Raw genomic sequence first — 72,089 nt, 5'->3', positions numbered from 1 at the left:
GCTGAGATTTTCCAGCATTTTTCTGTTTCTGTTTCAGATTCCGGCATCCGCAGTTTATTCAAAAAAATAACAGTTTGCAGCCAAGCAAAATTCACCTTCTGGTGTTTATTTGACACACTTGAGTAACCAAATGTCTCTTGATTTTGTGTTTTGGAGGAGGCGGCTTTGGGGAATCCTTCTCATCCCGGTGGACTTGGGCTCCACACGTTCTCTGCCTGGGGAGTTCGATTGTCCTTGGAGAGAAAGCTGTTGTCTTCACGTGTTTGTTCATCGACTGAAGTAAGGCCAGTCAACAAGGGACAAGATACCCCTAAGCTGAGCTTGTCCGATAAGTCAGAGGCATTCTTCCATTGCGTTGTTCGGGGACTCGCTGTCAGAATCAAGAGCCAATCGTTGAGTCGCGTCCAAGGGGAAATAATGGGTCTTGGATTCCTGGTCAAACTCCAGATTCTACGGGCGCTTCAAGATTCACAGACGATTTACTACCCTGTGCTGGCTGCAGTTGGAGTTCCCGGTAAGTCACGGGTTGTTGCTAACGTTATACATTTGTACGTTTTTCGGGCAACTCAGGCCTTTTTATGAGCTGGGAAAAGGACTTGAACCCTAAAGAACTGTGAAAGTGGCCACACTTGGCTGCAGGACTTGACCAAAAATTTCCCAGGGAGCTCAGCTAGCCTGTGTGTGTGTGTGTGTGTGTGTGTGTGTGTGTGTGTGTGTGTGTGTGTGTGAAGGGGCCCAGTCCAAAAATTGCAAGCAGCCAGAAACCAGACGGACTGCTGATTAGGTTATCAGCAGAACAAAAAGGAACTCACGACATCACCAGACTAGGCCGGCAGCAAGACAATACACCTGGTCTGGACTCAATACAGGTGATAATGGCCTTGTCCCAGAGCGAAGAGAAGCCCATTTCCATAATGGGAAAACAATTAAACGATCTCCGATGGAACAATAAAGGACAGCAAGAGACCTATCACCTGGGATGGGATCATCTGGTCTCTATGGACTGTAAGATCGCAGCTGCAGATAACACGAGCAAGCCTTTGTCTGTGGAACTGCCGGTTGGAAGGGGGCGGAGTTGGCAGGAAAAAAATTCAAGTTTACAATATAAAAGGATGGTCAGGCCGGCCATCTCTCTCTCTTTTCTCTTCGGACCAGCATGACAGCACTCTCCACTCTCTTCTCCTGTTTCCTGCCTCTCGTTCGTCTCCAGCACGCAGCCCGAAGCCCACTGAGCAATTTAAACTAGGATTGTGAGTATCCCCTGGTAATTCGCGAAGTTCCCGAGATCATCATAGTGGATGAGGCTTTGGGGAAAGCGGGGGGGGGGGTGCTTTTGCATGCACCTTTCATAGTTTAAGACATGGTAAACTTGTGTAAAGTAAGCATTCCGGTGTGTCCGTTTTAGTATTCCTTCCATAGCTTATAGAGCATAAGGCAGTGTGTGTTGTTTTCTTGGTGTTTGGTGATATTGACCTTGATGTTTAATAAATATATATATATATATATCTTTGACTTCCGTTGGAGTCTGTTTTGATCTTTTCAATTTCTCACCAGTGATCTCTGACTAAGTCACAATATGAAATATTCCTCACCATAATTCCGGAGTCTAGAACTGAGGGTATCCTGGGCGCTTCGAAACCGCCCACTCAGGAAAGGCTGCCAGGTAGTGGATAGGCAGCAGTTTCCTTTTCTCTCTCTTGGGAGCGCTACTCTAGTGAAGTAGACGCAAGGTGGCCATTGTTCCATCGGCAAGAGAGAGAATCACTCGGGCATTGGTGGGGTTTGGGTGACGGAGAACCAAACCTAAAATAAGCCCAGTGGAGTTAAAAAGGGGGATCCCGCTACACATTTTGATGTGAAATTGCATTTATTGGTTTCAACTCAATCATTCATTCTAGTTCCCTTCAATTTCGATCAATCTTGCGATCTATATTAACTCCTTCAAACTACAGCACTAATCAATTTGCAAAAACTTAGCCCCAGTGTCAGATAAGGAAATGTTTTGTCCCCGGCTTAATACTCGATTTTGTATAGTTAATTGGAGGGGTGGCACGGTGGCGCAGTGGTTAGCACTGCTGCCTCACAGCGCCTGGGACCTGGGTTCGATTCCTGGCCTCGGGTCACTGTCTGTGTGGAGTCTGCACATTCTCCCTCTGTCTGCATGAGTTTCCTCCGGGTGCTCCGGTTTCCTCCCACATTCCAAAGATGTACGGGTTAGGTGGATTGGCCATGCTAAATTGCCCCTTAGTGTCAGGGGGACTAGGTAGGGTAAACACATGGGGTTATGGGGATAGGGTCCGGGTGGGATTGTGATCGGTGCAGACTCGATGGGCCAAATGGCCTCCTTCTGCACTGTAGGGTTTCTATAAAATTATCCACGTGTACACAGCAACCAGAGCAAGCTTACGAGAAAGGTGATGCATTGTACTGGGAAATGAGCCCGGTCAGGTCGTCAAAGTTTCGGTAGGGGAACATGTGGCGAATAGTGACCACAACTCTGTTAACTTTAGGATAGTAATGGACAAGGATGAGTGCTGTCCTACGGGCAGGGTGCTAAATTGGGGGAAGGCTAACTATAGCCGGATTAGGCAGGAATTGGTGGATGTTGATTGGGAGAGGATGTTCGAGGGTAAGTCCGCATCTGGCATGTGGGAGTCTTTTAAGGAACTATTGATAAGGCTACAGGATAGGCATGTGCCTGTAAAAAGGAAAGGTAGGAAAGGTAGGATTCGAGAGCCGTGGATAACCAGGGAAATTGAGGATCTGATTAAAATGAAAAGGGAGGCGTACGTTAAGTCCAGGCAACAGAAAACAGATGGAGCTCTGGAGGAATACAGAGAGAGTAGGAAAGAACTCAAACGGGGAGTTAGAAGGGCAAAAAGAGGTCACGAGATGTTCTTGGCAGGCAGGATTAAGGAGAATCCTAAGGCATTCTATTCATACGTTAGGAACAAAAGAGTTGTCAGGGAGAAAATCGGACCTCTCAGGGACAAAGGAGGGGAATTATGCTTAGAACCCAAGGGAATAGGGGAGATCCTAAATGAATACTTTGCATCGGTATTCACGAAGGAGAGGGGCGTGTTAACCGGGAGTGTCTCGGAGGGAGGTGTTGACCCGTTAGAGAAAATCTCCATTACAAGAGAGGAAGTGTTAGGTTTTTTAGGGAACATTAAAACTGACAAAGCCCCAGGGCCTGATGGCATCTATCCTCGACTGCTCAGGGAGACAAGAGATGAAAATGCTGGGCCTCTGACGGAAATCTTTGTCGCTTCTTTGGACACAGGTGAGGTCCCTGAGGATTGGAGGATAGCGAATGTGGTCCCGTTGTTTAAGAAGGGTAGCAGGGATAACCCAGGAAATTATAGGCCGGTGAGCTTGACGTCCGTGGTAGGGAAGTTGTTGGAGAGGATTCTTAGAGACAGGATGTATGTGCATTTAGAACGGAACAATCTCATTAGTGACAGACAGCATGGTTTTGTAAGAGGGAGGTCGTGCCTTACAAATTTGGTGGAGTTTTTTGAGGAAGTGACAAAAACGGTTGATGAAGGAAGGGCCGTGGATGTCATCTATATGGATTTCAGTCAGGCATTTGACAAAGTCACACATGGCAGGTTGGTTAAGAAGGTTAAGGCTCATGGGATACAAGGAGAAGTGGCTAGATGGGTGGAGAACTGGCTTGGCCATAGGAGACAGAGGGTAGTGGTCGAAGGGTCGTTTTCCAGCTGGAGGTCTGTGACCAGTGGTGTTCCGCAGGGCTCTGTACTGGGACCTCTGCTATTTGTGATATATATAAATGATTTGGAAGAAGGTGTAACTGGTGTAATCAGCAAGTTTGCGGATGACACGAAGATGGCTGGACTTGCGGATAGCGAAGAGCATTGTCGGGCAATACAGCAGGATATAAATAGGCTGGAAAATTGGGCGGAGAGGTGGCAGATGGAGTTTAATCCGGATAAATGCGAAGTGATGCATTTTGGAAGAAATAATGTAGGGAGGAGTTATACAATAAATGGCAGAGTCATCAGGAGTATAGAAACACAGAGGGACCTAGGTGTGCAAGTCCACAAATCCTTGAAGTTGGCAACACAGGTGGAGAAGGTGGTGAAGAAGGCATATGGTATGCTTGCCTTTATAGGACGGGGTATAGAGTATAAAAGCTGGAGTCTGATGATGCAGCTGTACAGAACGCTGGTTAGGCCACATTTGGAGTACTGCGTCCAGTTCTGGTCGCCGCACAACCAGAAGGACGTGGAGGCGTTAGAGAGAGTGCAGAGAAGGTTTACCAGGATGTTGCCTGGTATGGAGGGTCTTAGCTATGAGGAGAGATTGGGTAAACTGGGGTTGTTCTCCCTGGAAAGACGAAGAATGAGGGGAGATCTAATCGAGGTGTACAAGATTATGAAGGGGATAGATAGGGTGAACGGTGGGAAGCTTTTTCCCAGATCAGAAGTGACGTTCACGAGGGGTCACGGGCTCAAGGTGAGAGGGGCGAAGTATAACTCAGATATCAGAGGGATGTTTTATACACAGAGGGTGGTGGGGGCCTGGAATGCGCTGCCAAGTAGGGTGGTGGAGGCAGGCACGCTGACATCGTTCAAGACTTACCTGGATAGTCACATGAGCAGCCTGGGAATGGAGGGATACAAACGATTGGTCTAGTTGGACCAAGGAGCGGCACAGGCTTGGAGGGCCGAAGGGCCTGTTTCCTGTGCTGTACTGTTCTTTGTTCTTTGTTTGTACTGTATATTATATTTCTGCCCCCATTTTGGGCAGCACGGTGGCACAGTGGTTAACACTGCTGTCCCACAATGCCAGGGGTCCCGGGTTCGATTCCTGGCTTGGGTGACTGTCTGTGTGGGATTTGTACGTTTTCCTTATGTCTGCGTGGGTTTCCTCCGGGTGCTCTGGTTTCCTCCCACAGTGCGAAAGGTGCGCTGGTTAGGGTGCATTGGCCGTGCTAAATTCCCCCTCAGAGTTACCCGAACAGGCGCCGGAGTGTGGCGACTCGGGGATTTTCACAGTAACTTCATTGCAGTGTGAATGTAAGCTGACTTGTGACACTAATACATAAACTTAAACTTAAAACTGAAACAAATGTGTAGAAGTGCTTCGTAACATCTCTCCTGAAAGGTCTGATTGGAATATTTTGACTATGTCTCCACGTTCTAGAACCTCCAACCAGTGGAAATAGTTTGTCTTTATCGACCCGATCTTTTCCTGTTAGTATCTTGAAGACTTCGATCAGATCACTCCTTAACTTGAGTGGCGAATGTTGTTCCTCTGTTTAAGAAAGGGAATAGAAATGACCCTGGTAATTATAGACCGGTTAGTCTTACTTCGGTGGTTGGTAAATTGATGGAAAAGGTCCTTAGGAGTGGGATTTACGACCATTTAGAAAGATGCGGATTAATCCGGGATAGTCAGCACGGATTCGTGAAGGGCAAGTCGTGCCTCACAAATTTGATTGAATTTTTTGAGGAGGTAACTAAGTGTGTTGATGAAGGTAGGGCAGTTGATGTTATATACATGGATTTTAGTAAGGCGTTTGATAAGGTCCCCCATGGTCGGCTTAAGATGAAAGTAAGGAGGTGTGGGATAGAGGGAAAGTTGGCAGATTGGATAGGTAACTGGCTATCTGATCGAAGACAGAGGGTGGTGGTGGATGGAAAATGTTCGGACTGGAGGCAGGTTGCTAGCGGAGTGCCACAGGGATCAGTGCTTGGTCCTCTGCTCTTTGTGATTTTTATTAATGACTTAGAGGAGGGGGCTGAAGGGTGGATCAGTAAATTTGCTGATGACACCAAGATTGGTGGAGTAGTGGATGAGGTGGAGGGCTGTTGTAGGCTGCAAAGAGACATAGATAGGATGCAAAGCTGGACTGAAAAATGGCAAACGGAGTTTAACCCTGATAAATGTGAGGTGATTCATTTTGGAAGGACTAATTTAAATGTGGATTACAGGGTCAAAGGTGGGGTTCTGAAGACTGTGGAGGAACAGAGAGATCTTGGGGTCCATATCCACAGATCTCTAAAGGTTGCCACTCAAGTGGATAGAGCTGTGAAGAAGGCCTATAGTGTGTTAGCTTTTATTAGCAGGGGGTTGGAGTTTAAGAGCCGTGGGGTTATGCTGCAACTGTACAGGACCTTGGTGAGACCACATTTGGAATATTGTGTGCAGTTCTGGTCACTTCACTATAAGAAGGATGTGGAAGCGCTGGAAAGAGTGCAGAGGAGATTTACCAGGATGCTGCCTGGTTTGGAGGGTAGGTCTTATGAGGAAAGGTTGAGGGAGCTCGGGCTGTTCTCTCTGGAGCAGACGAGGCTGAGGGGAGATTTAATAGAGGTTTATAAAATGATGAAGGGGATAGATAGAGTGAACGTTCAAAGACTATTTCCTCGGGTGGATGGAACTATTACAAGGGGGCATAACTATAGGGTTCGTGGTGTGAGATATAGGAAGGATATCAGAGGTAGGTTCTTTACGCAGAGAGTGGTTGGGCTGTGGAATGGACTGCCTGCAGTGATAGTGGAGTCAGACACTTTAGGAACATTTAAGCGGTTATTGGATAGGCACATGGAGCACACCAGGATGATAGGGAGTGGGATAGCTTGATCTTGGTTTCAGATAAAGCTCGGCACAACATGGTGGGCCGAAGGGCCTGTTCTGTGCTGTACTGTACTGTGTTCTATGTTCTATGTCCACACAGACAGTGACCCAAGCCGGAATTGAACCCGGGACCCTGGCGCTGCGAGGCAGCAGTGCCAACCTACTGCTGACATATGAGGAAAGATTAAAGAGTTTGGGCTTGTACTCGCTGGAGTTTAGGAGGATGAGAGGGGATCTGATCGAGGGATATAAAATACTAAAAGGATTGATGAAGTGAACAGAGACCAAATGTTTCTCCATATGGGGCTATCATTAACTGTAGTCGGAATCAATGGATGGGAGGTAGCTTTCTAAAAGCTTTTTTCCCTGTATCATACTCCCCAAACATTACCTCTGGCAAGGACACATAAACTTCACTAGCCCTACGTACTATTTATTGAGGCTAAGGAAATTCGCCACGTCCACTACGACTCTCAACAACTTTTACAGATGCCCCATAGCAAGTATCCTTTCTGGTTGTATCACAGCTTGGTATGGGCTCCTGCTCTGCCCAAGACCACAAGGAACTACAAAGCATTGTGAACGTAGCCCAGTCCGTCATGCCTCCCATCCATTGACTCTGTCTACACTTCCCACTGCCTCGGGAAAAGCAGCCAGCGTAATCAAGGACCCCTCGCAGACATTCTCTCTTCCACCTTCTTCCACCGGGAAAAAGATACAAAAGTCTGAGGTCACGTACCATCTGACTCAAGAACAGCTTCTTCCCTGCTGCCGTCAGACTTTTGAATGGACCTACCATATGTTAAGCTAATCTTTCTCTGCACCCTAGCAATGATTATAACACGACATTCTGCACCCTCTCCTTCTCCCCTATGTACTCTACGAATGGTGCGCTATGCGGACAAAGCATACCATTCATAGAGTACATAGGCGAGAAGGAAAGGAGAGAGTGCAGAATGTAGTGTTACAGTCATAGCTAGTGTGTGAAGAAAGATCAACTTAATGCGAGGTCGGTCCATTCAAAAGTCTGACGGCAGCAGGGAAGAAGCTGTTCTTGAGTCGGTTGGTACGTGACCTCAGACTTTTGTATTTTGTTTCCTGACGGAAGGAGATTTTAAGGAGGCGATGGCCTAGTGGTAGTATCACTGTAAATGATTAATCCAGAAACTCAGCTAATGTCCTGGGGACACTGGTTCGAATCCCGCCACGGCAGATGGTGGAATTTGAATTCAATTTTAAAATATCTGGAATTAAGATGACCGTGAAACCCATTGTCGGAAAAACACATCTGGTTCCCTTTAGGGAAGGAAATCTGCCGTCCTTACCCGGTCTGGCCTCCATGTGACTCCAGAGCCACAGCAATGTGGTTGACTCTCAGCTTCCCTCCAAGGGGCAACGAGGGATGGGCAATAAATGTTGGCCCAGCCAGCGACGCCCGTGTCCCATGAATGAATAAAATAAAGATGGAGAGAGATCTTCAGGAATGATGATAGATGTGGAGAACTTGGGACTCACTCCCAATGGGATTTTCCATTGGTCCCTTTGACTGTGTTTAGTTTTGTGAGTTCGGGCTCCCTCAAGAGCAGGGGCCCAGGTGCCTTTGCACCTCGTTTGCCACCCTGCCCCTCTCCCAGGCTTCATCTCATGTCAACGTAGAGCAGACGCCATTGGAAACGGGCACATAACGGATTTAGCCAATCAGCACTCCAAGTGGCTGGAACAAATTAAACAAAATCCAGCCTTGTCAGAAGCATTCTTTATTCCAATATCATTTCAGAATGCCCAAACCCCCAAACTACTCTTCTCCCCTGCAAACAGTCACCTTCAACACTTCACTTCCAACGTCACCTCCAAGAACGGTGAGGAGCCTATCACGTTCTTCATCACTAAGGTGGAGACCATGTATTCAGCTGTCTCTGGTACCTCACCCCTTGCCACCAAGACAAACTAGCCCCAAGTGGCACGGTGGTTAGCGCTGCTGCCTCACAGTGCCAGGGACCCGAGTTCGATTCCGGCCTTGGGTGACTGTTTGGTTGGAGTTTGCACATTCTCCGCGTGTCTGCGTGGGTTTCCTCCGGGTGTTCCAGTTTCCTCCCACAGTCTGAAAAACAAAGAACAAAGAAAATTACAGCACAGGAACAGGCCCTTCGGCCCTCCAAGCCTGCACCGACCATGCTGCCCGACTTAACTAAACCCCCCTGCCCTTCCGGGGACCATATCCCTCTATTCCCATCCTATTCATGTATTTGTCAAGACGCCCCTTAAAAGTCACTATCGTATCCACTTCCACTACCTCCCCCGGCAACGAGTTCCAGGCACCCACCACCCTCTGTGTAAAAAACTTGCCTCATACATCTCCTTTAAGCCTTGCCCCTCGCACCTTAAATCTGTGCCCCTGAGTAATTGACTCTTCCACCCTGGGAAAAGGCTTCTGACTATCCACTCTGTCCATGTCTCTCATAATCTTGTAGACTTCCATCAGGTCTCCCCTCAACCTCCATCATTCCAGTGAGAACAAACCAAGTTTCTCCAACCTCTCCTCATAGCTAATGCCCTCCATACCAGGCAACATCCTGGTAAATCTTTTCTGAACCCTCTCCAAAGCTTCCACATCCATCTGGTAGTGTGGCGACCAGAATTGAACACTATATTCTAAGTGCAGGTTATGTGGATTGGCCATGCTAAATTGCCCCTTCGTGTCCAAAGCTGTGTAGGTTATGTGGATTGGCCATGCTAAATTGCCCCTTCATGTCCAAAGATGTGTAGGTTAGGTGGATTGGCCATGCTAAATTGCCCCTTAGTGTCTTAAGATGTGCAGGTTAGGTGGATTGGCCATGCTAAATTGCCCCTTAGTGTCCAAAGATGTGTAGGTTAGGTGGATTGGCCATGCTAAATTGCCCCTTAGTGTCCAAAGATGTGCAGGTTAGGTGGATTGGCCATGCTAAATTGCCCCTTAGTGTCCAAAGATGTGTAGGTTAGGTGGATTGGCCATGCTAAATTGCCCCTTAGTGTCTTAAGATGTGCAGGTTAGGTGGATTGGCCATGCTAAATTGCCCCTTAGTGTCCAAAGATGTGTAGGTTAGGTGGATTGGCCATGCTAAATTGCCCCTTAGTGTCCAAAGATGTGCAGGTTAGGTGGATTGGCCATGCTAAATTGCCCCTTAGTGTCCAAAGATGTGCAGGTTAGGTGGATTGGCCATGCTAAATGGCCCCTTAGTGTCCAAAAATGTGCGGGTTAGGTGGACTGGCCATGCTAAATTGGCCCTTAGTGTCCAAAGATGTGCAGGTTAGGTGGATTGGCCATGCTAAATGGCCCCTTAGTGTCCAAAAATGTGCAGATTAGGTGGACTGGCCATGCTAAATTGCCCCTTAGTGTCAAGAGGACTAGCGAGGATAAATGCATGTGGTTATGGGCATAGGGCCTGGGTGGGACTGTGGTGGGTGCAGAACCGATGGGCCGAATGGCCTCCTTCCGCACTGCAGGGATTCTATGATTCCTTGTTGCAGGACTGTGAGAAAGAGTAGACTCATGGGAAAACTCCAAGAGATGGCAGAGGTGAAATGGGCTGAATGGCCTCCTTCTGTTCTGTTAGATTCTGAGAGCGTCCATTTCTCACTCTGGGTCTGCATTGATTTAGAAGTAAAAGCCGTTCCGCCCCCCCCCCCCCCCCCCCCCCGCCACTATCCTCCCCCCCTCCGCCCCCCCCCAACCCCCCATTTAAATAAAAAACCCCAGCAGCTCTGGAAATGTGAAACAAAGGCATAAAGCATTGGGAGGTGAATTGGCAAATTTGTACCCCAGGTTCCAGCAGCTCAGTCGCTCCGTATGATGCTGCTGGTGTTTCCTGTACATCGACCCTCAGTGTGAACCCTCCCTGTGTTCCCCTCTGTTTCCAGGTGGGTGGGTGTCCCGCGCACATCGTGGATGGGGGACAGACGGTCGCGTTGGATGGGTCACAGGTCGCCGAGTCAGAGAGGGGGCAAAGGGGTTGCCCGGCTGATTCACAAAGACATTCTCCGGCGAGTGAGGGCGAGGTTCCCGGAGGTGAAGAAGCAGACTTTTATAACAGCAAAAATCCACTTTTCAGGATGTCCTGTAATACGCGGACAGGGTTCGATTAGCGTCCGGTTATGCTCCCACACACCAGCTGTGGTTTACCGGGTAACATTCTGCCCTTCAGTCACCAGTCTCTGGGTTCAAGACCCAGCCCAGGACCTGAACATTCGGCTCAGCACTGTGTGACGCAACTGTGCCTTTAAGAATTGTATTTGTGTCATGTTTCTCATGTTTTGGCAGTTAATTTTTATTATCAGTGCCGATTCGTCTGGATCTGGCAGCCCTGTTGTTACTGCAACAGCATAATTGATCTCAGCGGCTACTGTGCTTGTTTTAATCTGGACTAATGCGGGGTTGTTCTTTCAGTGTTTCCCCCTGGGCCTTTGCAGAGTGGGGCTTGATGAGGTGATTGACAAGTATGGCCATGTGTCTGGGTGGAGCTAGGCTTACGCAGAAAAATCAAGTCAGTTGCTGCTTGGAAGCTGCAGAGTTATGTCGTCCTTTCTCTCTCTGAAGTCTGGAGACTGCCAGGGATCAGGTTTATTCCTCTGGCGCTCTGCTGTTTGAAGATAAATTCTCCTCTGGAAACTGCTGGACAGGAGTCAGAAGGCAGATGCATTTCTGAGGGGTTAAAAGGCTGGAAATCTCGCATCAAGGAGCACACCAGGATGATAGGGAGTGGGATAGCTTGATCTTGGTTTCAGATACAGCTCGGCACAACATCGTGGGCCGAAGGGCCTGTTAGAACATAGAACATAGAAAAACTACAGCACAAACAGGCCCTTCGGCCCCACAAGTTGTGCCGAACACATCCCTACCTTCTAGACCTGCCTATAACCCTCCATCCTATTAAGCTCCATGTACTCATCCAGGAGTCTCTTAAAAGACCCTATTGAGTTTGCCTCCACCACCACTGACGGCAGCCGATTCCACTCACCCACCACCCTCTGTGTGAAAAACTTACCCCTAACATCTCCCCTGTACCTACCCCCCCCAGCACCCTAAACCTGTGTCCTCTCGTAGCAGACATTTCCACCCTGGGAAAAAGCCTCTGAGAATCCACCCGATCTATGCCTCTCAACATCTTATACACCTCTATTAGGTCTCCTCTCATCCTTCGTCTCTCTAAGAAGAAAAGACCGAGCTCCCTCAGCCTATCCTCATAAGGCATGCCACTCAATCCAGGCAACATCCTTGTAAATCTCCTCTGCACCCTTTCAATCTTTTCCACATCCTTCCTATAGTGAGGCGACCAGAACTGAGCACAGTACTCCAAGTGGGGTCTGACGAGGGTCTTGTATAGCTGCATCATTATCCCCGGACTCCTAAACTCAATCCCTTGATTGATAAAGGCCAGCACACCATACGCCTTCTTAACCACCTCCTCCACCTGCGGGGCCAATTTCAGAGTCCTATGGACCCGGACCCCAAGGTCCTTCTGATCCTCTACAGTACTAAGAGTCTTTCCCTTTATATTGTACTCCTTCATCCCATTTGACCTACCAAAATGGACCACGACGCATTTATCTGGGTTGAAGTCCATCTGCCACTTCTCCGCCCAGTCTTGCATCCTATCTATGTCCCTCTGTAACTTCTGATATCCCTCCAGACTATCCACAACCCCACCAACCTTCGTGTCGTCGGCAAACTTACCAACCCATCCCTCCACTTCTTCATCCAGGTCATTTATGAAAATGACAAACAGCAAGGGTCCCAGAACAGATCCCTGGGGCACACCACTGGTGACCGACCTCCATTTAGAAAAAGACCCATCTATACCCACTCTCTGCCTCCTTTGGGCAAACACAGTAAGAAGTTTAACAACACCAGGTTAAAGTCCAACAGGTTTATTTGGTAGCAAAAGCCACACAAGCTTTCGAGGCTCTGAGCCCCTTCTTCAGGTGAGTGGGAATTCTGTTCACAAACAGAACTTATAAGACACAGACTCAATTTACATGAATAATGGTTGGAATGCGAATACTTACAACTAATCCAGTCTTTAAGAAACAAAACAATGGGAGTGGAGAGAGCATCAAGACAGGCTAAAAAGATGTGTATTGTCTCCAGACAAGACAGCCAGTGAAACTCTGCAGGTCCACGCAACTGTGGGAGTTACAAATAGTGTGACATAAATTCTGATTCTAGGATCGCATGATAAAGACTCAGGAGGAAAAAAGCAGAAATATTTATGTGAAATAGTGTGACATAAACCCAATATCCCGGTTGAGGCCGTCCTTGTGTGTGCGGAACCTGGCTATCAGTTTCTGCTCAGCGACTCTGCGCTGTCGTGTGTCGCGAAGGCCGCCTTGGAGAACGCTTACCCGAATATCAGAGGCCGAATGCCCGTGACCGCTGAAGTGCTCCCCAACAGGAAGAGAACAGTCTTGCCTGGTGATTGTCGAGCGGTGTTCATTCATCCGTTGTCGCAGCGTCTGCATAGTTTCCCCAATGTACCATGCCTCGGGACATCCTTTCTTGCAGCGTATCAGGTAGACAACGTTGGCCGAGTTGCAAGAGTATGTACCGTGTACCTGGTGGATGGTGTTCTCACGTGAGATGATGGCATCTGTGTCGATGATCCGGCACGTCTTGCAGAGGTTGCTGTGGCAGGGTTGTGTGGTGTCTTGGTCACTGTTCTCCTGAAGGCTGGGTAGTTTGCTGCGGACAATGGTCTGTTTGAGGTTGTGCGGTTGTTTGAAGGCAAGAAGTGGGGGTGTGGGGATGGCCTTGGCGAGATGTTCGTCTTCATCAATGACATGTTGAAGGCTCCGGAGGAGATGCCGTAGCTTCTCCGCTCCGGGGAAGTACTGGACAACGAAGGGTACTCTGTCCACTGTGTCCCGTGTTTGTCTTCTGAGGAGGTCGGTGCGGTTTTTCGCTGTGGCGCGTTGGAACTGTTGATCAATGAGTCTAGCGCCATATCCTGTTCTTATGAGGGCATCTTTCAGCGTCTGGAGGTGTCTGTTGCGATCCTCCTCATCCGAGCAGATCCTGTGTATACGGAGGGCTTGTCCGTAGGGGATGGCTTCTTTAACGTGTTTAGGGTGGAAGCTGGAGAAGTGGAGCATCGTGAGGTTATCCGTGGGCTTGCGGTACAGTGAAGTGCTGAGGTGACCGTCCTTAATGGAGATGCGCGTGTCCAAGAATGCAACCGATTCCGGAGAGTAGTCTATGGTGAGCCTGATGGTGGGATGGAACTTGTTGATGTCATCATAGAGTTGTTTCAGTGATTGTTCACCATGAGTCCAAAGGAAGAAAATGTCATCGATGTATCTAGTGTATAGCACCGGTTGAAGGTCCCGTGCGGTGAAGAAGTCTTGTTCGAACCTGTGCATGAAGATGTTGGCATATTGAGGTGCAAATTTGGTCCCCATGGCTGTTCCGTGTGTCTGGATGAAGAACTGGTTGTTGAAGGTGAAGATATTGTGGTCCAGGATGAAGCGGATGAGATGTAAAATTGCATCTGGAAACTGGCAGTTGTTGGCGCTGAGCACTGAGGCCGTTGCAGCAATGCCATCGTCATGGGGGATGCTGGTGTAGAGTGCTGAGACATCCATTGTGACGAGGAGCGCTCCTGGTTCAACTGCTCCATGTGTGCCGAGTTTCTGTAGGAAGTCCGTCGTGTCGCGACAAAAGCTGGGGGTTCTTTGTACAATGGGTTTCAGGATGCCCTCGACATAGCCGGAGAGGTTCTCGCACAGGGTCCCATTGCCCGATACGATGGGACGGCCGGGTGTGTTTGCCTTGTGTATCTTCGGGAGGCAGTAGAGATCTCCAACGCGGGGAGTACGTGGGATGAGAGCACGGAGGGTGTTCTGAAGGTCCGGATCAAAGGTCTTGATCAGAGTGTTGAGTTGACGGGTGTGTTCTTTGGTCGGATCTACAGGTAACTGTCTGTAGTGTTCCTCGTTGTTGAGTTGTCGGTACACTTCTTTGCAGTAATCCGTTCTGTTCAGTATGACGATGGCCCCTCCTTTGTCTGCTGGTTTGATGACAATGTTGCGGTTGGTCTTGAGAGCGTGGATGGCGTTACGTTGTGCTTGGGTGATGTTCGGGGCTGTCTTGTGAGTGCGGCTGATGAATTTGGTGTTGACGCACCTCCTGACGGCTTGGGCATACATGTCAAGTCGAGGGCAGCGGCCTTCCGGAGGAGTCCAATTCGACTCTTTCTGCTTTTTTCCTCCTGAGTCTTTATCATGCGATCCTAGAATCAGAATTTATGTCACACTATTTGTAACTCCCACAGTTGCGTGGACCTGCAGAGTTTCACTGGCTGTCTTGTCTGGAGACAATACACATCTTTTTAGCCTGTCTTGATGCTCTCTCCACTCCCATTGTTTTGTTTCTTAAAGACTGGATTAGTTGTAAGTATTCGCATTCCAACCATTATTCATGTAAATTGAGTCTGTGTCTTATAAGTTCTGTTTGTGAACAGAATTCCCACTCACCTGAAGAAGGGGCTCAGAGCCTCGAAAGCTTGTGTGGCTTTTGCTACCAAATAAACCTGTTGGACTTTAACCTGGTGTTGTTAAACTTCTTACTGTGTTTACCCCAGTCCAACGCCGGCATCTCCACATCATTCCTTTGGGCAAGTCAGTTCTGGATCCACAGGGCAGCAGCCCCTTGGATCCCATGCCCTCTCACTTTTTCTAGAAGCCTTGCATGGGGGACCTTATCGAACGCCTTGCTAAAATCCATATAAACCACATCTACCGCTTTCCCTTCGTCAATGTGTTTAGTCACATTTTCGAAGAACTCCACCAGGCTCGTAAGGCACGATCTGCCCTTGACAAAGCCATGCTGAGTATTCTTGAGCATACTAAACCTCTCTAAATGTTCATATATCCTGTCCCTCAGGATCTTCTCCATCAGTTTACCAACCACTGAGGTTAGACTCACCGGTCGGTAATTACCTGGGCTATCCCTATTCCCCTTCACTGTTCCCCCAGCACTGTTCTGTGCTGTACTGTTCTATGTTCTACAGTGAGCATATCTGTTTTTGGTGCTAATTGGTTCTGAAGTAACATTTATATCTATGGGGATTTTGCTTAAATTGGAACAACAGAGATAGCTAGCTGTTAAGAATTATACTTTGCCATGTTAAAGTATTTTAATTGTGAAAGCTTATGCTAATTCTTTTTCTTATATTCTAACTGTGTTCTTAAATAACATTTGTCTTGATAAAAGTTTCCCAGTGGATCATACCTGCAGCCAAACACCTTAGGGATCACCCCAAATCGGAAACAGTTCGGGTTTTGGCAAACTTCATCATATACCTGAGAGTCCCTGATCTGGTCCCCAACAGTGGGCAGTCCCAGTGCAGTACTGAAGGAGTGCTGCACTGTGCTGGCTCAGTGAACCATTGCGCTGATGGCCCAGGCTCCCACTCAGGTGTAAGTAAAAGTTCCCACGGTGCGAGTTCAAAGGAAAGTGAGGGGATGTTTTAACTGCTGGCCCATCAAAATTTAACCGGGTAAGAAAGATTACCCGCTCGTTAGGGCAGTGTTGTTTTGTGGGATCTTGCCATGCGCATATTGGCTGCTGTATTTCCTACACTACAACAGCGATGCCTCTTGAAAAAGTATTCCAGTCTCCGTGAAGCATTGGAACTTGTGCCAAGTGCAATGTAAATGCAGATCTTCCCACTTTATACTGTTTAATTTAACCCAGTGAATTCTCCCGGGCAGCATTAACAAACCCCAGCACTGAACAATCTCTGTAACTCTGGAAAATGGATCCTAATGAAGGCTTTCAGAGACACGGGGTGGCACAGTGGCCAGAGACCCGGGTTCAATTCTCTGCTCGGGTCTTTGTCCATGCGGACTCTGCACGTTCTCCTCGTGTCTCCGTGGGTTTCCTCCGGGTGCTCCAGTTTCCTCCCATAAGTCCGAAAGACGTGCTGGTTAGGGGATTTTCGCAGTGACTTCATTGCTGTGTTGATGTAAGCCCACTTGTGACACTGATAAATAAACTTTAAACTTAAAACAAACCATCAGGAATGTTGATGGCGACACAATGTTTAGCATTGCTGCCTCACAGCGCCAGGGACCTGGGTTCAATTCTGGCCTCGGGTGTCTGTCCGTGTGGAGTTTGCATGTTCTCCCCGTGTCTGTGTGCATTTCGTCCGGGTGCTCCAGTTTCCTCCCACAGTCCAAAGGTGTGTAGGTTGGGTGGATTGGCCATGCTAAATTGCCCCTTAGTGTCCAAAGATGTGCTGGTTAGGTGGATTGGCCATGCTAAATTGCCCTTTAGTGTCCAAAGATGTGCAGGTTAGGTGGATTGGCCAAGCTAAATTGCCCCTTAGTGTCCAAAGATGTGCTGGTTAGGTGGATTGGCCATGCTAAATTGTCCCTTAGTGTCCAAAGATGTGCAGGTTAGGTGGATTGGCCATGCTAAATTGCCGCTTAGTGTCCAAAGATGTGAAGGTTAGGTGGATTGGCCATGCTAAATTGCCCCTTAGTGTCCAAAGATGTGTAGGTTAGGTGGATTGGCCATGCTAAATTGCCCTTTAGTGTCCAAAGATGTGCAGGTTAGGTGGATTGGCCAAGCTAAATTGTCCCTCAGTGTCCAAAGATGTGTAGGTTAGGTGGATTGGCCATGCTAAATTGCCCCTTAGTGTCCAAAGATGTGCTGGTTAGGTGGATTGGCCATGCTAAATTGTCCCTTAGTGTCCAAAGATGTGCAGGTTAGGTGGATTGGCCATGCTAAATTGCCGCTTAGTGTCCAAAGATGTGAAGGTTAGGTGGATTGGCCATGCTAAATTGCCCCTTAGTGTCCAAAGATGTGAAGGTTAGGTGGATTGGCCATGCTAAATTACTGCTTAGTGTCCAAAGATGTGTAGGTTAGGTGGATTGGCCATGCTAAATTGTCCCTTAGTGTCCAAAGATGTGCAGGTTAGGTGGATTGGCCATGCTAAATTGTCCCTTAGTGTCCAAAGATGTGCAGGTTAGGTGGATTGGCCATGCTAAATTGTCCCTTAGCATCCAAAGATGTGCAGGTTAGGTGGATTGGCCATGCTAAATTACTGTTTAGTGTCCAAAGATGTGTAGGTTAGGTGGATTGGCCATGTTAAATTTCCCCTTTGTGTCTAAAGATGTGCAGGTTAGGTGGATTGGCCATGCGCAATTATCCTTTAGTGTCCAAAAATGTGTAAATTGGGTGGATTGGCCATGGCAAATGTGTCGGGAGAGGGTCTGGTTCAGGTGCTCTGTCAGAGACTCAGTGCAGACTCAATGGGCCAAATGGCCTCTTCTGCACCGTCAGGATTCTATGATTCTATGAAATATAAGTCTCTCTGAGGGAGACAGTGAGTGACTCTGTCTGCAACTTTCCCACGAGACACATGACTAAAGTGCAACATCTCATCTTCACTTCACATCTTCCTCACTGATCCTTTCCTCGATATCTTTCCAATGCCCAGTCCCTGATTCCTCTTCGATTTCCGTCGATTAGCGTCCCGCTCTGGTCAGCGAGGCGGTCAGGAATATGAAGAAAAACGGGGAGGGATATTCCAAAGCGGTTTCTCTCCAACCGGACGACGTGCGGTCGATATTCCTGAACGGGAACGTGATTGAGACGGTGTTGCCGAGCGGGAGAATCATTCAGGGAGGAGGCGAGTTCAAACCGCTGGAGAGTAACCTGGATATTTTACTGAGGCGGGATATCGTCTGGAGAGCAGGCAGAACGGGGACCCCACGCGCTGTGGGTCTGGCCACCGCTCCCTACACAGATCCCGTGGGAAACTGTATTTTTGACATCGACGTGTTTGGCGAAGACTTATCAGCTGTGAAAAGCGTCTTCCTCTCTCAGCTCCAAAGCTATAAAACACTGTCGCGAGACAGTGTCATGTGTGGCCTGTCTATAAACCCGTTACTGTCCTCACAGATGCGGGAGTTCTGTATCAATGAAATGGGGCTTGAGAACGTGAAGTCACAATGGGACGTAATGACTGTATTGGAGGCAGATCTTTCAACAAATATGGTAAAATTATAATCCGACTGTGGTGAACCATAGATGGTTACCACTGTGGGTACTTGCACATATGTTACTCTTGTTACTGTTGGGGTTAGGGTTTGGGTGTTCCACCTGTTATTATTGTTCATGTGGTACACTCCGTTCGGCTCCGCCTTCTTACAGGAGTATAAAGGTCACTGCTACTTCCTAGTAGCCCTTAGTCTGGGATAGTATTGTTAAGCAGTATGCTCTAATCTTGTTGTGAATAAAAGCCTTTATTCCCGGGTACGTCCTAGCCTCCCGTGTGAATCAATCGCGCATCACCGACCAAACACAGTCGCAGACTGAGTCCCTCTATCCACCTGGAGCCTGTTCCTCCAATACTACCCCATTATCTCCGAGCTTCGAGTCTCCTTACTTCCCACCTGGGGACCACCTGCAATTGTTGCAAAAAAGATTCCTTCGTGAGTTATGGGTTTTGGGCAGCATTTATTTTCCTCCCCTGGATGGGGCGGCGGCACAGTGCTTAGCACTGCTGCCTCATAGCGCCAGGGACCTGGGGTTCCATACCCAGCTTGGGTCACTGTTTGCGTGGAGTTTGCACCTTCTCTTCACCCCCGGGCCCCGCCCAACCCCCATGTCTGCATGGGTTTCCTTCGGGTGCTCCGGTTTCCTCCCACAGTCCGGCTGGTTAGGGGGCACTGGCCGTGCTAAATTCTCCCTCGGTGTTACCCGAACAGGCGCCGGAGTGTGGCGACTAGGGGATTTTCACATTAACTTCATTGCAGTGTCAATGTAAACCTCCTTGTGACACTAATAAATAAATCCTGACAGACGACAAAACAATGAGGGTCGGTCCATGCAACTAAAAGGGTCGACAAATAAAGTAAGGAGGCAGCCCCGGAATATAGATCTATGGAGCACTCGTAATCTGGAATTTTACCAGCCTGCCCGCCATCGGAATCGGTGCGGGCGAGGGGCTAACAAATGGGAGGGTCCCTTTTCCACGGGTGGGATGTTACAGTTTCAGGATGAGCGAGGCCATAAAATCCCACCCATAGTCAGAGAGAATTCATTAAATTAGATGTCTGGATATGGAAGAGATAATTGAAATCTACAAACAGGCTGGGGTGTTAAGGACAACTTGTAACGATGATAAATTAGATCAGCTGGCGTTTCCATCGCTTTACACCGATTGGATCTTGCAGACGTGCACGTATTGTGATTGGTTTTTAACATTTGTATCCTGTGCATGATGTAAACCTAATTTATAGTTGAGTGTGGACATAGATAACTCCTATGCACATAGAACATAGAACAGTATAGCACAGAACAGGCCCTTCGGCCCACAATGTTGTGCTGAGCTTTGTCTGAAACCCAAATCAAGCTATTTCCTCCCTATCATCCCGATGTACTCCATGTGCCTATCCAATAGCTTCTTAAATGTTCCTAAAGTTTCTGACTCCACTATCCCTGCAGGCAGTCCATTCCACACCGCAACCATTCTCTGAGTAAAAAACCTACCTCGGACATCCTTCCTATATCTCCCACCATGAACCCTATAGTCATGCCCCCTAGTTACCACTCCATTCACCCGAGGAAATAGTCTTTGAATGTTCACTCTATCTATCCCCCTCATCATCTTATAAACCTCTATCAAGTCTCCTCTCAACCTCCTCCGCTCCAAAGAGAAAAGCCCAAGTTCCCTCAACCTTTCCTCATAAGACCTACCCTCCAAACCAGGCAGCAGCCTGGTAAATCTCCTCTGCACTCTTTCCAGTGTCTCCACATCCTTCTTATAGTGAGGTGACCAGAACTGCACACAATATTCCAAATGTGGTCTCACCAAGGTCCTGTACAGTTGCAGCATAACCCCACGGCTCTTAAACTCCAACCCCCTGTTAATGAACGCCAACACACTATAGGCCTTCTTCACGGCTCTATCCACTTGAGTGGCAACCTTCAGAGATCTATGGATATGAACCCCAAGATCTCTCTGTTCCTCCACATTCTTCAGAACCCTACCTTTGACCCTGCAATCCACATTTAAATTAGTCCTACCAAAATGAATCACCTCGCATTTGTCAGGGTTAAACTCCATTTGCCATTTTTCAGCCCAGCTTTGCATCCTATCTATGTCTCTTTGCAGCCTACAACAGCCCTCCACCTCCTCCACTACTCCACCAATCTTGGTGTCATCAGCAAATTTACTGATCCACCCTTCAGCCCCCTCCTCCAAGTCATTTATAAAAATGACAAATAGCAGAGGACCAAGCACTGATCCCTGTGGCACTCCGCTGGTAACCGGTTTCCAGTCCGAAAATTTTCCATCCACCACCACCCTCTGTCTTCTGTTAGATAGCCAGTTACCTATCCAATCGGCCAAACTTCCCTCTATCCCACACCTCCTTACTTTCTTCATCAGCCGACCATGGGGGACTTTATCAAACGCCTTACTAAAATCCATGTATATGACATCAACTGCACTACCTTCATCAACACACTCAGTTACCTCCTCAAAAAATTCAATCAAATTTGTGAGGCAAGACTTGCCCTTCACAAATCCGTGCTGACTATCCCAATCTGACTATACAAATGTATACCTTCTGATTGTTATACGATAACTACTTGTCATTGAATCTGGTACAAAGATCTGGTACAAAGTCCAGAGATGTGCGGGTTAGGTTGATTGGCCATGCTAAAAATTGCCCTTTGTCTCCTGAGATGCGTAGGTTAGAGGGATTAGTGGGTAAAATATGCAGGGATATGGGGGTAGGGCCTGGGTGGGTTTGTGGTCGGTGCAGACTCGATGGGCCAAATGGCCTCTTTCTGTACTGTAGGGTTTCTATGATTCTATGATCTGTAAACCTGTATTCGGGGCTCTGGCTCATCACTCGCTGGTGCACCCGGGTCCTTGCTATAGCGAGTAATAAACAGCTGTTTCAAACTCTGAAACTGGGTCTGGATACTTTAAGAGAATAAAGTCTGTAACAGCTAAAAGGCTGAACACCCTACCCCCCATACGGGCTAGACGATGTGAAACGAACATGGCTTCGTGGTGTTATCACCGGGCTATTAATCCAGAAACTCAACTCATGTTCTGGGGGTCCCGGGTTCGTATCCCACCACGGCAGGTGGTGGAATTTGAATTCAATGCCTGGATTGAGTGGCATGCCTTATGAGGATAGGCTGAGGGAGCTCGGTCTTTTCTCCTTGGAGAGACGAAGGATGAGACGAGACCTAATAGAGGTATATAAGATGTTGAGAGGCATAGATCGGGTGGACTCTCAGAGGCTTTTTCCCAGGGTGGAAATGGCTGCTATGAGAGGACACAGGTTTAAGGTGCTGGGGGGTAGGTACAGGGGAGATGTTAGGGGTAAGTTTTTCACACAGAGGGTGGTGGGTGAGTGGAATCGGCTGCCGTCAGTGATGGTGGAGGCGAACTCAATAGGGTCTTTTAAGAGACTCCTGGATGAGTACATGGAGCGTAATAGGATGGAGGGTTATAGGTAGGTCTAGAAGGTAGGGATGTGTTCGGCACAACTTGTGGGCCGAAGGGCCTGTTTGTGCTGTAGTTTTTCTATGTTTTGATGTTTCTAAAAATATCTGGGATTAAGAATTCACTGATGACCCATTGTCGGAAAAACCCATCTGGTTCCCTTTAGGGAAGGAAATCTGCCATCCTTACCCGGTCTGGCCTACATGTGACTCCAGAGACACAGCAATGTGGTTGACTCTCAACTGCCCCCTGGACAAGGGTAAGTAGGGATGGGCAATAAATGCTGGCCCAGCCAGCGACGCCCGTGTCCCAGAAATTGGAATTTCCACTTGGAAGTAAGTGGATGTTTTAGCGAGAGGCAACATGGTTTTGTGAAGGGAGGGTCGTGTCTCACTAACTTGATCGAGTTTTTCGAGGAAGTGACGAAGATGATTGATGAGGGTAGGGCAGTGGATGTTGTCTACATGGACTTCAGTAAGGCCTTTGACAAGGGCCCTCATGGCAGACTGGTGCAGAAGGTGAAGTCGCACTGGATAAAGGGGCAGCGCTCCAAAAGCTCGTGCTACCAAATAAACCTGTTGGACTTTAACCTGGTGTTGCGAGATTACTTATATAGGTTTAAGGTGAGAGGGGAGAGATACAAAAGAGTCGAGAGGGGCAATTTTTTAACACAGAATGTGGTGAGTGTCTGGAACGAGCTGCCAGAGGTGGTAGTAGAGGTGGGCACAATTTTGTCTTTTAAAAAGCGTTTAGACAGTTACATGGGTAAGATGGGTAGAGAGGGATATGGGCCAAACACGGGTAATTGGGACTAGCTTAGGGGTTTAAGAAAAGAGGGCGGCATGGACAAGTTGGGCCGAAGGGCCTGTTTCCCTGCTGTAAACCTCTATGACTCTACTTGTAGCCTGATTCGGGCCTCAATAGGTGTGAACACTTCGGAACTTTAGACAGGTGTGTGAGTCACCCCAGCTCACCTCAGCTGTATATAAGGCAGTGGTTTTAGCAAGCGCGCGACGAGTGAGCCTGCGCACGCCAGTGGGAGAGAGACTGCAGCCAGAGGGAGTTTCAGCCAGAGTGAGGGTACCGGGAATTTGGAGCTGAGTGGGAATTCGGTGCCGAGGCGAAGGAGGTGATCATCTTCAGGAGAGGCGGACTGCAAGGGAGACTCAAGGGCAAGTGAGAGGTAGAAGGAAATCGAACCGTGCCGTCACAGCCAACAGGTAAGCTATTTTCTTCTTTCTCTTAGCATCATCGGTATTGTACACTTCAATGGTGTTTCAGTGTAATTTCTGTGCTTTATAGTTGATAAAGGTTATATTTGGCAGGAACAAGGAACAGGAAGGAAGAACGCGAGAGAATTTGAAACAAAACATCTTTCAAAAGTTTAATTTAAAGGGGTAAGACATGACAGGAGAGCTCCAAGCTGTGGTTTGCTCCTCTTGCTCCATGTGGGAGGCTGGGGACAGATCCAGTCCCCCGGGTCAGCATGTGTGCAGGGAGGGTCTCCAGCTACAGCTCCTGGAAGCTCGAGGTTTCAGAGCTGGGGAGGTGGCTGGAGACATTGTGGAGCATCCCGCGAGTCAGAGAGTATTGTGGATAGCACGTTTATGGAACCTTAGTTGGGCCGCACTTGGAATATAGTGTTCAGTTCTGGTCACCACACTACCAGAAGGATGTGGAGGCTTTGGAGAGGGTACAGAAAATATTTACCAGGATGTTGCCTGGTTTGGAGGGCGTTAGCTATGAGGAGAGGTTGGAGAAACCTGGTTTGTTCTCACTGGAGCGACGGAGGTTGAGGGGAGACTGATAGAAGTCTACAAGATTATGAGAGGCACGGACAGAGTGGATAGTCAGAAGCTTTTTACCAGGGTGGAAGAATCAATTACTCGGGGGCAGAGGTTTAAGGTGCGAGGGGCAAGGTATAAAGGAGACGTACGAGGCAGATTTTTTACACAGAGAGTGGGTGCCTGGAATCGCTGCCGGGGGAGGTGGTGGAAGCAGATACAATAGTGACTTTTAAGGGGCGTCTGGACAAATATATGAATAGGATGGGAATAGAGGGATATGGTCCCCGGGAGGGTAGGGGGTTTTAGTTCAGTTGGGGCAGCATGGTCGGTGCAGGCTTGGAGGGCCGAAGGGCCTTTTCCTGTGCTGTAATTTTCTTTGTTCTTAGTTCATGTCTCGAGAGGTGGTCACATCGCAGGCTCAGACAGGAAGGGAATGGGTGACCACCCGACAGAGCAAGGGAGATAGGCAAGAATCTCCTGTGAGGAGGGGAATGGCCTCTCTGGGGAAAGCAGCAGCAGCCAAACTCGTTGCACCACAGTTGGTTCTGCTGCAGAGGGGAGGGGTAAAATGTTTGCCAGTGCAATAGTTACAGGGGATTCAATAGGGGCGGCACGGTGGCACAGTGGTTAGCACTGCTGCTTCACAGCTCCAGGGACCTGGGTTCGATTCCCGGCTTGGGTTACTGTCTGTGTGGAGTTTGCACATTCTCCTCGTGTCTGCGTGGGTTTCCTCCGGGTGCTCCGGTTTCCTCCCACAGTCCAAAGATGTGTGGGTTAGGTTGATTGACCACGCTAAAATTGCCCCTTAGTGTCCCGGGATGCGTAGGTTAGAGGGATTAGCGAGTAAAATATGTGGGGATATGGGGGTAGGGCCTGGGTGGGATTGTGGTCGGTGCAGACTCGATGGGCCGAATGGCCTCTTTCTGCACTGTAGGGTATCTATGATTCTATGATTCACTGATTCTAATTGTAAGGGGAATAGACAGGAGTTTCTGTGGCCGCAAATGAGACTCAAGGATGGTATGTTGCCTCCCTGGGGCTCGAGTCAAAGATGTCCCAGAGGGGGTACAGGACATTCTGGAGGGGGAGGGTGAACAGTCGTGATACATATCGGTACAAACGACACAGGTAAAAAGAGGGATGAGGTCCTAAAAGCAGAATACAGGGAGCTCGGAAGAAAGTTAAGAAATCGGACCTCAAAGGTAGTGATCTCAGGATTATTACCGGTGCCACGTGCTAGTCAGAGTAGAAATGACAGGATATATCGGATGAATACGTGGCTGAAGAGATGGTGTCGATGGGGATTCAGATTCCTGGGGCATTGGGACCGGTTCCGGGGGAGGTGGGACCTGTACAAATTGGACGGGTAGGACTGGGACTGATGTCCGAGGGGGGGACTGTTTGCCAGAGCGGTTGAGGAGGGTTTAAACTAATATGCCAGGGTGATGGGAACCTATGTAAAGGGAAGGAAGGAACAAGGACAAAAACAAAAGGGAATAAGTGATAGGCAGAGAAAACAAGGACAAAGTTCAAACAGGGTGGTACAAACAGGGACAATTTAGCATGGTCAATCCACCTAACCTGTACATCTTTGAACACTAAAGGACAATTTAGCATGGTCAATCCACCTAACCTGTACATCTTTGAACACTAAAGGACAATTTAGCATGGCCAATCCACCTAACCTGCACATCTTTGAACACTAAAGGAAAATTTACCATGGCCAATCCACCTAACCTACACATCTTTGGGCACTAAGGGGCAATTTAGCATGGCCAATCCACCTAATTCTGTTTGTGGATGTGGTGCCAATCAAGCGGGGCTGCTTTGTCCTGGATGGTGTCGAGATTCTTGAGTGTTGTTGGAGCTGCACCATCCAGGCGAGTGGGGAGTGTTCCATCACACTCCTGACTTGTGATTTTTTTTAAAGTTCATTTATTAGCGTCACAGTAAGGCTTACATTAACACTGCAATGAAGCTACTGTGAAAATCCCTGGTCGCCACACTCCGGCGCCTGTTCGGGTAACACTGAGGGAGAATTTAGCACGGCCAAAGCACCCTAACCCAGCACGTCTTTCAGACTGTGGGAGGAAACTGGAGCGTCCGGAGAAAACCCACGCAGACACGGGGTGTGGGGGGGTGCGGAAACGTGCAGCCTCTGCACAGATAAGTGATCCAAGCCGGGAATTGAACCCGTGTTCCTGGCGCTGTGAGGCAGAAGTGCTAACCAGTGCGTTTGAACCAGTGTTTACCTCTCACGTGAGGCCCACGAGCTTCACGGACGCACTGGAAACCCTTCACGGGACCCCCAGGTCTCCGCCGACCCTGTACTGGGAACACCTGATTTAGCCATTGATTCCTTTATTCTGCTATTAACACATTCTGCTATTTTGCTTTCAGACAGTGCTGACCTTTATTCTGCTATTAACACATTCTGCTATTTCACTCTCAGACAGTGCTGACCTTTATTCTGCTATTAACACATTCTGCTATTTCACTCTCAGACAGTGCTGACCTTTATTCTGCTATTAACACATTCTGCTATTTCACTCTCAGACAGTGCTGACCTTTATTCTGCTATTAACACATTCTGCTATTTCACTCTCAGACAGTGCTGACCTTTATTCTGCTATTAACACATTCTGCTATTCCGCTCTCAGACAGTGCTGACCTTTATTCTGCTATTAACACTCTCTTTAGTCTTTGTACTATCACGTCCACTCCCTTTGAATTGTGCCCCATAACATCTTTGTCAGTTAATCTCTCCTGACCGCCAACCTATCCCTGACCTTCTATTCTCTTCCACTTGCTTCAGCAGTCCATGCAGTGTAGGTACACCTACAGTGCTGTTAGGGAAGGAGTTCCAGGATTTTGACTCAGCGGCAGTGAGGGAACGGCCGATATATTTCCAAGTCAGGATGGAGTGACTCGGAGGGGAACCTCCAGGTGGTGCTGTTTCCCAGGTATCTGCTGCCCTTGTCCTTTTAGATGGTGGAGGTCGTGGGTTTGGAAGGTGCTGCCTAAGGAGCCTTGGTGAGTTGCTGCAGTGCATCTTGTAGATGGTACACACGGCTGCCACTGTGCGTTGGTTAGGGAGGGAGTGAATGTTTGTGGATGGGGGGCCAATCAAGCGGGGCTGCTTTGTCCCGGATGGTGTTGAGTTTCTTGAGTGTTGTTGGAGCTGCTCCCATCCAGGCAAGTAGGGAATATTCATCACACTCCTGACTTGTGCCTTGTAGATGGTGGACATCCCTTGGGGGGAGTCAGGAGGTGAGTTACTCACTGCAGGATTCCCAGCCTCTGACCTGCTGTGGTAAGCACAGTAAGAAGTCTCACAACACCAGGGTTAAAGTCCAACAGGTTTATTTGGTAGCACAAGCTTTCGTAGTGTCACTCCTTCTTCAGGCGAGTGAAGAGTTGTGTTCACAAACAGGGCATACATAGACACAAACTCAATTTACAAGATAATGGTTGGAATGCGAGTCTTTACAGGTAATCAAGGCTTTACAGGTACAGACAATGTGAGTGGAGAGAGGGTTAAGCACAGGTTAAAGAGATGTGTATTGTCTCCAGACAGGACAGTTAGTGAGATTTTGCAAGCCCAGGCAAGTCGTGGGGGTTACAGATAGTGTGACATGAACCCAAGATCCCGGTTGAGGCCGTCCTCGTGTGTGCGGAGCTTGGCTATCAGTTTTTGCTTGTATTTATATGGCTGGGCCCAGTTTCTGGTCAATGGTAGCCCCAGGGATGTTGATAGTGGGACATTCAGCCTTGATAATGCCATTGAATGTCAAGGAGGCCAAGATTTGGTCATCTCTTGGAGATGGTCATTGCTGTGCAGGAACAGCAACTCATCTTCCAGCGAGGCATGTTACAGCCTTCCAATCTCAACATCGAATTCACCAACTTCAGATGATTAGCTCCACCCTACCTCGACCCCTTTGGTTTCATTTTATTTAATTTTTAACTGTTCTCCACCTTTTATTTCTTTCTTGTCTTTATTTTTCTTTCCCCCCCCCCCACTCTTCCTCCTATTTTATCCCTCCATTTCTTCCCCCTTTTTCTCAATTTGACCTCTTTCTCACCCATCTCCCCCCTCCCCCCACATCTTCATCCATCACATCTTACCCTCTGATTTCAGCTTCTCTGCCCTTTGGTCATTCACACCTTCTATTCTCTCAATAGCCTCATCCTGCTTTCTCCCCATAACCTTTGACCCCGTTCTCTGCCCTTTGGTCATTCACACCTTTTATTCTCTCTATAGCCTAATCCTGCTTTCTACCCATAACCTTTGACCCCGTTCGCCCCAAGTGCTATATCCAGCCGCCTCTTGAATACATTCAATGTTTTGGCATCAACTCCTTCCCGTGGGAATGAATTCCACAGGCTCACCACTCTCTGGGTGAACTCCGTTTCTAAATGGTCTACCAAGAATCCCCATCTTTTGTTTCCTCACCCTGCAGTTTAAACATCTCCCACTTTCTAAAGTTTATTTAGTAAAGTTTATTTATCGGTTACAAGTAAGGCTTCCATTAACACTGCAATGAAGTTATTGTAAAATTCCCCGAGTCGCCACAATCCGGCACCTGTTTGAATGGACCTACCTCGTATTAAGTTGATCTTTCTCTACACCCTAACTATAACTGTAACAGTACATTCTGCACTCTCTCCTTTCCTTCTCTATGAACGGCATGCTTTGTCTGTATAGAACGCAAGAAACAATACTTTTCACTGTATCCCAATACACGTGACAATAATAAATCAAATCCTTCTCCCCTATGTACTCTATGAACGGTATGCTTTGTCTGTATAGCGCGCAAGAAACAATACTTTTCACTGTATCCCAATACATGTGACAATAATAAATCAAATCAAATCAAATCAGATGAGACAGGAATTGACCCCAAGACACAGAAGGATGTATTAGATGCAGTGAAAGATTGAACAATAATGTTGGCGAGGCGATGGCCTAGTGGTATCTTCACTAGATTGTGAATCCAGAAACTCAGCTAACGTTTGGGGGACCCGGGTTCGACTCCCGCCACGGCAGATGGTGGAATTTGAATTCATTTTTTAAAAATCTGCAATTAAGAATCTATTGATAACCCATTGTTGGAAAAACCTAACCACTAATGTCCTTTAGAGAAGGCAATCTAAAGTAAAGTTTATTTATTAGTCACAAGTAGGCTTACATTAACACTGCAATGAAGTTACTGTGAAATTCCCCTAGTCGCCACACTCCGGCGCCTGTTTGGGTGAGTGCACCCTAACCAGCACGTCTTTCGGAATGTGGGAGGAAACCGGAGCACCCGGAGGAAACCCACGCAGACACGGGGAGAACATGCAGACTCCACACAGAGAGTGACCCAAGCCGGGAATCGAACCCATGTCTCTGGCGCTGTGAAGCAGCAGTGCTAGCTACCGTGCCTTTTAGTTTTGACAAAGAGTCATCTGAACTCGAAACGTCAGCTCTTTTCTCTCCTTACGGATGCTGCCAGACCTGCTGAGATCTTCCAGCATTTTCTCTTTTGGATATTGTCCAGTCCTTGCTGCATTTGGACATTTGAATGAACCAGGCAAATCTTGGATCAGACCCCAAAAAAAGTCCAAACCAGGCTGATCAAATGTTGCAAGTTTCATTGACTGTTTCCTACTTTGGTTTGTTGTTCAATAAGGGTCATCGTCTTCAGTCCTGGGCCTCCAGGAAAGCATGTGGGAGTTCCTCATTAGTATGGTGGTTAGTTCCTCTGCCTGTCACGTGGAAGATTGGGGCTCCATCCCCTGACGGGGAGTTGAGACGTTGCTCCGAGTTGTGATGGCAGGTGGGGTGTGCTATCGAAGGATAAGGCGATGGCCGAGTGGTATTATCGCTCGACTATTAATCCAGAAACTCAGCTGATGTTCTGGGAGGCCCGGGTTCGAGTCCCCGCCACGGCAGATGGTTAGAATTTGAATTCAATAAAAAATATCTGGAATTAAGAATCTACTGATGACCCGTTGTCGGAAAAACCCATCTGGTTCCTTTAGGGAAGGAAATCTGCCGTCCTTACCCGGGTCTGGCCTACATGTGACTCCAGAGCCACAGCCAATGTGGTTGACTCGCATCTGCCCTGCAAGGGGCGACTAGGGATAGACAATAAATGCTGGCCCAGCCAGCGACGCCCATGCCCCATCAATGAATTTTTTAAAAGACCAATTCTGGGAGTCTCCAGGGTTGGATTCAGCAGGACAGCAAGGTTTTGAGTGTGGCGCTGTCTGTGGTATTGTGTGTGACTCAACAAGGCGGCACAGTGGTTCGCACTGCTGCCTCACAGCGCCAGAGACTCGGGTTCGATTCCGGCCTCGAGTGACTGTATGTGTGGAGTTTCCACGTTCTCCCCATATCTGCGTGGATTTCCTCTGGGTGCTCCGGTTTCCTCCCACACCCCAATGATGTGCAGATTAGGGGGATTGGCCATGCTAAATTCCCCTTAGTGTCCAAAGATGTGCAGGTTAGGTGGATTGGCCATGCTAAATTGCCCCTTAGTGTCCAAAGATGAACAGGTTAGGTGGATTGACCATGTTAAATTGTCCCTTAGTGTCCAAAGATGTGCAGGTTAGGTGGATTGACCATGTTAAATTGCCCCTTAGTGTCCAAAGATGAACAGGTTAGGTGGATTGGCCATGCTAAATTGCCCCTTAGTGTCCAAAGATGAACAGGTTAGGTGGATTGACCATGTTAAATTGCCCCTTAGTGTCAGGGGGATGATTGGGGTTCTGGGGCTTGAGCCTGGGTGGGTGAACCACCCCATCCCGTCCCCGTCTGACGTTGAAACTCGTCACCACACCACCTCGATCCCACGCTGACCACAACCCCCTCCGCACTCACGAACACCACCTCTGACCCCACCACCCACCGACCCTCTCCCCCCGCCCCATTCCTGTTGATCTGATCCCTCACTATCACACCCAATCTCCCATTGGCCAGTTCCAAGTGACACCTGAAGAGCTGGTCACCGTTCTCCGGGATTTCATTTCCCCACAACTTCCTGAATATCATAAATCGTTGCATTCATATAACGCCAGTCCCATCCCCAGGTCATCCCAATGTGATTGAGAGCTTATTAATTATTTTTTCAATGCAAGACAGAGAGAGAGAGAGAGAAAACAGGAGAGAGAGAGAACAGGAGAAAGAGACAACAGGAGAGAGAGAGAGAGAGAGAACAGGAGAGAGAGAGACAGGAGAGAGAGAGAGAACAGGAGAAAGAGACAACAGGAGAGAGAGAGAGAACAGGAGAAAGAGACAACAGGAGAGAGAGAACAGGAGAAAGAGACAACAGGAGAGAGAGAGAGAACAGGAGAAAGAGACAACAGGAGAGAGAGAGAGAGAACAGGAGAGAGAGAGACAGGAGAGAGAGAGAGCGAACAGGAGAAAGAGAGAGAACTGGAGAGAGAGAGAGAACAAGAGAGAGAGAGACTACAGGAGAGAGAACATAAGAACATAAGAAATAGGAGCAGGAGTAGGCCATCTAACCCCTCGAGCCTGCCCCGCCATTCAATAAGATCATGGCTGATCTGAAGTGGATCAGTTCCACTTACCCGCCTGATCCCTATAACCCCTAATTCCCTTACCGATCAGGAATCCATCTATCCGTGATTTAAACATATTCAGCGAGGTAGCCTCCACCACTTCAGTGGGCAGAGAATTCCAGAGATTCACCACCCTCTGAGAGAAGAAGTTCCTCCTCAACTCTGTCCTAAACTGACCCCCCCTTTATTTTGAGGCTGTGCCCTCTAGTTCTAGCTTCCTTTCTAAGTGGAAAGAATCTCTCCACCTCTACCCTATCCAGCCCCTTCATTATCTTATAGGTCTCTATAAGATCCCCCCTCAGCCTTCTAAATTCCAACGAGTACAAACCTAATCTGCTCAGTCTCTCCTCATAATCAACACCCCTCATCTCTGGTATCAACCTGGTGAACCTTCTCTGGACTCCCTCCAAGGCCAATATATCCTTTCGCAAGTAAGGGGACCAAAACTGCACACAGTATTCCAGCTGCGGCCTCACCAATGCCCTGTACAGATGCAACAAGACATCTCTGCTTTTATATTCTATCCCCCTTGTGATATAGGCCAACATCCCATTTGCCTTCTTGATCATCTGTTGCACCTGCAGACTGGGTTTTTGCGTCTCATGGGAGAGAGAGAGAGAACAGGAGAGAGAGAGAGAACAGGAGCGAGAGAGAACAGGAGAGAGCGAGAGAGAACAGGAGCGAGAGAGAACAGGAGAGAGAGAGAACAGGAGAGAGAGAGAACAGGAGCGAGGTCACACAGAAAGTAACCAACTGGGGCCACAAGAGCAAGGCGAATGTGAACAATTTTGAGTCCCGTTTCTAAGGAAGGAAGGAGAGGATCCAGAGGAGGTTCATGAGAATGATCCCAGGAATGAAAGGCTTGATGTGTGAGGAACGGGTTGAGGACTCTGGGTCTGGACTCGATGGAGTTTAGAAGGATGGCGGGGGGAGGAATCTCATTGAAACTTACAGGATACTGCGAGGCCTGGATAGAGTGGACGTGGAGAGGATGTTTCCACTAGTAGGAAAAACTAGAAGTAGAGGGCACAACCTCAGGCTAAAGGGACGATCCTTTCAAAACAGAGCTGAGGAGGAATTTCTTCAGCCAGAGGGTGGTGAATCTGTGGAATTCGTTGCCACAGAGAAGGGCGGGTCATTGAGTGTCTTTGAGACAGAGATAGATCAGTTCTTGATTGGTGAGGGGGTGAAAGGTTATGGGGAGAAGGCAGGAGGATGAGGGTTGAGAAACATATCAGCCAATGGCGGAGCGGACTCGATGGGCCGAATGGCCTAATTCTGCTGCTATATCTAATGGTCTTATGGGTAAATCTACGCCAGGAGTTGTCTCTTCAGCATCACCTCAGGCCCACTGCGTTCACAAGTCTTCGTCCTGAAATAGGAAGAAGGAAGGGGTTAGAATTAGAGCGAGATTTCACAATGGCAACAGGGGAAATACAAGTACTGACCACACACGGAGAGAGAGAGGCAGAGCTTTGAGCAAACATTCCATCGGGGGTGTCTCCCCTCTTGATGCCACCCCAGGGGTTCAAAGCAAGGCTCAACATTTGAGTAGCTGGGATCCACAGACGTCCCCCCCACTTCCCACCCATCCCCCCCTCCGCCCCCGCCCCGCCAACACCCCCTCATTTTGCTCTGTAGAGATGTAAGTACCCTGAACACTGAGATAAAGTTCAAGGGGCAAGTGAAAGTTAACACGGTGACTCATTTCGATTGAAAGAGGGTAAATGGACAATACAAAACAACGGGTGCAATTCTCGAGGGGTGACAGGAGGACAGGGATCTGGGAGTCCATGGGCATTGTTAAAAATTGGGGACAATGAAGTTAACAAAAAAAGTACGAAACAGGGAGTTGATTAGAGGCGGACATCTAGAGAACCGATGAGATGCAAATGAGCTAAGTTTACATTTATTTATTTAGTGCCACAGGTAGGTTGACATTAACACTGCAATGGAGTTAGTGTGAAAATCCCCTTGTCGCCACACTCCGGCGCCTGTTCGGGTAACACTGAGGGAGAATTTAGTATGGCCAATGCACCCTAACCAGCGCGTCTGGGAGGAAACCGGAGCAAACCCACGCAGACACGAGGAGAACGTGCAGACTACTGAGACAGTGTCCCATACCGGGAATCGAACCCGGGTCCCTGGCGCTGTGAGGCAGCAGTGCTAATCACAGTGCCATAAGACCATAAGACATAGGAGCAGAATTAGGCCACTCGGCCCATCGAGTCTGCTCCCCCATTCATTCATGACTGATATTTTTCTCATCCCCATTCTCCTGCCTTTTTCCCATAACCCCTGATCCCCTTATTAATCAAGAACCTTTCTATCTCTGTCTTAAAGACACTCAATGACCCGGCCTCCACAGCCTTCTGCGGCAAAGAGTTCCACAGATTCACCACTCTCTGGCTGAAGAAATTCCTCCTCATCTCTGTTGTAAAGGATCCTCCCTTTAGCCTGGGGTTGTGCCCTCTGGTTCTAGTTTTTCCTACTAGTGGAAACATCCTCTCCGCGTCCACTCTATTCAGGCCTCTCGGTATCCTGTAAGTTTCAATAAGATCCCCCCTCATCCTTCTAAACTCCAACGAGCACAGACCCAGAGTCCTCAACCGTTCCTCATACGACAAGCTCTTCATTCCAGGGATCATTCTTGTGAACCTCCTCTGGACCGTTTCCAAGGCCGGCACATCCTTCCTTAGATACGGGGCCCAAAACTGCTCATAATATTCCAAATGGGGTCTGACCCAGAGCCTTATACAGCCACCCTGCCCGCCCTCCACAACACAAAAGCAGATGATCAGGTCGTTATGCTGTCAATGTTACTGGGAGCTTGCTGTGCATGTGGTTGGAGAGAAGCAGACTGGCTGGACTGCTCTACCGAGGGCCAGCATGGATTCAGTGGGCTGAATAGCCTCCTTCTCTGCCATGATAACTCGTTGACAGTGGGTGGAGGAGGGGGGGGGGGGGGGGGGGTGGAGGCGGGGAGGGGGGAGGTGGGTTGGCGAGAACAGGGGCTCAGGCTGGACATCGGGTCAACTGGATCAGCAACAGCGCCAAAGCCCCAGGGGAAAGAGGGAACGGGCAGAGCGAGGTGGATAAAGTGAGACGGATTCGTACCTCTCTCCCGCCTTTCTTGCGACAATCTCCGCAGAAGACTCCGATGCACCCGTTGATGACCTGCAACCCGCAGAAGACAAACTCGATCGCGCTGGCCGCGAGTAAAATGGAGAAGAGAATAACGTTCCACGTGACGATGTTGGGCGGGTTTTTGCACGCCGACCACAGAGTCTGGTTGCTGAGGTAACTGGAGAGAAGGGAAGGATTGCGGTCAGGGCGGGAGAACATTGTAATCGTACCCCCCTCACGCCCCCTACGTCCCGCTAGCCTGTCCACACTATTTACAAGCGTGTAACCGCGATATGGTGGTAATGTCAGTGGGCGAGTAAGCCAGTGGGTCCAGGTTATTGTTCCCCGACAGTGTAGAAGGAGGCCGTTCGGCCCATCAAGACTGCATCAACAGAGTTCCTTACCCAGGTTTATCCCCCACCCTATCCCTGTTACCCACCCATACATTTATCACGGCCAATCCACCTAACCTACACATCTTTGGACACTAAGGGGCAATTTAGCATGGCCAATTCACCTAACCTGCACATCTTTGGACATTAAGTGGCAATTTAGCATGGCCAATCCACCTAACCTGCACATCTTTGGACATTAAGTGGCAATTTAGCATGGCCAATCCACCTAACCTGCACATCTTTGGACATTAAGTGGCAATTTAGCATGGCCAATCCACCTAACCTGCACATCTTTGGACATTAAGTGGCAATTTAGCATGGCCAATCCACCTAACCTGCACATCTTTGGACATTAAGTGGCAATTTAGCATGGCCAATTCACCTAACCTGCACATCTTTGGACACAAAGGGGCAATTTAGCATGGCCAATACACCTAACCTGCACATCTTTGGACACGAAGGGGCAATTTAGCACGGCCAATCCACCTAACCTACACATCTTTGGACACAAAGGGGCAATTTAGCATGGCCAATCCACCTAACCTACACATCTTTGGACACAAAGGGGCAATTTAGCATGGCCAATCCACCTAACCCGCACATCTTTGGACATTAAGGGGCAATTTAGCATGGCCAATCCACCTAACCTACGTATCTTTGGACACAAAGGGGCAATTTAGCATGGCCAATACACCTAACCTGCACATCCTTGGACACAAAGGGGCAATTTAGCATGGCCAATCCACCTAACCTGCACATCTTTGGACACTAAGGGACAATTTAGCATGGCCAATCCACCTAACCTGCACATCTTTGGACAGTAAGGGGCAATTTAGCATCGTCAATCCACCTAACCCCCACATCTTTTGACACTAAGGGGAAATTAGCGTTCGGGAAATGGATGAAGATTATCAGGCCCTGGAGATTTATCCACCTTCAATCGCATTAATTTTCCCAAAACCCTTTCTCTACCAATTGTTGATTTCCTCACTGAACCTTCTGTTTTTCAAAACTTCTGGGACATTAAACATGTCTTCCTTTTTGAAGACAGAAGCAAAGTACGAATTTAGTTCCTCAGCTGTTTCTTTGTTCCTCATTCAGAATTCTAAGGGGCCTACATTCATTTTTGTCAATCTCTTTCTCTTTCAATACCTATAGAAACTTTATCGTATGCTCCCCGCCAGCCCCGATGCATGGAAACACTGCCACTTGCAAAGCGGGAAGGGACGGTGGCACGGCGGTTAGCACTGCTGCTTCACAGCGCCAGGGACCTCGGTTCAATTCCCAGCTTGGGTCACTGTCTCTGCAGAGTCTGCACGTTATCTCTGTTTCCTCCGGGTGCTCCAGTTTCCCCCCACACGCCAAAGATGTGCAGGTTAGGGGGATTGGCCATGCTAAATTATCCCTTAATGTCCAAGGACGTGCGGGTTAAGTGGATTGGCCATGCTAAATTGCCCCTTAGTGTCCAAAGATGTGCAGGTTAGGTGGATTGGCCATGCTAAATTGCCCCTTAGTGTCCAAAGATGTGCAGGTTAGGTGGATTGGCCATGCTAAATTGCCCCTTCGTGTCCAAAGATGTGCAGGTTAGGTGGATTGGCCATGCTAAATTGCCCCTTAGTGTCCAAAGATGTGCAGGTTAGGTGGATTGGCCATGCTAAATTGCCCCTTAGTGTCCAAAGATGTGCAGGTTAGGTGGATTGGCCATGCTAAATTGCCCCTTCGTGTCCAAAGATGTGCAGGTTAGGGGGATTGGCCATGCTAAATTGCCCCTTAGTTTCCAAAGGTGTGCGGGTTAGGTGGATTGGCCATGCTAAATTGATCCTAGTTTTGGGAGGAGTAACAGAGTAAATATCGTTTGATCCTCTCGGTTGCAGTTCAGTGAAGGAGACCCGAGTTCCGCTTCTTTATAAAACACCTTTATTTCTTTGATCCAACTCCACCCACAATTCTCCACCAACAAATAGGGGCCACCTGTGGCCCCTTTATTTATCACTGACTTCGACTGAATAATTGACATCAAATTAGGACTTAATTGGAAAGTCTGTTAACCGATTCCTAACAAATACATGGGGTCACGGGGATAGGGTGGGATTGTTGTCGGTGGAGACTCGATGGGCCGAATGGCCTCCTTCTGTACTGTCGGGATTCTATGATTTCACGATTTGCGCTTTAACTATGTAGATGCAATCTAAATCTGTCAGTGTGTTGCTCATAATCCCTCTCAGTCTTGGGGCGGCCCGGTGGCACAGTGGGTTAGCACTGCTGCCTCACAGTGCCAGGGACCCGGGTTCGATTCCCGGCTTGGGTCACTGTCTGTGTGGAGTCTGCACGTTCTCCCCGTGTCTGCGTGGGTTTCCTCCGGGTGCTCCGGTTTTCGAAAGACGTGCTGGTTAGGGGTGCATTGACCCGAACAGGCGCCGGAGTGTGGCGACTAGGGGAATTTCACAGTAACTTCATTGCAGTGTTAATGTAAGCCTTACTTGTGACTAATAAATAAACTAATAAAGCGACGCAACATCCTGACCTGGAAAGTTATCATGAATAAAGAGAGGAAGTGGTGGAAAATCTCGGCCGGTGCGACCGCAGCTGTGATGAGAGAGAAACAGATTTAACAGCCAGAATTTTCCAGTCTCGCACGCCCAGAAGCCATTGCCAGCGAGCGTGGAGAATTTGGCCATCAGCCCAAATCTCCATTCACAGCAGCGGGACTGGAGAAGCCCAGCCACGGGCGAGGCTGGAGAATTCCGACCCATGTTTTGAATCCTTACAACGCATCTTCAAAGGTGCTGGAAACGTTAGCTCGATTCTCTCCCCACAGATGCTGCCTGGCCTGCTGAGCTAATTCAGCACGTTCTGTTTCGTCTTAGTTTCAGCTGACCATAGAATCCCTACAGTGCAGAAGGAAGCCATTCGGCCCATCGAGTCTGCACCGACCGCAATCCTGCCCAAGCCCTGTTCCCGTATTCCCACCGTACTTATACTAATGGCCAATTTAGCACGGCCATTCAACCTAACCGGCACATCTTTGGACCGTGGGAGGAAACTGGAGCACCCGGAGGAAACCCATGCAGACACGGGGGAGATCTCTGCACAGACAGTGACCCAAGCAGAAATCAAACCCAGTTTGGTGGGATTTGCGGATAGTGATGAGGACCGACAGAGGATACTGCAGGATATAGATCGGTTGGAGACTTGGGCGGAGAGATGGCAGATGGAGTTTAATGCGCACAAATGTGAGGTAATGCGTTTTGGAAGGTCTAATACAGATGGGAAATATACAGTTTAAGCAGAACCCTTAAGAGTATTGATAGGCAGAGGTGTACAGGTCATTGAACTGCAGGTGGAGAAGGTAGTCAAGAAGGCATGTGGCATGCTTACCTTCATCGGCCGGGGCATTGAGTATAAAAATTAGCAAGTCATGTTGCAACTTTATAGAACCTTAGCTAGGCCGCACTTGGAATATAGTGTTCAATTCTGGTCGCCACACTACCAGAAGGATGTGGAGGCTTTGGGGAGGGTACAGAAAAGATTTACCAGGATGTTGCCTGGTACGGAGGGCATTGGTGATGAGGAGAGGTTGGAGAAACTTGGTTTGTTCTCACTGTAATGACGGAGGTTGAGGGGCGACCTGATAGAAGTCTACAAGATTATGAGAGGCATGGACAGAGTGGATAGTCAGAAGGTTTTTCCCCAGGGTGGACTAGGGGGCATGGGATTAAGGAGGGACACCCTGGAAAGTTCTTCTCACAGATTTAACGTCAATGGTTGGGAAGTTCTAGGGTCCATTGTCAAGGATTTCATTGCACAGCATTTGGAAAGCAGTTGCATAATCGGACAAAGTCAGCACGGATTTAGGAAAAGGGTGTGGAAGTTAGGTGACAACAATTGTGAAAATTAAAGTTCCATAACCGTCAAGAGAAAACTCTGTCAAATAATGGAAAATGCTCATCAGCGTAGGAGGCCATTAGTGAAGCTAGCGTTTGCACATTCAGGATAAGCGACTAATCTTTACCTTGAGTAAGTTCTGTAAACATTCTGTTCCCAATCTTCACCAGAGGATGGGCAATAAGACTAGCATGCAGGTACAGCAGATAATAAAGAAAGTGAATGGAATGTTGGCATTTACAGCTAAAGGAATAGAATATAAAGGTGAGGAAGTATTGTTGCAACTATACAAGGCATTGGCGAGGCCGCACCTGGAGTATTGTGCGCAGTTTTGGTCCCCTTATTTGGGATAAGATGTAGTGACATTGGAGGCAGTTCAGAAGAGGTTCACTAGATTGATTCCAGAGATGAGGGGTTTGTCGTATGAAGAGAGATTGAACAGTTTAGGCCGATACTCTCTGGAATTGAGAAGAATGAGGGGAGATCAAATTGAGGGATACAAGATGATAAAAGGTGTGGATAAAGTAGACGTGGAGCGGATGCTTCCTCTTGTGGGACATTCTAGGACGGAGAGGTCACAGTCTTAGGATAAGGGGTAACAAATTTAAAACAGAGTTGAGGAGAAACTACTTCTCCCAAAGGGGTTTGTGAATCTGTGGAATTCGCTGCCCCAAAGTGCAGTGGATGCTGGGACAGTGAGTACATTGAAGGAGGAGTTAGACAGATTTTTAATTGGTAATGGGTTGAAGGGTTATGGGGAGAAAGCAGGAAAATGGGGATGAGGAGCATATCAGCCATGATCGAATGACAGAACTGACTCAATGGGCCGAATGGCCTAATTCTGCTCCTATATCTTATGAAATTGACTCTTCCACCCTGGGGAAAAAGCTTCTGACTATCCACTCTGTCCATGCTCCTCAAAATCTTGTCGACTTCTATCAGGTCCCCCCTCAACCTCCGTCGTTCCAGTGAGAACAAACCAAATTTCTCCAATCTCTCCTCATAGCTAATGCCCTTCAGACCAGGGCAACATCCTGGTAAATATTTTCTGTACCCTCTCCAAAGCCTCCACATCCTTCTGCTAGTGTGGCGCCCAGAATTGAACACTATATTCGAATTCTGCTCCTATATCTTATGAACCTATAGAATAGAATCCTACAGTGCAGAAGGAGGTCATTCGGCCCATCGAGTCTGCACCGACCACAGTCCCACCCAGGCCCTATCCCCACAACCTCATGTATTTACCCTAGCTAGTCCCCCCTAACACTAAGGGGCAATTTAGCACGGCCAATCCGCCTAACGCAAACATCTTTCAGACTGTGGGAGGAAACCGGAGCACCCGGAGGAAACCCACTGAGGGGGGAGAACGTGCAAACTCCGCACAGACAGTGACCCGAGCCGAGAACCGAACCCTGGTCCCTGGCGCTGTGAGGCAGCAATGCTAACCCACTGTGCCACCATGCCGCCCCCGAACTGAACTAAGATAATTCCATAACAAAATACCAAAGGACAAGATATGGGGATGTATGCTCATGAAGGATTGGCAGGAGACAGTTTTCTATTGGATAAGAAAGGGCAAGAGGCTATGCTATGATTGGTGAATGTGTATGCAAATGAAGGATCAGGGGACGGCACAGTGGTTAGCACTGCTGCCTCACAGCGCCAGGGACCCGGGTTCGATTCCCGGCTCGGGTCACTGTCTGTGCGGAGTCTGCACGTTCTCCCCGTGTCTGCGTGGGTTTCCTCCGGGTGCTCCGGTTTCCTCCCACAGTCTGAAAGACCGTGCTGGTTAGGGTGCTTTGACCCGAATAGGCGCCGGAGTGTGGCGGCTAGGGGATTTTCACAGTAACTTCATTGCAGTGTTAATGTAAGCCTTACTTGTGACTAATAAATAAACTTTTACTTTTAGAAAGTTGCTCATTTCGAATTTACTGTCATTAACTATAACTGCTAAGTTGTTAATTTGTAGCAACAGAACTCCTTACAATGCTGGGTGCTGTACCAAGTTCTCACTTGTGGACAAGTTATTAAAGCTTGCAAGTTAAGCACTCTGGGTCTTTTTTCGATACCAAAGCCTCACTACCACCTTCTCAAGGGGCAATTAGGGATGGGGTAATAACTGTTGAAGGAGCCAGAACCCAAAACCCATGCAGGAATGAACAGAAAATTAAAAAAACCCTGGATAAAAGCAAACTACTGCAGACGCTGGAATCTTTGATTTGATTTGATTTGATTTATTATTGTCACATGTATTGGGATGCAGTGAAAAGTATTGTTTCTTGCGTGCTATACAGACAAAGCATACCGTTCATAGAGTACACGGGGCACGGAAGCACAGTGATTAGCACTGCTGCTTCACAGCTCCAGGGACCTGGGTTCGATTCCTGGCTTGGGTCACTGTCTGTGCGGAGTCTGCACATTCTCCCCGTGTCTGCGTGGGTTTCCTCCGGGTGCTCCGGTTTCCTCCCACAATCTGAAAGATGTGCTGGTGAGGGTACTTTGACCTGAACAGGCGCCGGAGCTGACATGCCAAATTTCCTTGGGCTTCTGAGAAAGTAGAGGCGTTGGTGGGGCTTTCTTAACTATAGTGTCGGCATGGGGGGGACCAGGATAGGTTGTTGGTGATCTGGACACCTAAAAACCTGAAGCTCTCGACCCTTTCTACTTCGTCCCCATTGATGTAGACAGGGGAAGGTTCTCCTTTACGAATCTGAAACCAAAAGAGAAAATGCTGGAAAATCTCAGCAGGTCTGGCAGCTTTGACAAAGGGTCATCTGGACTTGAAACGTCAACTCTTTTCCCTCCTTACAGATGCTGCCAGGCCTGCTGAGATTTTCCAGCATTTTCTCTTTTGGAATAAAAAAAACAGTTTTGGCCTCCCTCACCATCCATTCCGCACCCCCACCGCTCACCCCCCACCGCTCACCCCCCCACCCCCCCCACCCACCACCGCCCCCCCCTCCATCCCTCCACCTCTTTCCATGCCATATTTAGCCCGGAGTTAATGAAAGTAATGTCAAAACAAGGTTGGCGGGCGGTATTTGTGGCACAGTGGTGAGCGCTGCTGCCTCACAGCACCAGGGACCCGGGTTCGATTCCCAATTTGGGTCGCTGTCTGTGTGGAGTCTGCACATTCTCCCCCCCCGTGTCTGCGTGGGGTTTCCTCCGGGTGCTCCGGTTTCCTCCCAGAGTCCAAAAGTAAATTGCAGCACAGGAACAGGCCTTTCGGCCCTCCAAGCCTGCACCGACCATGCTGCCCGACTGAACCAAAACCCCCCTACCCTTCCGGGGACCGTATCCCTCTATTCCCATCCTATTCATGTATTTGTCCAGACGCCCCTTAAAAGTCGCTACTGTAGGCGGGCATAAATTTTGTGGGTATTAGGATTAGAATATTTCTTAAACTGTAACTCGATAAATGAAGCAAAACAGGACAGCATTCAGCCAGAAAGGTGTGAGTAAGGTAAGCAGACATATTTTAAACACAGAAACCAGGTTGACAAAGACTCAGGAACTCGCATCAATATGCTATTCAGAAAATATCTTGAGACCTGGAAAACTTCCTGACATCCCATCAAACACCCATTGTCCAAAGGAATTCAGAGACATAAAGCAATTATCACACTCTTAAACCAAACTTTACATATTAAAACTCTAGACCAGAAAACCCATTAACGGGATAACTATAAAAGAAAACCATTTACACATCAAACTCCACACCCACAAACCTATTGAAACAGGATGATTATATCAGGAAACCACTCACAAACCATTTACATATCAAAACAGATCGTTACTATAACTGTACTCCGTTTTGGCGGGCAAGCAGAGTACTTTTCGGGACTGTCTTGTCTGTGTCCTGATTGTACCTCCGTCGACGTAAAACACTATAATAAACTGTGCTGCTATCAATCTTGGCTCTGGGTGCGAGTGGTGTGGTATCTGTTCACTCGCGCTAACAATTGGGGGCTCGTCCGGGATCGTGACCGCCGCTGGAACATCGCCTCTCAAACACTGGGTGAGTATCTTTACTCATTTAAAGTCCGCGGGAATTCCCAGTGCCAGCGGTGTTCCACGGCTGCCGCGATCTGAACTTGTGAACAGAGCCCGATCGAGAGCTGCACAGCGGGGTAGGTTCTTCTTTGGGCGGGTGAGCGGGGTCGCGAATTGTAATTGATTGTGTACTGTTGCATTCCGTGTATCCCTGACAGCGGACCCGACCAGACATTAGCTGACCCAAAAGGTACCTAAGGAAGACAAGGGTTAAGTGGCCGGGAGGCCGGGAGGACGTCCAGGGTTAGGGCCAATGAACGCGGACTCACGAAGTTCGGTTTAAGTCCGGGCGCTGCAAGTCGGGTAGGACCTCTGCAGGCGCGAAAGTCTGGGCCACTGGAAACAGATCCGCGAGGAGTCTGCTACATGTCCGGGCGCTACTAAGTCTGGAGCCTCTGTGAGTGCTTCGGGCACTACAAGCAGGAGACCTCTGGTAGCGCGAAAGAACGGCTACACGCCGGGGGAACTCCTACCTGCGGTCAATCCCACGCTTGTCCGCACCCAGGTCAGGGTGATTCCCGGGGAGATAGGGAAACGGCGAGCCTCTGTGGATTGATTTAGCGGTAGGATTTGGTCAGGAAAGAGTGGCCCCCGGCCCCTGTAGTCGTGGTCAGAGCCCCCCCCTGTCTCTGTGAGCGGTGATCTCCCCGTTACATGCAGGACGGGCTCTGCGTGTTACTGCTGAAGGTTTAAAGGTACTGACAGTGGAAACACCAAACCAGGAACCCCAGGGATACCTACACAAGTATCTGTGGAAAGCACCAAACCAGGATTAGTACACCACTGATCTTAGCTCAGAGATTCGACATGGATAGCATTGAGACCATTTTTGAATGGGGGCCGGAAGGGTCCCTCACCCGCTATCTAGCAGATAAAAACAAGAACCTAATTAAAAGCATGATTAAAACAGGGTGGAAACCCCAAGACCCCCTTGAGAGCCAACGGGAATGGTGGGCAACGGAAAAGAGGAACAAGGATGATAAGGCTTGGATCCTCATACTAAAGGCACACCTCACCCTAGCAGGGCGAGTCCATAAGTACGTTCAGGATAAACAAGAAAAGGCTGAACAGAAAAAGCATGCTGCTGTGATGGCTATTAACCCCGTGTTGCCGGCACTGACCGACTTCTCCCGTGAAGCCCCATACGAGGAATGTCCCGATTGGGAGTGCTTAATAGACGAGACAAGTCCTCGGTGCCCAACAGGGGGGAGTCCCCCGGTAACCACCGATCCCCCAAACGCCAAAGCAGCACCTCTTAAGATCGAATGTATCCCAGGGGGACAAGGGAGAGACGGGCGAGGAAGGCAGGCCCAAATTAAAATGACTTATGTGTCACTCTCGCCAGGGGACACTATGAAATTACTAGAAAAGCTCCCAACCCTGCAGCCCAGGCACAGTAACGCAATTTTTTGGCAAAAGATGAAAGAGATGCAACTGTGCCACAACTTACACAACCGAGATATAGCAGGGTTAGTAAGAGCCAAGATGCCCGAGAATCACTGGGCTCGGCTCCGGGCAGAACACCAGAATGGGACTTGGTGTGCAGACCTAGACGGGAGCCGCCGGGAACAGGAACAGGCTCTGACAGGCTTTAAAAACGATATTATCCTGACCATGGGGGAGGTCCCCGTGAGTTGGAGTGTAATAGTAGGAGTAACGCAGAAAAAGGAGGAAGGGGCTCAGGAATACGGGCGACGAAAATTCGATGCCTTTGTAGCCCACGGAGGAATGCCAGATGCAGATAGACAGAACCCGGCATTCCTCCAGTTATATAGGGATGGGCTGAGCCCAGCACACCAAGCTATCCTAAAGACAGGATTGGTAAACTTTAACACCTTCGATGAATTAGAAAACTGGGCTGTCACTGTAGACAACCAGCAAAGGAAAACACAGGGCGCCAGAGCAGGGATATCAGCGGTAGGAACTGAAGGAGGACATTGCTACAGGTGCGGGGAATTAGGCCATTTCAAAAGGGAATGCCAAGCTATAATCCCGCACCCTCCTAATACATGTAATAAGTGCGGCAGAATCGGACACACCGAATCTACCTGCAAAGACAGAAGGATCCCAAGGAGAAAGGGAGCGCCCCCGAAGAGACTGGAGAAAACCCCGGCAAGCGCCCCAGATATAAGGGAGAATGAGGTGGTTTCGGACCCAGCGCACCTCAGCCACCAGCAGCTGCTGGACATTATACAAACCTTGGCGGCACAAAAATCTGCATGAGTGGCATCGGCCCCCGCCCCGGGAACGGACCCCCGTATCTGGGTGAATGCATCGTTAGGGGGCCGGCGATGCAAAATATTAATAGATACGGGGGCTTCGATATCCCTCACCAACATGGCACTACCCACCACCCACCGTTCCATAGTAGTAGTAGGAATAGGGGGGGATAGGACTATAGCATATCAGAGCGAAGCAGTGTTACTTGAGGTAGAGGGGATCATACTCCCCGTACACTTCTGGGTGGGCCCAAATGAAGAAGGGACAATTTTGGGAATAGACCTCCTGGGAGAGTTAGGAGCAGTGGTGGACGCTTTCAATAAGCGCCTGCTGTGGACGGCAAGGAAAGAACACAAGAGCGGGATCCAAGGATACTGGGTCCCTAATAAGAACGTAGCAGCCATAGGCATGGGGGCTCCGGCTCCGACGGCCCGAGACTGGAAGAAGGAGGGACTAGTGGGACTCTTATGTCAAGCACTACCCCGGGTCTGGGCTACAGGCAAGCAAGACTGCGGTCTCGTCACAATCCTTCCTTTACAAATACAAGAACCAGCCCATGCCCCTCATAAACAATATCCCATAAAACCCGAGGCGTTACAGGCAACCGAAACAATCGTCCAGGCTTTGGTTAAACGGGGCATCCTGAGACCCACCGTGTCCCACACAAATTCCCCGATGTGGCCCGTCCGTAAGCCAGACGGGAACTACCGACTAACCATCGACTATACCGCCCTGAATAAGGTCACCCCAAAGGAACACCCTGTCGTTGCGAGCCCGGCCACTATATTTAACGGACTGCGACCTGAATATTGTATCTTCTCCGTGCTAGACATAGCAAACGGATTCTGGTCAATTCCACTCCACCCAGACTCCCAGGAGAAGTTTGCCTTCACCTGTGGAGGTAGACAGTACACCTGGACCCGTCTCCCCCAGGGATTCCACAATAGCCCCAACATATTCCACCGGGTTATGAGCAAAGCCCTCGAAAATTGTAACTTATCCCCCTATGAGAGCGCTTTTCTCCAATATGTGGATGACATCTTGATCGCCTCCACTAACCCGACGGGGCATTTGGGAGCCCTGTCAGTAATCCTGCGGGGCTTACAAACAGCAGGATTTAAGGTTAACCCAACCAAAGCACAACTCGCAAAACCAGAGGTCCGATATCTGGGGCATTACATAAGTCAGGGAAAGAAAACCCTTCCCACGGACCGAAAAACAGCAATTGCCAACATGACCCGTCCGAACACAGTTAGGGGGGTGCGTAGGGTAATGGGACTCTTTAATTACTGTCGGAATTTCATCGATCAGTTTGCATCCATAGCAGAACCTATCCAGCGATTGGTAAAAGGGGGGAGGCCGGGGGCAGAAATCATTGAATGGGGACCCGAACAAGAAACAGCATACTCCCACCTGAAATCAGAATTATTAGCGGCCCCAGCCTTATGCCTGCCCAACATAGCGAAACCGTTCCATCTTTTTTATAATGCGGAGGACGGATTCTATAGCTCCGTTGTGACTCAAGAAAGTGGGGGCACCATGAGACCTGTAGCATATTATTCGGTGCGGCAGTCCCCGATAGCCAAAGGACTACACAAATGTGTGGCAGCCCTGGACTGTGCCGCATGGGCAGTCAGGGTGTGCGAACCCATTACTATGTTAGGACAGATCATCCTGCACACAAAACATACAATAGTAGAATTATTAAACACAGGTCGACTCCGAACTGTTTCAGATGCTCGAAGGGCAACTTGGGAGGCAGTGCTCCTTCCTCAGGACCAATCTATTAAAATCGTACGAGATACCGGAAGAAACCCAGCAGAGGGGTTCCTTCCAGACGGCAGTCCACATCACTGTCCGATTAACCCAGACATGGATACAGAGGATGGGATTAGTGATCAGCCACTGGAGAACCCCGATATAATACTATACGTAGACGGGTCCCGAAGGCAGGTGGAGGGACAGTACCGCACAGGATGGGCAGTGGTAGATCAGGAAGGAACACTAATAGCAAAGGGCACCGTGGGAGGGGAAGAAATGACACCCCTCCGGGACAAGCTCAAACGATATGTGCAACACTTAGATTCACAACTCCGAGACCTGCACCACACAGCCAGAGACCAGCAAGCCATTAGAGACCAGGCTAAAAAGGAAAATGTCAGTCATACCCCCACCCTCCCTCGAGTAGGGGATAGGGTTTTGATTCGGATTGCCCCAGACCGACCCGGGTTTGCACCGAAATGGATGGGACCCCACGAGGTTATCCTTACCAGCGATACATGTGCGTGTGTCGATGTGAAAGGAAAAGGCCGATGGAAACATTGGTCGCAATTAAAATCCTATCACCACGGGGAAAGAGGACAGAGGATGCTCCGTCCACTCCACGTATTGGCCCTTAACCATCTTTGTCCTTACAGCGGAAATCGAAATAACAACCTTTATTTTCCAACACTAAAGGAACTATATGCCAACCGAGGCATGAATGTATATATGTAGATAGAAATAAGAATAAGATAAGTAAGACAAGTTCATCACCTAATATGAACCTAACGACTGGCGGCCACCAGGTTTTATATATCCTCCCCCAACCCCTCTCCAGAACCATGTGGACCACTTGGAGGATGATCCTCGCGGCGACCTTCCTGACGAGTGTGGCACCCGAAGAACACCCCATCTACCCGCGATTCCACGGGGTAGCCTTCAACACATCCGAGGCACTATGTGTGCCAGCTGGACCGGACCCTATGAACAGTAGAACTTATCTTAACGCATGGCTACAAGTTTACCCGGGTATCAACGAGATCTGCTTCACTTGCACTTTAGAAGGACTCCGAACATGCATTCAACAGCGGGACCTCCAGAACAGAGACCAGTGCGTTTTTGGGACTCTCTGCGCCCTCCCCGACAACCCACAAGAGGCCCGACCACAGGACACTTTGAATTCAAACATGGACATTTGCGGCTATTACGGACTTGTTGAGGCTCCCGCAGTCTCATTGTATGTATGTTTTGCACCGCTTCCAACGCGGGCCCCCACGACCACAAGGCCCGAAATCTTACCCTGTCCCTTGCAAAGCAGGGGACCGGAGGGAGGACTGGTGTTGTGGAACGAGGGGGAAATTGTGTACGACAACGTAAAACATGAGGTGGTACCTGTCCTGATCGACATTTCAGGAATCCAGGTACCCAGGCATTGCTCAGAACGGGTACAGAACTTGTATCAGATGTTAGAGAGAGAGACCATAAAACGGGCCATTGACGCAATGGGGGCCACACACTACAGGGGAAACATAAACACCAACACATACCGAAGCAAACGGGGTATTATCAATGATATGCTCACAGGGCTGAATACAGGAGACACAATGATTAACTCCATTGACATCCAGGGCCTCAACAGTAAAATTGAACAGCTGAAAGGGGTAATGAAAAACATATTACAGCGGTCATTAGACCAGCAGGCGGAACAAGCATTCTTAGGGGAAGCGGGCGCCCATATCCAACTAGATGGGATTGCAGTGTTAGAAGCACATGCCCGAACTATCAATCGCCTCATAGACAGGGAAAGGGAAGACACTGCCCAGGTACAACAGGGACAGTTATGCCATGCATATGGTCAGTGGATGGTGGCACAAATACGACACAATTTGGACCAGGTACACAGGGGGGAAGTGCCCGATTGGATCGACAGCGCCCAACTAGCGCAACTCGCAGATCAGAAGGGGGTGCTGGATGACCGGACCCTGAAGGGGATGACACGAGTATATCCAGTAATCCCCGACTGCGAGGTTAGTGAGGGCACCGGGATAGGAATGGTTCTGCTAATTCCAACGGTCACACAGGACGCTGGACCATTCCCCATCTTCCGAATTGAAAATATTGGTGTTGTTAGGGGCAATGCTTCCCTCCGCTACCACATAACCGAAAACATGGCCATCTCCAAACATGGCATAATGTCCAGTGTTTCTCTCGCAGGGTGCAAGCAGAGGGGAGAGGTCACCATCTGTCCTCACCCACTGAGACAAGGAGAGGCAGCAGAATGTGGGTTTAACCGAACACAGGACTGCACCTTAGAGATTATACCCGTAGACCCACATTTCGCCCGGGCAGGATACGGGGGGCGGGGTAGATACTGTGTAGCCACCACACGTACATCATTCACATATAACGGATTAACATGCCCAATCCCCGACCCTAACTTCTGTTTTACCCCTCGCAAGCCAGTCACTATAGGTCAAGCTCACATCACCAATATCCGAAATAGGCAGACCATAGCCTTTAATGCCACAGACCCCCTAAAAGACAACCTAAGAGACTACCAAGAACCCGAGCAAGCCCCCATCCCACACCTGACCGAAGTCCTAAGGGAGCTCCGACTTAAAGTAGGACACTCCGTCCGATTATACCACCGGTTACAGTCACACATCAAAACCTTGGAACAAGATACCGAGACGGCGTTACGAAGTCAAACATGGGTACAGAAGGTGTGGGACTGGGGTCTAAATGTAAACATCCACCCCTGGGTCCGAATTACATCGCACACACTGGTGGTCATCCAACTCATCTTAGCCCTTTCCTGGGGATTGGTTACATGTTATACCTACCGCCAGCGGAAGAGAATGAAAGCACATAAGAACTTAGTTAGAACAATTGGTATGATGGGGCAAGTAGCCAAGCGGGATGATTACTCCCGCCTACACATGATTTGACAAACTCCGGGACTCCCCTAAACTGTACGACTGCAGCGTACGGAAGCAGGAAGCACCGGACACAAAATATAATAAAGGGGAGAAAGATCGGTTAGAAAAGTGAAAAGGAAATAAACAACAAAAATTCACTTTTGACCGACAGGGGGGACTGTAGGCGGGCATAAATTTTGTGGGTATTAGGATTAGAATATTTCTTAAACTGTAACTCGATAAATGAAGCAAAACAGGACAGCATTCAGCCAGAAAGGTGTGAGTAAGGTAAGCAGACATATTTTAAACACAGAAACCAGGTTGACAAAGACTCAGGAACTCGCATCAATATGCTATTCAGAAAATATCTTGAGACCTGGAAAACTTCCTGACATCCCATCAAACACCCATTGTCCAAAGGAATTCAGAGACATAAAGCAATTATCACACTCTTAAACCAAACTTTACATATTAAAACTCTAGACCAGAAAACCCATTAACGGGATAACTATAAAAGAAAACCATTTACACATCAAACTCCACACCCACAAACCTATTGAAACAGGATGATTATATCAGGAAACCACTCACAAACCATTTACATATCAAAACAGATCGTTACTATAACTGTACTCCGTTTTGGCGGGCAAGCAGAGTACTTTTCGGGACTGTCTTGTCTGTGTCCTGATTGTACCTCCGTCGACGTAAAACACTATAATAAACTGTGCTGCTATCAATCTTGGCTCTGGGTGCGAGTGGTGTGGTATCTGTTCACTCGCGCTAACACTACCGTATCCGCTTCCACTCCCTCCCCCGGCAACGAGTTCCAGGCACCCACCACCCTCTGTGTAAAAAAAACCTGCCTACATGCTGGTTAGGGTGCATTGGCCATGCTAAATTCTCCCTCAGTGTTACCCGCACAGGCACCGGAGTGTGGCGACTAGGGGATTTTCACAGTAACTTCATTGCAGTGTTAATGTCAGCCTAATTGTGACTAATAAATAAACTTTACTTTTACTTTACTTTACCTGCTTTCCAAGTTCTGGAAGGGGTACTCCCAGTCCCCAGAACCAGTGTCACACAATGGGCCATTCGCCAGACCACTGGACGACACACTGAGACAGTAGAGGGAGCCCAGGCTACCAAAGGCGGAAGAGAACACAGATCTCAGCATCTGGAAGGACAAAGCAACTGGAGTTAGCCACGCTGATGGAAAGAGGTTGAGCTGGTAGACACGCAAGAGGGCGCTAGCTACTAGCATACTGTTTGGGGTGGCACGGTGGCACAGTGGGTTAGCACTGCTGCCTCACAGCGCCAGGGAACCTGGGTTCGATTCCCAGCTTGGGTCACTGCCTGTGCGGAGTTTGCACGTTCTCCCCGTGTCTGCGTGGGTTTCCTCCGGGTGCTCCGGTTTCCACCCACAGTCCGAGGGACGTGCTGGTTAGGGCGCATTTGCCGTGCTAAATTCTCCCTCAGTGTTACCTGAACAGGCGCCGGAGTGTGGTGACTGGGGGATTTTCACAGTAACTTCATTGCAGTGTTAATGTAAGCCTACTTGTGACTAATAAATAAATTTAACTCTACAAAAACAAGGGACAAGTTGAGAGACACAGCAACAAATGAAAGAACCAATCTCACATAACAGACTACTCTGCAATCTTAAAGCACATGGGATCGCAGTTAATGTCTTGAGATGGATGGAGAGCTGGTTAGCAGATTGGAAGCAAAGAGTTGGCATAAATGGATCTTTTTCCGATTGGCAGTCAGTGACTAGTGGGGTTCCGCAGGGAGCTGTGCGAGGACCCCAACTGTTCACACTTTACCTATTTACTTATATGCGGCACGGTAGCGCAGTGGTTAGCGCTGCTGCTTCACAGCTCCAGGGACCCGGGTTCGATTCCCGGCTCGGGTCACTGTCTGTGCGGAGTTTGCACATTCTCCCCGTGTCTGTGTGGGTTTCCTCCGGGTGCTCCGGGTTCCTCCCACAGTCCAAAGATGTGCAGGTTAGGTGGATTGGCCGTGCTAAATTGCCCCTTAGTGACCTGGGATGCGTGGATTAGTGGGTAAAATATGAGGGTTAGAGGGATTAGCAGGTAAATATGTAGGGATATGGGGATAGGGCCTGGGTGGGATTGTTGTCGGTGCAGACTCGATGGGCCGAATGGTCTCTTTCTGCACTGTAGGGTTTCTATGGTTTCTATATATTAATGATTTGGAAGAGGGAACTAAGCATATTATCTCCAAACTTGCAGATGATACAAAGTTGGGTGGGAAGGGGTTTTTTCATTCTATCGTGGGACATGGGTGTTGCTGGCTGGGACCAGCGTTTATTGCCCATCCCTAGTTGCCCCTTGGAGGGCAGTTGAGAGTCACCCCCATTGGCTGTGGCTCTGGAGTCACATGTAGGCCAGACCGGGGTAAGGACGGCAGATTTCCTCCCCTCAAGGAACCAGATGGGTTTTTCCCACAATGGGTCATCAGTAGATTCTTAATTCCAGATATTTTTTATTGAATTCAAATTCCACCATCTGCCGTGGCGGGATTCGAACCCGGGTCCCCAGAACGTTAGCTGAGTTTCTGGATTAATAGTCTAGCGATAATACCACTAGGCCATCGCCTCCATAGTCGGGGCAGCACGGTAGCACAGTGGTTAGCACTGCTGCCTCACAGTGCCAGTGACCTGGGTTCGATTCCCGGCTTGGGTCACTGTCTGTGCGGAGTCTGCACGTTCTCCCCGTGTCTGCGTGGGTTTCCTCCGGGTGCTCCGGTTTCCTCCCACAGTCTGAAAGACGTGCTGGTTAGGATGCATTGGCCGTGCTAAATTCTCCCTTAGTGTTACTCGAACAGGGGAATTTCACAGTAACTTCATTGCAGTGTTAATGTAAGCCGACTTGTGATAAATAAATAAACTTTAAACGTTACTTTAAGAGGGTGAGCTGTGAAGAGAATGCAGAGATACTTCATTGTGACTTGGACAGGCTGAGAGTGTGAGCAGGTGCATGGCAGATGCAGTATAATGCGGATAAATGTGAGGTTATCCACTTTGGTAGCACTGATAGAAAGGTAGATTATTACTTGAATGGGTGTAAATTGAGGGAGGTTGATACTCAACAAGATCAAAGTAAGCACGCAGGTACAGCAGGCGGTAAAGATGTAGGCGGCATGGTGGCACAGTGGTTAGCACTGCCGCCTCACAGCTCCAGGGACCTCGGTTCGATTCCCAGCTTGGGTCACTGTCTGTGCAGAGTCTGCACATTCTCCCCGTGTCTGCGTGGGTTTCCTCCAGGTGCTCCGGTTTCCTCCCAGAGTCCAAAGATGTGCGGACTAGCCGCATTGGCCATGCTAAATTTCCCCTTAATGTCCCGGGATGAATCGGTTGGAGGGATTAGCAGGGTAAATATGAGGGATTATGGGGATAGGGCCTGGGTGGGATTGTGGTTGGTGCAGACTCGATGGGCCAAATGGCCTCCTTCTGCGCTGTAGGGATTCTGTGTTTCTGTTCACACATAGAAGGCAAATGGTATGTTGGCTTCATAGTTGTATCGGGGGTTGGTGAGGCCACACCTGGAGTATTGCGTGCAGTTTTGGTCTCCTTATCTGAGGAAGGATGTCCTTGCTATAGAGGGAGGGCATCGATCTGGAAGAAGGTGTAACTGGGGTGATCAGTAAGTTTGCGGACGACACAAAATTGGCAGGACTTGCAGATAGTGAGGAGCATTGTCAGAAGCTACAGAAGGATATAGATAGGCTGGAAATTTGGGCAAAGAAATGGCAGATGGAGTTCAATCCTGATAAATGCGAAGTGATGCATTTTGGTAGAAATAATGTAGGGAGGAGCTATACGATAAATGGCAGAACCATAAAGGGTGTAGATACGCAGAGGGACCTGGGTGTGCAAGTCCACAGATCCTTGAAGGTGACGTTGATGCACGATATAACACGCGAGAGGCGTGATGTACTCGGGAAATAAAGGCTTTTATTGCCACCAATAACAGAGCTACCATATACAGTATACGATCCCAGACTAAAGGGTCACCAGGCAGAGCAGTGACCTTTATACCTCTCCCAGGAGGCGGAGCCGACTGGGGTGTACCATAACAACTATATTAACAGGTAGAACAGCCCAACCCTAACCCCAACAGTAACATATATACAGACTCATAGTACTGGCCAGACCATGGCTCAGCACTACCTGGTGGGAACCAACAATGGTTCACCACAGACGTCACAGGTGGAGAAGGTGGTGAAGAAGGCATATGGCATGCTTGCCTTTATAGGACGGGGCATAGAGTATAAAAGTTGGGGTCTGATGTTGCAGCTGTATAGAACGTTGGTTCAGCCGCATTTGGAAGACTGCGTCCAGTTCTGGTCGCCACACTACCAGAAGGACGTGGAGGCTTTGGAGAGAGTACAGAGGAGGTTTACCAGGATGTTGCCTGGTATGGAGGGGCTTAGTTATGAGGAGAGATTGGGTAAACTGGGGTTGTTCCCTCTGGAAAGATGGAGGATGAGGGGAGACTTAATAGAGGTGTATAAAATTATGAAAGGCATAGATAGGCTGAACGGTGGGAAGCTTTTCCCCAGGTCGGTGGTGACGTTCACGAGGGGTCATAGGTTCAAGGTGAAGGGAGGGAGGTTTAACACAGATATCAGAAGGACATATTTCACACAGAGGGTGGTGGGGGCCTGGAATGCGCTGCCGGGCAAGGTGGTGGAGGCGGACACACTGGGAACGTTTAAGACTCATCTAGATAGCCACATGAACGGAGTGGGAATGGAGGGATACAAAAGAATGGTCTAGTTTGGACCAGGGAGCGGCACGGGCTTGGAGGGCCGAAGGGCCTGTTCCTGTGCTGTATTGTTCTTTGTTCTTTGTTCTTTGAAGGTTTACCAGGCTGATTCCTGGGATGGCAGGTCTGTCATATGGGGAGAGACTAAGTCGGTTAGGATTATATTCACTCGAGTTTAGAAGAGTGAGAGTGGACCTCATAGAAACTTATAAAATTCTAACAGGGTTCGACAGGATAGTTCAGAAAGAATGTTCCCGATGGTGGGGGGAGTCCAGAACTAGGGGGTCATAGTTTGAGGATAAGGAGTAAACCATTTAGGACTGAGGAGAGGAGAAATTTCTTCACCCAGAGGGTGGTGAATGTGTGGAATTCACTCCCACAGAAAGTAGTTGAGGCCAAAACGTTGTGTGATTTCAAGAAGAAATTAGATATCGCTCTTGGGGCGAAAGGGATCGAGGGATATGGGGACGGGGGGGGGGGGGGTGAGTGGGGGGATCAGGATGTTGAATTTGATGATCAGCCATGATCAGAATGAATGGGGTAGCAGGCTCGAAGGGCTGCATGGCCTCCTCCTGCTTCTAGTTTCTATGTTTCTAAATTGCAAAGGAAATTTGAGATGTCCACACAAACTGTGATCAAAGGGGTCTATAAAACAGCCCATGTTCTCCCCGCGGTGTCCACGGGGCATGGAAGGCCACGATCGTGCCCACAGACACCACGTGTTCCCCCTCCATGGATACCCGTTCATGGACGGAGCCGCAGAGAGGAGGGGCAGTCAGTCAGGCCGCACAAACCCCCTCAATCACAGCATCATAGAATCCCTACAGTGCAGAAGGAAGTCATTTGGCCCATCGAGCCTGCACTGACTCTCCGACAGAACATCTTACCAAAGCCCTATTCCCGTGACCCCACATATTTACCCTACTAACCCCCATAACCTGCACATCTTTGGACATTAAGGGACAATTTAGCATGGCCAATCCACCTAACCTGTACATCTTTGGACACTAAGGAACAATTTAGCACGGCCAATCCACCTAACCTACACATCTTTGGACACTAAGGGGCAATTTAGCATGGCCAATCCACCTAACCTGCACATCTTTGGACACTAAGGGGCAATTTAGCATGGCCAATCCACCTAACCTGCACATCTTTGGACACTAAGGGGCAATTTAGCATGGCCAATCCACCTAACCTACACATCTTTGGACACTAAGGGGCAATTTAGCATGGCCAATCCACCTAACCTGCACATCTTTGGACACTAAGGGGCAATTTAGCATGGCCAATCCACCTAACCTGCACATCTTTGGACACTAAGGGGCAATTTAGCATGGCCAACCCACCTAACCTGCACATCTTTGGACACTAAGGGGCAATTTAGCATGGCCAATCCACCTAACCTGCACATCTTTGGACACTAAGGGGCAATTTAGCATGGCCAATCCACCTAACCTGCACATCTTTGGACACTAAGGGGCAATTTAGCATGGCCAATCCACCTAACCTGCACATCTTTGGACACTAAGGAACAATTTTAGCATGGCCAACCCACCTAACCATTGCACCTTTGGACTGTGGGAGGAAACCGGAGCACCCGGAGGAAACCCACGCAGGCACGGGGGGAGAATGTGCAGACTCCACACAGATAGTGACCCAAGCCGGGAATCGAACCCGGGTCCCTGGCGCTGTGAGGCAGCAGTGCTAACCCACTGTGCCGCCGTGCTGCCCTTAACAACGCAAAAGCAGACGATCAGGTCATTATGGCGTCGATGTTAAAGGGAGCTTGCTGTGCGTGGATTGGCTGCGAGTTAGCAGTGATTTCACTTCAGAAAGTTCTGCCCTGGCTGTAAAGTTCTCTGACACGTTGAGAGGCCGTGAAAGGCGCTACATAAACGCAAGTCTTCATTGTTATTGATTGCGTGTTGTTCTCAATACAGAGAGAGGTGACCAGGCAGGCGAGAAGGGGCCACCCTCAACGGGGGACAGATTTAAAGGCTTCTTGTGTCTTACCCTGCATCTGTTTCCACAGCAACCGGCACCACAGCATCCTTTACCGCCGGCCCGGACAGCAGAACATGCAGGACAAAGGATCTGTGAATAAAAACATTCCCAACAATCAAAGTCCAGCTCCCTCCACACCGACGCTGCAGTTAACAAAACCCAACCACGCCTCTGCTTCCTTTGATTCGATTTATTATTGTCCCATGTATTGGGAGACAGTGAAAAGTATTATTTCTTGAGCCCTGTACGGACAAAGCATACCGTTCATAGAGTACATAGGGGAGAAGGATTTGATTTGATTTATTATTGTCCCATGTATTGGGATACAGTGAAAAGTATTGTTTCTTGCGCGCTGTACAGACAAAGCATACCGTTCATAGAGTACATAGGGGAGAAGGATTTCTTAGAAATCTTAGAAACCCTACAGTGCAGAAAGAGGCCATTCAGCCCATCGGGTCTGCACCGACCACAATCCCACCCAGAGCCTACCCCCATATCCTACCCACTAATCCCTCTAATTTATGCATCCCAGGACACTAAGGGGCAATTTTAGCATGGCCAATCAACCTAACCCGCACATCTTTGGACTGTGGGAGGAAACCGGAGCACCCGGAGGAAACCCACACAGACACGGGGAGAATGTGCAAACTCCACACAGACAGTGACCCAAGCCGGGAATCGAACCCAGGTCCCTGGCGCTGTGAAGCAGCAGTGCTAACCACTGTGCCACCGTGCTGCCCTTTGATTTGATTTATTATTGTCACATGTATTGGGAGACAGTGAAAAGTATTGTTTCTTGCGCGCTATACAGACAAAGCATACCGTTCATAGAGTACACAGGGGAGAAGGATTTGATTTATTATTGTCACATGTACTGGGATACAGTGAAAAGTATTGTTTCTTGCGCACTATACAGACAATGCATACCGTTCATAGAGTACATAGGGGAGAAGGATTTGATTTATTATTGTCACATGTATTGGGATACAGTGAAAAGTATTGTTTCTTGCGCGCTATACAAAGCATACCGTTCATATAATAAATCGAATCGAATCAAGGATGCAGGTAAGCGGGACCTCACAGTGTGACAAGCTCCCAGATTAGCTGCTGGCCGGAATTTTCCGGTCTCGCGACCGCGGGGAGCGGGAACGGAGAATTTAGCGCTCGGCCACATTTCTGTTCACAGCAGCAGGTCTGGCGAATCCCAGCCGCGGGCACAGCCGGAGAATTCAAGCCTCGATTTAGCGGCTGACCAGATTGCGCTGTTGCAACTTGGAGGGGTACGGATCGCGAGTGGGTCATTTCCTTTTGGCGCTGAGGAGGAACGTGGAAGCGGAAATTTCATTCTGAATGATAAGCAAATTCTTGGTGTAGTAATCCCGCAGGCACAAGGAGAATGTGCAAACTCTACAATGCCTCTGCTTCCTCAGGAGACGAAGGAAATTTGGCATGTCAGCTACGACTCTCACCAACTTTTACAGATGTACCATAGAAAGCATTCTTTCTGGTTGTATCACAGCTTGGTCTGGGCTCCTGCTCTGCCCAAGACCGCAAGGAACTACAAAAGGTCGTGAATGTAGCCCAATCCATCACGCAAACCCAGCCTCCCATCCATTGACTCTGTCTACACTTCCCACTGCCTCGGGGAAAAGCAGCCAGCATAATTAAGGACCCGACGCACCCCGAACATTCTCTCTTCCACCTTCTTCCGTCAGGAAAAAGATACAAAAGTCTGAGATCATGTACCGACTGACTCAAGAACAGCTTCTTCCCTGCTGCTGTCAGACTTTTGAATGGACCTACCTCGCATTAAGCTGATCTTTCTCTACACCCCTAGCTATGACTGTAACACTATATTCTCGCCTTTCCTTCTCCCCTACGTAGTCTATGAATGGTATGCTTTGTCTGTATAGCGTGGAAGAAACAATACTTTTCATTGTATCCCAATATATTAATACTTTATTTATTGGTCACAAGTAGGCTTACATTAACACTGCAATGAAGTTACTGTGAAAATGCCCTAGTCGCCACACTCCGGCGCCTGTTCGGGTAACACTGAGGGAGAATTTATCATAAGACATAGGAGCAGAATTAGGCCACTCGGCCCATCGAGTCTGCTCCGCCATTCAATCATGGCTGATATTTTTCTCATCCCCATTCTCCTGCCTTTTCCCCATAACCCCTGATCCCCTTATTAATCAAGAATCGATCTATCTCTGTCTTAAAGACGCTCAATGACCCGGCCTCCACAGCCTTCTGCGGCAAAGAGTTCCACAGATTCACCACTCTCTGGCTGAATAAATTCCTCCTCATCTCTGTTTTAAAGGATCGTCCCTTTAGCCTGAGGTTGTGCCCTCTGGTTCTAGTTTTTCCTACTAGTGGAAACATCCTCTCCACGTCCACTCTATCCAGGCCTCGCAGTATCCTGTAAGTTTCAATAAGATCCCCCCCTCATCCTTCTAAACAATGACCCAAGCCGGGAATCGAACCTGGGTCCCTGGCACTGTGAGGCTGCAGTGCTAACCACCATGCCGCCCAATATATGACAATAATAAATCAAATCAAATCCTTCTCCCCTATGTACTCTATCAATGGTATGCTTTGTCTGTATAGCTCGCAAGAAACAATACTTTTCACTGTATCCCAATACATGTGACAATAATAAATCAAATCCTTCTCCCCTATGTACTCTATGAACGGTATGCTTTGTCTGTATAGCCGCGGAAGAAACAATACTTTTCACTGCATCCCAATACATGTGACAATAATAAATCAAATCCTTCTCCCCTATGTACTCTATGAACGGTATGCTTTGTCTGTATAGCCGCGGAAGAAACAATACTTTTCACTGCATCCCAATACATGTGACAATAATAAATCAAATCCTTCTCCCCTATGTACTCTATGAACGGTATGCTTTGTCTGTATAGCTCGCAAGAAACAATACTTTTCCCTGTATCCCAGTACATGTGACAATGATAAATCAAATCCTTCTCCCCTATGTACTCTATGAACGGTATGCTTTGTCTGTATAGCGCGCAAGAAACAATACTTTTCACTGTCCCCCGAGGCCGGAATCGAACCCGGATCCCTGGCGCTGTGAGGCAGCAGTGCGAACCACCCTGCCGCCCATTGCTGTCCCATTCTGAAGGGCCGGTTCGGAAGCTGTATCCCCACTTGACCCTTCCTTTGCCCGAAAAACAAGGCGAAAGGCACTCACAAAAAGTCCGCCGCCGATTACTCCTCCCATCAGCCAGGCCTGCAGGGTGATGTGGTCGGTCCATCCCCTCTCCGCGTTGGGGAAAATCAGGAGGATGTTGGCGATGATACACACGAAAGCCAAAGGCAAGAGGAACAGGCCGATGCAGCGGGCGCAACTCCCGGTGCACATCGTTCCTTCGGGGAGTTGGCAGGAGGGGGGGGGGGAGTCAGACTGAGATCTCCCTCTGCCCAGGCCTGAGGGTACCGTACCTCCCTGGACGGACTCTGACCGGCTTGAAGGAACTGGTACAGCTTGGTACCGTGCTGTCATCAGTATTTGCTCTCTGATAAGGGAGCCTAGCTACCTCATTGTGCAATCCCACCACCCCCCCCCCACAAATATCGACCGAAATGATAAGCACCTCGCAGGAGATAACTGGTGTATTGAAAAATCAACAGCAGGCAGCGAATTGAGCAATAGTACAAATAAGACAAGTAATCCACATTTACTGCAGTTGGAGATAACCGTAGACATAAAAATAAAGTATGGGGGCGGCACGGTGGGTTAGCACTGCTGCCTCACAGCGCCAGGGACCCGGGTTCGATTCCCGGCCTTGGGGTCACTGTCTGTGTGGAGTCTGCACGTTCTCCCCGTGTCTGCGTGGGTTTCATCTGGCTGCTCCGGGGGAGGAAAAACTTTATGGTGGGACAATTGAGGAACAGTGGAGGACTTTCAAAGCGATCTTTCACAGTGCTCAGCAAACGTACATACCAGTGATAAGGAGGGACTGTAGAAACAGAGATAAACAGCCATGGGTATCTAAGGAAATAAAGGAGGGATCAAATTGGAAGAAAAGTGGCAAAGATTAGTGGAAACTAGAGGATTGGGAAATCTTTAAAAGGTCAACAGAAAGCCACGAAAAAAGCCATAAAGAAAAGTAAGTTGGATTATGGGAGTAAACTAGCTCAGAATATAAAAACAGATAGCAAAGGTTTTTACAAATATATAAAATGAAAAAGAGTGGCTGAAGTAAACATTGATCCTTTAGAGGGTGAGAAGGGGGATGTAACAACTGGAAATGAGAAAATGGCTGAGGCATTGAACAGGTATTTTGTGTCGGTCTTCACAGTGGAAGACACAAATAACATGCCAAAAATTGATGACAGGAAGGCTATGGCAGGTGATGAGCTAGAAACTATCATTATCACGAAAGAGGTAGAGTTGGGCAAGTTAATGGGGCTAAAGGTAGACAAGTCTCCTGGTCCTGATGGAATGAATCCCAGGGTACTAAAAGAGATGGCGGGAGAAATAGCAAATGCACTCGTGGTAATTTACCAAAATTCGCTGGACTCTGGGGTGGTTCCCGCAGATTGGAAAACAGCAAATGTGACGCCACTGTTTAAAAAAGGAGGTGGACAAAAGGCGGGTAACTATAGGCCGGTTAGCTTAACTTCTGTAGTAGGGAAAATGCTTGAATCTATCATCAAGGAAGAAATAGCGAGAGATCTGGATATAAATTGTTCCAAAGGTAAGACGCAGCATGGGTTCATGAAGGGACGGTCATGTTTGACTAATTTGGTGGAATTCTTTGAGAACATTACATGTGCAGTGGACAATGGGGAACCTGTGGATGTGGTGTATCTGGATTTCCTGAAGGCATTTGACAAGGTGCCGCACCAAAGACTGCTACATAAGATAAAGGTGCACGGTGTTACGGGTAATGTATTAGCATAGATAGAGGATTGGTTAACTAACAGAAAGCAAAGAGTGGGGGTAAATGGGTGTTTTTCTGGTTGGCGATCAGTGTCTAGTGGTGTGCCACAGGAATCAGTGTTGGGACCGCAATTGTTTACGATTTACAGAGATGATTTGGAGTTGGGGACCAAGTGTAGTGTGTCAAAATTGGCAGATGACACTAAGATGGGTGGCAGAGCAAAGGGTGCAGAGGGATATAGATAGTCTAAGTGAGTGGGCGAGGGTCTGGCAGATGGAGTACAATGTTGATAAATGTGAGGTCATCCATTTTGATAGGAATAACAGCAAAATGGACTATTATTTAAATGGTAAAAAATTGCAGCATGCTGCTGTGCAGAGGGACCTGGGTGTCCTTGTTCAGGAATCTCAAAATGTTGGTTTGCAGGTGCAGCAGGTAATTAAGAAGGCAAATGGAATTTTGTCCTTTATTGCTAGAGGGATGGAGTTTAAAAGCAGCGAGGTTATGTTGCAGCTGTATAAGGTGCTGGTGAGGCCACACCTGGAGCACTGTGTACAGTTTTGGTCTCCTTACTTGAGAAAGGATATACTGGCACTGGAGGGGGTGCTGAGGAGATTCACTAGGTTGATTCCGGAGTTGAGAGGGTTGGCTTATGAGGAGAGACTGAGTAGACTGGGGCTATACTCATTGGAATTCAGAAGAATGAGGGGAGATCTTATAGAAACATATAAGATTATGAAGGGAATAGATAAGATAGAAGCAGGGAGGTTGTTTCCACTGGTGGGTGAAACTAGAACTCGGGGGCATAGCCTCAAAATAAGGGGAAGCAGATTTAGGACTGAGTTGAGGAGGAACTTCTTCACACAAAGGGTTGTGAATCTGTGGGATTCCCTGCCCAGTGAGGCTACCTCATTGAATGTTTTTAAGGCAAGGATAGATAGATTTTTGAACAGTAAAGGAATTAAGGGTGATGGTGAGCGGGCGGGTAAGTGGAGCTGAGTCCACGAAAAGATCAGCCATGATCTCATTGAATGGCGGAGCAGGCTCGAGGGGCCAGGTGGCCCACTCCTGCTCCTTGTTCTTGTGTTTCCTCCCACAGTCATAAAGATGTGTGGGTAAGGTGGATTGGCCATGCTAAAGATTGTCCTTTAGTGTCAGGGGGACTAGCTGGGGTAAATGCATGGGGTTATGGGGATAAGGGCTGGGTGGGATTGTGGTCGGTGCAGACTCAATGGGCCGAATGGCCTCCTCCTGCACTGTGGAGATTCTATCATAAAAGGATTGAAGAATTATGACTATTTCAGTGTAGAAATAAGCACATTGCATTGCAAAATGCGGCTCTCCTTAATTGACAGTGTTAATCAAAGGCCACTGCACTCTGTAATCTATGACAGTACAAAGATCTTACATTCACAGGTTGTGTATCTTAGATTCTCACTCATTTACACATTGATGAGTTTTGCTTAAAAAAACCAGGCATGTCAAAGTTTTTCCTCTTGCACTCATCAGGCAGGACACTTTGCACAAACACAAGTACTCAGCACTCTCTTCCCATGCAGTACTTATGTATCTTAGGGTGGCACGGTGGCACAGTGGTTAGCACTGCTGCCTCACAGAGCCAGGGACCCGGGTTCGGTTCCCGGCTTGGGTCACTGTCTGCGCGGAGTTTGCACATTCTCCCCGTGTCTGCGTGGGTTTCCTCCGGGTGCTCCGGTTTCCTCCCACAGTCAAAAGATGTGCGGATTAGGTGGATTGGCCATGATAAATTGCCCCTCAGTGTCAGGGGGACTAGCTAGGGTAAATGCATGGGGTTATGGGGATAGGGCCTGAGTGGGATTGTGGTTGGTGCAGACTCGATGGACCAAATGGCCTCCTTTTTGCACTGTTGGGACTCTACGACACGGTGGCACAGTGATTAGCACTGCCGCCTCACAGCGCCAGGGACCCGGGTTCGATTACCCGGGGCCACCGGGTAATCGGGGCCACAGTCTATGCAGAATCTGCACATTCTCCCCCGTGTCTGCGTGGGGTTTCCTCCGGGTGCTCCGGTTTCCTCCCACAGTCCGAAAGACGTGCTGGTTAGGGTGCATTGGCCGTGCTAAATTCTCCCTCAGTGTTACCCGAACAGGCGCCGGAGTGTGGCGACTAGGGGGTTTTGACAGTAACTTCATTGCAGTGTCAATGTCACCCTACTTATGACAGTAATAAATAAATAAATGAACTTATTTTCTGTGTTAAACCTGTGGCAGGGGAATGTTTATAAGGAGGTTTGTTTGGTTGGTTGGAACATTTCATTTAGCTGTTAAGGTTTATATAATATAATAGTTGTTTTTTTCTTACTTGTAATTGGTAAAAGTTATTGCTAATTTTTTTTCTATATTTTAACTGTATTCTCAAATAAACGTTGCTTGATAAAAGCTCCCTAGTGGGTCATTCAACTCATACCTGGAGTGAAACATCTTGTGTTCTGAAAGATGTGCTGGTTAGGGTGCATTGATCCGTACAGATGCCGGAGTGTGACGACTCGGGGAATTTCACAGTAACTTCATTGCAATGTGTTCAGAATAAAAGCTTACCCAATGCCAAATTCAAATGGAAACTTAAACTCTAAGCTGACTTCATAAAACACCTTGGTTGTTCTTGACCTGGATTATTACTCAATAATATGGGGTAGCACAGTGGGTCAGCACTGCTGCCTCACAGCGCCAGGGACCCGGGTTCGATTCCCGGCTTGGGTCACTGCCTGTGTGGAGTCTGCACGTTCTCCCCCTGTGTCTGCGTGGGTTTCCTCCGGGTGCTCCGGTTTCTCCCCACAGTCCGAAAGATGTGCGGGTTAGGTGGATTGGCCGTGCTAAATTGCCCCTTAGTGTCCAAAGATGTGCAGGTTAGGTGGATTGGCCATGCTAAATTGCCTCTTAGTGTCCAAAGATGTGCAGGTTAGGTGGATTGGCCGTGCTAAATTGCCCTTTAGTGTCCAAAGATGTGTAGGTTAGGTGGATTGGCCGTGCTAAATTGCCCCTTAGTGTCAGGGAGACTAGCTGGGGTAAACGCATGGGGCTATGGGGATAGGGCCTGGGTGGTCGGTGCAGACTCAATGGGCCAAATAAGAACTAGGAGCGGGAGTAGGCCATCTGGCCCCTGCTCCGCCATTCAATAAGATCATGGCTGATCTTTTTGTGGACTCAGCTCCACTTACCCTCCCGCTCACCATAACCCTTAATTCCTTTACTGTTCAAAAATCTATCGATCCTTGCCTTAAAAACATTCAATGAGGTAGCCTCACTGGGCAGGGAATTCCACAGATTCACAACCCTTTGTGTGAAGAAGTTCCTCCTCAACTCAGTCCTAAATCTGCTCCCCCTTATTTTGAGGCCATGCCCCCTAGTTCTAGTTTCACCCGCCAGTGGAAACAACTTCCCTGCTTCTATCTTATCGATTCCCTTCATAATATTATATGTTTCTATAAGATCTCCCCTCATTCTTCTGAATTCCAATGAGTATAGCCCCAGTCTACTCAGTCTCTCCTCATAAGCCAACCCTCTCAACTCCGGAATCAACCTAGTGAATCTGCTCTGCACCCCCTCCAGTGCCAGTATATCCTTTCTCAAGTAAGGAGACCAAAACTGTACACAGTACTCCAGGTGTGGCCTCACCAGCACCTTATACAGCTGCAACATAACCTTGCTGTTTTTAAACTCCATCCCTCAAGCAATGAAGGGCAAAATTCCATTTGCCTTCTTAATTACCTGCTGCACCTGCAAACCAACTCCTTGAGATTCCTGAACAAGGACACCCAGGTCCCTCTGCACAGCAGCATGCTGCAATTTTTTACCATTTAAATAAGAGTCCATTTTGCTGTTATTCCTATCAAAATGGATAACCTCACATTTATCAACATTGTACTCCATCTGCCAGACCCTCGCCCACTCACTTAGACTATCTATATCCCTTTGCAGACTTTCAGCATCCTCTGCACACTTTGCTCTGCCACCCATCTTAGTGTCATCTGCCAATTTTGACACACTACACTTGGTCCCCAACTCCAAATCATCGATGTAAATCGTAAACAATTGCGGTCCCAACACTGATCCCTGAGGCACACCACTAGTCACTGATCACCAATCAGAAAAACACCCATTCACCCCCACTCTTTGCTTTCTGTTAGTTAACCAATCCTCTATCCATGCTAATACATTACCCGTAACACCGTGCACCTTTATCTTATGCAGCAGTCTTTGGTGCGGCACCTTGTCAAATGCCTTCTGGAAATCCAGATACACCACATCCACAGGTTCCCCATTGTCCACTGCACATGTAATGTTCTCAAAGAATTCCACCAAGTTAGTCAAACATGACCTTCCCTTCATGAACCCATGCTGCGTCTCACCAATGGGACAATTTATATCCAGATGTCTCGCTATTTCTTCCTTGATGATAGATTCAAGCATTTTCCCGACTACAGAAGTGAAGCTAACCGGCCTATAGTTACCCGCCTTTTGTCCACCTCCTTTTTTAAACAGTGGCGTCACATTTGCTGTTTTCCAATCTGTGGGAACCACCCCAGAGTCCAGTGAATTTTGGTAAATTACCATTAGTGCATTTGTTATTTCTTCCGTCATCTCTTTTAGAACCCTGGGATGCATTCCATCAGGACCAGGAGACTTGTCTACCTTTAGCCCCATTAACTTGCCCAACTCTACCTCTTTCGTGATAATGATAGTTTCTAGGTTCTCACCTGCCATAGCCTTCCTGTCATCAATTTTTGGCATGTTATTTGTGTCTTCCACTGTGAAGACCGACACAAAATACCTGTTCAATGCCTCAGCCATTCCCTCATTTCAGTTATTACATCCCCCTTCTTATCCTCTAAAGGATCAATGTTTACTTCAGCCACTCTGTTTTATATATTTGTAGAAACCTTTGCTATCTGTTTTTATATTCTGAGCTCATTTACTCTCATAATCCATCTTACTTTTCTTTATGGCTTTTTTCGTGGCTTTCTGTTGACCTTTTAAAGATTTCCCAATCCTCTAGATTCCACTAATCTTTGCCACTTTGTGTGCGTTTTCTTTCAATTTGATACCCTCCTTTATTTCCTAAGATATCCATGGCTGATTATCTCTGTTTCGATGTGGAGATGCCGGCGTTGGGGTAAACACAGTTAAAAGTTTAACAACACCAGGTTAAAGTCCAACAGGTTTATTTGGTAGCAAAAGCCACACAAGCTTTCGGAGCTCCAGGCCCCTTCTCCAGGTGAGTGACAGAATTCCCACTCACCTGAAGAAGGGGCTTGGAGCTCCGAAAGCTTGTGTGGATTTTGCTACCAAATAAACCTGTTGGACTTTAACCTGGTGTTGTTAAACTTCTTACTGTGTTTATCTCTGTTTCTACAGTCCTTCCTTATCACTGGTTTATACTTTTGCTGAGCACTGTGAAAGATCGCTTTGAAAGTCCTCCACTGTTCCTCAATTGTCCCTCCATAAAGTTTTTGCTCCCAGTCTACCTTAGCCAACTTCTCCCTCATCCCTTTGCAGTCTCCTTTGTTTAAGCACAAGACACTGGTATTGGATTTTACCTTCTCACGCTCCATCTGTATTTTAAATTCAAATAAATGGCCTTCTTCTGCACTATAGGATCTATCATTAATAGATTTTATAATTATAGATTCTATAATCAATCTATGATTAACAAATCAATACAAACTCAGTCCATCCGGCAAACCAGCCTCCCAGCTTGGTCTGGGCTCCTGCTCTGCCCAAGACCGCAAGAAACTACAAAGGGTCGTGAATGTAGCCCAATCCATCACGCAAACCAGCCTCCCATCCATTGACTCTGTCTACACTTCCCGCTGCTTCGGGGAAAAGCAGCTGGCATAATCAAGGACCCCACACACCCCGGACATTCTCTCTTCCACCTTCTTCCGTCGTGAAAAAAATACAAAAGTCTGAGGCCACGTACCGACCGACTCAAGAACAGCTTCTTCCCTGCTGCTGTCAGACTTTTGAATGGACCGACCTCGCATTAAGTCGATCTTTCTCCACATCTTAGCTATGACTGTAACACTACATTCTGCATTCTCTCGTTTCCTTCTCTATGAACGGTATGCTTTGTCTGTATAGCGCGCAGGAAACAATATTTTTCACTGTATCCCAATACAAAGAACAAAGAAAATTACAGCACAGGAACAGGCCCTTCGGCCCTCCAAGCCTGCACCGACCATGCTGCCCCGACTGAACTAAAACCCCCTACCCTTCCGGGGACCATATCCCTCTATTCCCATCCTATTCATGTATTTGTCAAGACGCCCCTTTAAACTCACTACCGTATCCGCTTCCACTACCTCCCCTGGCAACGGGTTCCAGGCACCCACCACCCTCTGTGTAAAATATCTGCCTCGTACATCTCCTTTAAACCTTGCCCCTCGCACCTTAAACCTGTGCCCCCTAGTAATTGACTCTTCCACCCTGGGAAAAAAGCTTCTGACTATCCACTCTGTCCATGCCCCTCATAATCTTGTAGACTTCTATCAGGTCGCCCCTCAACCTCCGTCGTTCCAGTGAGAACAAACCAAGTTTCTCCAACCTCTCCTCATAGCTAATGCCCTCCATACCAGGCAACATCCTGGTAAATCTTTTCTGTACCCTCTCCAAAGTCTCCACATCCTTCTGGTAGTGTGGCGACCAGAATTGAACACTATATTCCAAGTGCGGCCGAACTAAGGTTCTGTAAAGCTGCAACATGACTTGCCAATTTTTAAACTCAATGCCCCGGCCGATGAAGGCAAGCATGCCGTATGCCTTCTTGACTACCTTCTCCACCTGCGTTGCCACTTTCAGTGACCTGTGTACCTGTACACCCAGATCCCTCTGCCCATAGCAAATCCTTCTCCCCTGTGTACTCTATGAACGGTATGCTTTGTCTGTATAGCGCGCAAGAAACAATACTTTTCACTGTATCCCAAAGCATGTGACAATAATAATTCAAATCCTTCTCCCCTGTGTACTCTATGAACGGTATGCTTTGTCTGTATAGTGTGCAAGAAACAAGACTTTTCACTGTCTCCCAAAGCATGTGACAATAATAAATCAAATCAAACCAAAAGACAGTGACATTTCTCTCACCTCTCAGTCGCAGGGCGTGAGGGTGGGGTATGATACAATGGAATCATCATCTCGTTGTGTGACTTCAATGCCCTCTGCAACAGTGGCACAGTGGTTAGCACTGCAGCCTCACAGCTGAAAGCAACCAGGTTAGATTCCAGCCTTGGGTGACCGCCTCATAGAATCATAGAAACCCGACAGCACAGAAAGAGGCCATTCGGCCCATCGAGTCTGCACCGACCACAATCCCACCCAGGCCCTACCCCCATATCCCTACATATTTTACCAGGTAATCCCTCTAACCTACGCATCTCAGGGCACTAAGGGGCAATTTTAGCATGGCCAATCAACCTAACCCGCACATCTTTGGACTGTGGGAGGAAACCGGAGCACCCGGAGGAAACCCATGCAGACACGAGGAGAATGTGCAGACTCCACACAGACAGTGACCCGAGCCGGGAATCGAACCCAGGTCCCTGGAGCTGTGAAGCAGCAGTGCTAACCACTGTGCCACTGTGCTGCCCCCACTGTGCTACCGTGCGGCCCTGCATGGAGTTTGCACATTCTCCCACGTGTCTGGGTGGGTTTCCTCCCACACTCCAAAGATGTGCTGATTAGATGGATTGGCCATGCTAAATTAACCCTTAGTGTCCAAAGATTAAAGTCTCTGACCGCATCTGGTGGGTGCACATCTATGTACCTGTACACCCAGATCCCTCTGCCTATCAATACATGTCATGATGTGGAGATGCCGGCGTTGGACTGGGGTGAACACAGTAAGAGTTTTAACAACACCAGGTTAAAGTCCAACAGGTTTATTTGGTGGCAAATGCCATTAGAACATAAGAACATAAGAAATAGGAGCAGGAGTAGGCCATCTAGCCCCTCGAGCCTGCCCCGCCATTCAATAAGATCATGGCTGATCTGAAGTGGATCAGTTCCACTTACCCGCCTGATCCCTATAACGCCTAATTCTCTTACCGATCAGGAATCCATCTATCCGTTATTTAAACATATTCAACGAGGTAGCCTCCACCACTTCATTGGCAGAGAATTCCAGAGATTCACCACCCTCTGAGAGAAGAGGTTCCTCCTCAACTCTGTCCAAAACTGACCCCCCTTTATTTTGAGGCTGTGCCCTCTAGTTCTAGCTTCCTTTCTAAGTGGAAAGAATCTCTCCACCTCTACCCTATCCAGCCCCTTCATTATCTTATAGGTCTCTATAAGATCCCCCCTCAGCCTTCTAAATTCCAAAGAGTACAAACCCAATCTGCTCAGTCTCTTCTCATAATCAACACCCCTCATCTCTGGTATCAACCTGGTGAACCTTCTCTGCACTCCCTCCAAGGCCAATATATCCTTCCACAAATAAAGGGACCAATACTGCACACAGTATTCCAGCTGCGGCCTCACCAATGCCCTGTACAGATGCAGCAAGACATCTCTGCTTTTATATTCTATCCCCCTTGCGATATAGGCCAACATCCCATTTGCCTTCTTGATCACCTGTTGCAGACTGGGTTTTTGCGTCTCATGCACAAGGACCCCCAGGTCCCTCTGCACAGCAGCATGTTGTAATTTCTTTCCATTTAGATAATAATCCAATTTGCTATTATTTCCTCCAAAGTGAATAACCTCGCATTTGTCAACGTTATACTCCATCTGCCAGATCCTCGCCCACTCACTCAGCCTGTCCAAATCTCTCTGCAGACCTTCTACGCCCTCCACACGATTCACTTTTCCACTTATCTTTGTGTCATCTGCAAACTTTGTTACCCTACACTCAGTCCCCTCCTCCAGATCATCTATATAAATGGTAAATAGTTGAGACCCCAGTACCGATGTATCAGTTAGGTGGATTGGCCATGCTAAATTGCCCATCAGTGTCCAAAGATGTGCGGGTTGGGTGGATTGGCCATGCTAAATTGCCCCTTAGTGTCCAAAGATGTGCGGGTTGGGTGGATTGGCCATGCTAAATTGCCCATCAGTGTCCAAAGATGTGCAGGTTAGGTGGATTGGCCATGCTAAATTGCCCCTTAGTGTCCAAAGGTGTGCAGGTTAGGTGGATTAGCCATGGTAAATTGTCCCTTAGTGTCCAAAGATGTGTAGGTTAGGTGGATTAGCCATGTTAAATTGCCCCTTAGTGTCCAAAGGCGTGCAGGTTAGGTGGATTAGCGGGCAGATACATGGGGTCACAGGGATTGGGTCTGGGTAAGATGCTTTATTGGGGAGAGTCAGTGCAGGCATGATGGACCGAATGGCCTGCTTCTGCACTGTGAGGATTCTTCGATCAAACCTGCATCGTTTGTTCATGATGACTTTGATAGCCATCCCTAGGGATGGGGAACCCTGTGACAGATGGTGGTTTCGGATTCACCATTGCGTGTCAAGATGCAGATTAATGTTAGTTTATTGTGAGGAAGTTTAGTGTGTGTAATTCCACAGACAACCTCAATATTGAATCACAAATGCAGCAAGTTACTCTTTATAGCTGTCAGTGCAGGGACGGCACGGTGGCGCAGTGGTTAGCACTGCTGCCTCACAGCGCCAGGGATCCGGGTTCGATTCCCGGCTCGGGTTACTGTCTGTGTGGAGTCTGCACTTTCTCCCCGTGTCTGACTTGACTTCATTTACTATTGTCACATGTATTGGGATGCAGTGAAAAGTATTGTTTCTTGCGCGCTATACAGACAAAGCATACCGTTCATAGAGTATATAGGGGAGAAGGATTTGATTTATTATTGTCAAATCAAATCCTTCTCCCCCATGTACTCTATGAACAGTATGCTTTGTCTGTATAGCGCGCAAGAAACAATACTTTTCACTGTATCCCAATACCTGTGACAATAATAAATCCAACCCAATATTGGGCAGTGGGACTGAGGACATTGTTTTCTGCTGGCCAGAGACCTCTTTTTAGGTCAAACCAAGTAAACAAACTCCAGATGGTCGCGCCCCCGATGACGCCTCTGCGGGGCAATGTGGTACGTTGCTGACGCCATTGCGGGGAACCGGCGCGCAGTGGATGACGCGGGCTGGTGACGCAACCAAGACGGAATGAGCGAAGCGCGTGGCGCCAGATGACGCAGGAGCGGGGCACGGTCGCGCGCTGATGATGCGATAGCGGGGCACGGCCGCGCACTGATGATGCGACAGCGGGGCACGGCCGCGCACTGATGATGCGACAGCGGGGCACGGTCGCGCACTGATGATGCGGCAGTGAGGGAGGACCGCATGCCGGCTCCAGGGGGGGCGCGGTTTGATGACGCGCGGGGGAAGGCGGGATGGCTGCCTCGCTGCTGCTGGACCGAGTGTCGGTGCTGCTCCGGCCCGGGGATGGAGGAGGAGGCGGCGGGGGCCCGGCCCAGGCCCAGCAGCAGCACCTGGCCCACCTGCTCCGCCACCTGCGGGGACAGCGGCTGCTGCAGAGCGAGGTTACAAAACCCC

At 48.6% G+C, this 72,089-nt stretch overlaps 1 protein-coding gene across 1 annotated transcript; it reads right to left on the bottom strand.

Annotated features, from left to right (window-relative positions):
• Positions 1–32,545: 32,545 nt before the first annotated feature.
• Positions 32,546–60,119, bottom strand: tm4sf5 (transmembrane 4 L six family member 5). The gene is made up of 5 exons (XM_078200821.1): positions 59,847–60,119; positions 56,636–56,716; positions 50,858–51,003; positions 34,589–34,775; positions 32,546–32,843 (listed from the first exon to the last, which is right to left on the bottom strand). Exons 1-5 carry the CDS (start codon positions 60,015–60,017, stop codon positions 32,829–32,831), a joined length of 600 nt encoding a protein of 199 aa, XP_078056947.1. The 5' UTR covers positions 60,018–60,119; the 3' UTR covers positions 32,546–32,828.
• Positions 60,120–72,089: the final 11,970 nt, after the last annotated feature.

The sequence above is a fragment of the Mustelus asterias genome, chromosome 31 (genome assembly GCF_964213995.1).
Source record: "Mustelus asterias chromosome 31, sMusAst1.hap1.1, whole genome shotgun sequence".
NCBI lineage: Eukaryota > Metazoa > Chordata > Chondrichthyes > Carcharhiniformes > Triakidae > Mustelus > Mustelus asterias.
The sequence above is the reverse complement of the archived record's forward strand: the minus strand, read 5'-3'. Positions and strand labels throughout refer to the sequence as shown.

Coding starts and splice junctions, on each gene's coding strand:
- tm4sf5 (XM_078200821.1), bottom strand. CDS start 60,017: ATGTGCACCGGGAGTTGCGCCCGCTGCATCGGCCTGTTCCTCTTGCCT. Junction 51,004..56,635: donor GCTGTGGAAACAGATGCAGG/GTAAGACACAAG, acceptor TTGTCCTTCCAG/ATGCTGAGATCTGTGTTCTC. Junction 34,776..50,857: donor TTCCAGAACTTGGAAAGCAG/GTAAAGTAAAGT, acceptor CCTTCTCTCCAG/TTACCTCAGCAACCAGACTC.